This window comes from Thunnus maccoyii, chromosome 23, assembly GCF_910596095.1.
Source record: "Thunnus maccoyii chromosome 23, fThuMac1.1, whole genome shotgun sequence".
Lineage (NCBI taxonomy): Eukaryota > Metazoa > Chordata > Actinopteri > Scombriformes > Scombridae > Thunnus > Thunnus maccoyii.
Window position 1 is genome coordinate 6,012,422 of NC_056555.1, and position 72,089 is coordinate 6,084,510.

Consider the following 72,089-nt stretch of genomic DNA (forward strand, 5'->3'; position numbering starts at 1 on the left):
CACTCTCCTCCAGGAGAATAGTGAAGGTACTGTGGGCAGGATCGCTGGTCTGCTCCAGGGAAAGAGGATCTGGCAGGGATGGAGTTTCAGGCCAAGCAATGGAGTCTAATAGTAGGCGTTCCTCCAGAGCATCTTCAGGGGATTGTGGCTGGAAGTTGTAGAAGTAGTGTTGCAGGTGAGGTCTCGTGACAGGAAAGGTGGTGATCACCTTATGCTGAAACTGGGAGGGGGGTCAAGAGAGTGATGTGACAAAGTTGTATATCAAAAAAATTATAATGTAAGACAAATGAACTAAATGAAACAAAAAGACTGTTTTTCCTGCCCCACATCAGAAAATCACTGAATATTTGTAGGGGTTGATGAAAGAAGCTGATCAAACACTCAGTGATAACAGCAACATGAAAAAGAGAAAGGAAGGAAAACTACAGTCAGAATATCCTTACAACCATTTCAGTAACAACTGTAGCAATAAATAAATGTTACTTTTCATATTTCTTGTTACAGACAGTTATACAGGTTGACAAATTTAAGGTGTGCTATTTATCAGAGAGCAATTTTTCTCCTTTAAAAAAAACCTTCTTAATGAATTTTCAAATGAGGACAATGTTACTGTTAATATTTAACGCAACTTAAGTGTTCATACTGGTTATTCTGGTGGAAAACTAATGTAGTTTTGATTTTCCTCCTCATATAAATCTCAGAAGTGAAGGTACAAATATAATGTTAAATTGGTCTAAAATGTCTGTAACAATACTCTTTCTATGCATTGGGTTTTCATTGTGGAAGTACTGTATTTGTTTCCACTAAAGAATGTTGCAAAAAACAAACATTTCTGCACTGAACTCATGAAAAGACCAAACCCAACAATGAATTGATCCTACTAACAAGTATTGTCCATGTAGCCTTGGCCTGATATATGTGGATTATTCCTCTGTTTCATAGAGCTCAGTTGTTGCCCAAAAACGATTAAAAACACATCAGTGAGCCACACTGTTGCACTGGGTGACATGTTCTTTTATTACCATTAACATGGGCATTGTAGTTCATTTTGAATTAACATCTTCATGTGCACGTCATACACTGTTCTGCTGCCATAAATACTCAGCAGTGCAGCAAATGCATATCTATCTATGGTTGAGAATAGTCCCCAACAAACTAAAGCAGTTTTGCAATGGGCCTGGGTTGTTATGATTTAGCCGTGCCATGATGACACGCGTTTCCACTACACCCTCACAGCAGGGGCAAGCCGCACCACTTTGGTCCTGCATACTACCAGGGCAGCAACTCCCACCAACAGAGCCATGCCATCAGTACCTGATTGTCTCAAAAATATGTCTTTATGCAAGCGACAATAGAGAAGGGCATTTAAGAGTAACAGCATCAGCTTTAGCTCAGTGTGACTACCCTGCATAAGGGAAAAAAAGCTGTACATATTTTTGACCTGTTTTAAATATTTACATGTACGTCTTCAGTAGAAACTAATGTGCTTGGGGCTCAGAGCCATAGACAGGGTAGGGAATATATTGAGAAATAGACTTACACATTGTTGGTTTTGGTCTTTTGAAAGGATTTATTGACAATAAGAAAAAAATATAGATGGGAATAATAAAATGAAAATATATAAAAGTATAATTATTTGAAGTTTCTGCTGTCAGCCAAATGCATGATTGTTAGCAAAAGAACCATTTTCCTCGAATTGCATTTGTTTAGAAATATGAATGAAGGACATTACTGTTATCCAAAGCCATATTGCATATGAAAACAATGTCCTTAAATCTGACTATTTCAAACAGGGTCCACCCTTCAAGCAGTCCCACTCAAGACCAAATTCTCACCTCCAGAGCATCCATGTTAAAAAGAAAATAGATGAGGACAAACACAGCCAGGAAAAGGGAGATGGCAGCAAACTTCAAACAGCAAAAGCTGTCCACTGTTTTTCTACAAGCTCTGGCCTTCATGATTGACGATCAGTCTTAATCTGTGGCCATAAAACAAAGAAACAGTGTTAATTGACACCTTGTTTAGCTGTATTTTTGTTAGTGATTACTTGCAAAAACATAACCTGAATAGTGAAATGATCTCTATGCAAATAGTGTGGTATGTTTGCCTTTCAATCTTTTTTACTAAACTTAATCCAGTCACCCAGGACATTCCTGATTGATTAACCATCGACCAAGGCCATAACCAAAGTCAGCAGCATCACTCCCCTTGCAGTTTAACATGAGGATTCATCCCCAGGTGGCCCAGTCATTTACCCGTTGAAACATAATGTAAATACTTCTGCAATCTTTTGCAATCTTACACGATATCTGTGGGTTAGCTGCCATAAATGGCTATTTATCAAAAACAGGAACTAATACTTCTAGTAAGGGTGGAAGAGGAGAGGACAGACAGTTGCACCACAGCCAGGGAATCCAACCACCCATTGGTTGAGTGCTGGGAGTATCCTACCTGTGAAAAGGGATAAAAAAAACAAAGTAAAACCAATAATTCAAATAAAAACACAATGCTATCAAACCATACCACTATCAACAGTGACAGGACTCCCAGTACACAGACCACACCTGTCAATAACTGCTATGAATCATAACAAAACAATACTAAAATAACCACAAGAGCACTATTACAAATTAGGTGCAACATAAAGATGAATTTGCGATATTTTAAATTAATATGTTATGTATCAGGTATCTTTTTTACAGCTTCTCATCCTTCAATAAAAGTTAAAGCAACCCCATTTAATTATCATTTAATTATAAGTACAATATCTCACTGTTTTTGAATTCCTACCACTACCCTTACATCACCACTGCATGGGTCCTAGGGTCCCCTTGCTACAATAACAAATGGTGTGTGAGTGTGAGGTGGAAAATCTATGAGAGGCCACCTCGGCCAAAATTAAAAACTTCACTTGCATATACATACAGTATATACAGGTTCCAGGTGTGTGTGTATATATATATACACACACACAACTGGATGTGTATATATATATGTATATATATATATATACACATCCAGTTGGACCAGACACCAAATGGACTTTACCTTACCAGCTCCCTGGCAAAAAGTCAATCAATCAATCAATTTTTATTTATATAGTGCCAAATCACAACAAAAGTCATCTCAGGGCACTTTTCACATAGAGCAGCTCTAGACCGTACTCTTTAATTTACAGAGACCCAACAATTCCCCCATGAGCAAGCACTTGGCGACAGTGGTAAGGAAAAACTCCCCTTTAACGGGTAGAAACCTCAAGCAGAACCCAGCTCTTGTTGGGAGGCCATCTGCTTTGGGTTGAGAAAGAAAGAAAGGACAAAAAAACTCCGGGGAAGAAGCCAAGTTAGTAACATGCAATGATGGTACATGAATGCGTACAGATGTTGAGGAGGAGGAGGTGACCTGACCGGCTCTAATTATGAGCTTTATCAAAAAGGAAAGTTTTAAGCCTACTCTTAAACACAGAGAGGGTGTCTGTCCCCAGGACCAAATCTGGAAGATGGTTCCATAAGAGAGGAGCCTGATAGCTGAAGGCTCTGCTTCCCATTCTACTTTTAAAGACTGTAGGACACCAGTAAGTCTGCATTCTGGGAGTGCAGTGTTCTAGTGGGGTAATACGGTATTATGAGCTCTTCAAGATATGATGGTGCCTGACCATTAAGGGCTTTGTAAGTTAAGAGAAGGATTTTAAATTCTATTCTAGATTTTACAGGAAGCCAATGTAGCGAAGCTAAAATGGGAGAAATGTGATCTCTTTTTCTAGTTTTTGTTAGTACACATGCAGCTGCATTCTGGACCAGCTGGAGAGTCTTTAGGGACTTGTTAGAGCAGCCTGATAATAAGGAATTGCAATAATCCAGCCTAGAAGTAACAAATGCATGGACTAGTTTTTCTGCTTCTTTTTGGGACAGGATGTGCCTGATTTTTGCAATATTAGGTAAGTGAAAAAAGGCAGTCCTTGAAATTTGATTTATGTGGGAGTTAAAGGACATATCCTGATCAAAGATAACTCCCAGATGCCTTACGGTGGTGCTGGAGGCCAGGGTAATGCCATCCAGAGTAGCTATATCATTAGATAATGTGTTTCTAAGGTGTTTAGGGCCAAGCACAATAATTTTAGTTTTATCTGGGTTTAGTAGTAGAAAGTTGCAGGTCACCCGGGTCTTTATGTCCTTAAGGCATGCTTGGAGTTTGTTTAACTGATTGGTTTCATCAGGCTTCATTGATAAATATAATTGGGTATCAACAATGAAAATTTATGGAGTGTTACCTAATAATACTACCTAAAGGAAGCATATACAAGGCAAATAGTATTGGTCCAAGCACAGAACCTTGTGGAACTCTGTGTCTAACTTTTGCCTTGATGGATGATTCATCATTAACGTGTACAAACTGAAATTGGTCTGATAAATAGGACTTAAACCAGCTTAATGTAGTTCCTTTAATGCCAATTAAATGTTCCAGTCTCTGTAATAGGATGTGATGGTAAGTTGTGTCGAATGCGGCACTAAGATCTAACAAGACAAGTATTGAGAGAAATCCTTTGTCTGATGCAGTTAGGAGATCATTTGTGACTTTCACCAGTGCTGTCTCTGTGCTATGATGCGCTCTAAATCCTGACCGAAAATCCTCAAATAAACTATTGTTATGTAGAGATACACATAACTGATTAGAGATTGCTTTCTCAAGGATCTTAGAGAGAAAGGGAAGATTAGATATAGGTCTATAGTTGGCTAAAATGCCTGAATCAAGAGAAGGCTTCTTAAGAAGAGGTTTAATTACAGCTACTTTAAAAGAGTGTGGCACATAGCCTGTTACTAATGACAGATTGATCATATCTAATAAAGAAGCCCTAAATAAGGGTAAGACTTCTTTAAGCAATCTAGTTGGGATGGGGTCTAAGAGACAGGTTGATGGTTTAGCTGAACAAATCATTGAATTTAGCTAAGGAAAGAAAAAAACAGTCCAAATATATGTCAGGTTTTACAGCTGTTTCTAAGGTTCCTGTGTTTGGGGATAAATCGTTGCCTGTTGAGGGTTTTATGTCGTTAACTTTCTATTGTTGTTGAGAGGAGCTCACCTCAGGGCAGTGGTATCCTTAACAGTCCTTCAAGGCTGCTACAACAAGCCAACTGTTATATTGGCTAACAGAAGCAGCTATCTAGTGCTTGATAAAAGAAGTGAAATGTAACCTCTAAATCTGATGAAAGGAAATTTGGTTGTTGAAAGGGCCTAAATAACATGTAATGTTTTACTGATGTGTTTAAAAATATAGTTTGCAATTTGCACATGTAAATTTATTTTCTAATATGCTACTCTATCAATTTATCTATATCTCACTGGTCTTCTTCTCTGCAGTTCATCACATCCATGCATGTTACAGTGGTAGAGAATTGAAGAAAGAGCCAAGATGGCACTGGAGTGAGTGGTTGTATGGACCTCAGCTGAGGGACGACTCTTCGGGTTTTCCTCACTAATATTTTGTTTAAGTTTATTTAGGTTGCAAATACCCGTACTTAAATGTCAAATTAATTACCAAAGTTGCCAACTACTAGCTACCGACTGTATTTTTTGGAAAAACCTCCTTCTCTTGTAACACGTCTTAGCATCAACTTTTTGAAGCTAGCATTAGCTTAAAAAATGGAAGACCAAAAACAAACCTTCATCATGGAAGACCCAATGATAGAAATGGAAATGGACAATTCAAGAGAAAGGAGAAACAAGTATGACTCATTCCTATTTCTGCAAATCAAACGAAGGTGGTGAATGTGACTCTTGCCCCAACACACCAGCAAAGAACAGATCAGCTAAGACAAAGAAGGCAAAGATGAATCCTGAGTTATCTAGGTGAAGAACAAGATAACATTATTCGTGTCCTGACAACCAAAACTAACTAAATCAACGAAAGCGTAGATGACCTTAAACGCATGGTTAACAAAAATAGTATTGAGTATTGAGGGCCTTAAAAAAATCCATCGATCACTGCTTTCTTGAGGTATCTGATCTAAAACAAAAAAATGCCACACTGAAAAACAAGTGGCCTCAAGAGGAAAGTTCTTGAGACCAAACAAAAAGTTAATGAAACTGACAGATTCAGCAGAAGATGAAACCTGTGACTGGATGGCATCACAGAGAAAACAGACAAGAACATTCATTCAAAAGTGAAAGACATTTGCAGAACTGCACTTCCTGAGGCAGAGAAAAATTATGTTGTTGCTGCCATTGATGTTGTTCACCAACTTGGACATCCCAAGGAGCCGACCAGAGGCCAAAAGGTAACACTGCGCCCGGTAGTGACTGCCTGTCTGGTAGTGATAGCTTCATTTATTTTAAAAATAACTCAATATATAAAAATGTTAGCTTTTTAATCCAACTGTTTATACTTTTTGGCAAATTCCACATACATAAAATGAAATATACCAACAGAAAACCAAACTTTACTTTATTTCTAATTGAAATTAGCCTCTATAACAACTCTATAGTCAAGATGACAAATAGAAAAGCAGCAAAGACCCAAACAATATTTGAAACATAAAATTATCAACTGTATCACTTTATTAACCTGTGCCCCTTTATTTATTTATTTTCCTATGTATTATTTTGCTTTTAGTGAATGTAAAAAGCTTCTTGCACAATCCCTTTTCCGAATGTTTTTTTAATGTCATAACTGAATTCCCTGGGATTCTGTGTCCTCTTTTTATTCTTTAAATTTGTTCATGTTAGTGTTGTTTGAGTTTGACTGTTATCAATAAAGTTGGAAGGGAAAAAGAAGGGAGAATTGAAGATGAAAACTATCATTGGACCATTGTGACATCAATATTGCATTCTGGTTGTTGATTGGTTAGGGAGGACATCCTCCCTTGGAGCATTTAACGAGTCTTGGCCAATCATAGAGTAGCAAGTACATTAAATTGATGTAAGAAATCCCGCTCTGAGGAGAACAGCAGGAACCCATCCTCCTCTGCCCCCCACTATACCCACTGCTCCCCACCACCACTTCACACAGACTGCCCTTTCTCCTCTTGCCCTGCAGGTGTCGCTGTTGAAGCATTTTAATCAGAATTTCAATACTGCATTTTTCCAAAGAAGAGAGAAAAAATATTTTATAAATGATACTGAGACTTGGTAATGGTTTGTTTCAATCAAATATTCTTTTTTATATTTTGATCTCCCTCCTGCTTCTCAAAAAATAGAAGAGGAGCAACCTCCTCTGCCTCTATGGACCAGCCTCCTCTGGAATATACAGTACAAACATATTTATGCACACACATACATAAATACACAGTATACATATAGTATGTATAGTACCATATATATGTGTGTGTGTGTATATAGAGAAAGATAGATATAGATAGGTGTGTGTGCGTGCAAGTGGTAAGTACTAGTATATATGTCTAATCTAAACATTGAATCAACAGTTGCAGTTACATTCAAATCATAGACTTAACCTGTTATGTCACTGTAGATACACACCCAGGTTGTGTCTGTCACTCAAATGTTTTTTGTTATACAGGTTTATTAACCAGGAAATAATTACTCAGTAGGTGTGGTGTGGGGGAACATCTTTGGCCTGAGGTGGCAGCCCATATGTGGAGTATTATACAGACAAAAATATTTTGTTAGTTTATTTTCAGCTTTTGTATCACTAATAAATAACAAATAAATAATAAATAAATAAATAATAAATTACTACTAAATGACTGCAGTTGTAGGCTAAATTTACACTTAATTTATCTTAACAACAGATAAGATCTGTGAATCAGGATGTGTCAGCTGTATCAAAATCACCAGAATTTTTAGTTGTCTGTGGACATGTTTGTAAAAAAATATTTAGACTTTATTATATAATTGATTCATAAGCTCGGTTGGGTACTCAGCCCCTTGGGAGGCTGTAAATATGTTTGTCTTTTGGACGCATAGTGGATGCTGAATATTTGCCAGGTGTAAACAAATATAGTTAACAGTCAAATTCAAAGTCTGAGTTTCAGGTTCCAGGTTTTTTACTTTTATCTGAAAGAGTACAGCCATGATGAGAGAGAGATCTGATAATATATTTGATCTAATGTACTGTATGCTTGAATGTATCATTTAGGATAGAGTTAATTTAAGGAAGTGTTCTGCAGACATACAGCAAAGAGAGGATATCATTTCTTTCACATGCAAATATTTTGACGCACATTTCAGGGTTGACATTGAAAAATCCAAATAGAGTGTGAGTGTAAGTACAGAAATGTGCCAGGAACAAACACAAAGAAGTGAGAGTTCCGTTCATTTCAGCTTTACTTTGCACTTTATTAAAATTAGGACACATATAAAAGTTATCACATACTTTAGTTTCCCATTGAGGGAGGGCTTAGTAAAGTAAAGGAAACATACAGTATATGAATATTCAAATACCACCTGGTTCACAAACAAACAAAAGAAAATGTGAGGTTATGTGTTATATTGGCAAACCTAGACATTGTGTTTACATAATTCTACAAAAATATGCTTCGCCAAAAACAATTTGTGGGAAATGCAATCACTTATAACATAAGGAGGCAGGGTTTCTGCTGCAAGTTAAAGTAATTAAACTTGTTAAAACTCTGAAAATGGTTAGCAGCCACATTTAGTTTTCATGATGTGTATGAATTGAAATTTCAAATGTCAACAAATTTAATCTAAGCATACAAACATTTAATAAGCAACATTTAAGCATATCATGTGTCTTACCTCAGCAGAGATTCATTTTGAAGGAACACAGTAAATTCAGATTAATCCTGGAGTGTATCTTGCTGGTTTGCAGGGAAATCTGTTTTCTTTGCTTGACATCAGGTAATGATTCTTGTTGTTGCCTCTTTTTGAAAGTTGTCTCACTGGTTTTGATTTTCCTCAATTTGCCCTTCTGTCCTTATCTCCAGCCACTACTCCCCCTGACCCATTCATGTATGAGTGTTCTGTCAATCTTCACCTGCCCATCAAATGCCCTCAGACTTTTCCACTGGCCCAAGCATCCTGATTCCCACATATACCTGCTCACCTGTTCTCACTCATCTGCATGTCAAATGTGAGCAATTACCTATGTGGAATCCTGTTAGAACTGTATATCCGGTTCTACTGTGTCATATTTCTATTTGTATTCTGCCTGATGACTTGTTTCTTGTTCTGCCTGTTTTTCAGCCTTCCTGCCTACAGGAATGAGTAGTGATAGAGCCAGGTGGGAGGCCAGGTGGGGAGCAGGAATTGCAGGACAGGAAGTGTGTTCGGCGAGTATGCATGCCAGTACTGGAATGAAGGAGAGACAAGGGCGGCTGTGGCTCAGGAGGTAAAGCGGGTCGTCCACTAATTGGAAGATCGGCGGTTCGATTCCCGGCTCCTCCAGTCCACATGCCGATGTGTCCTTGGGCAGGATACTTAACCCCAAAATTGCTCCTGATGGCTGTGCCATCAGTGTATGAATGTGTGTGAATGCTTAGCTTCCTCTGATGGGCAGGTTGGGACCTTGCATGGTAGCCCCTGTACCCATTCAGCGTATGAATGTGTGTGAATGGGTGAATGTGATTCGTAGTGTAAAAAGCGCTTTGAGTGGTTGGAAGACTAGAAAGGCGCTATACAAGTACAGTCCATTTACCATTTTACAATATGCGGGTTACATTATCAAGGTATAACTACAGTAGACAACCTACATGGAGACAAACCTTGGACACAATGTCCATACTGTATAAACTTAATAAGGCAACAATAAACAGGAAAATAAGTCCAAAGCTTTGTTTTTTAGCCTGGCCAGAAATGCCTTTATCTATGTCATAACAGATATCGTAAAATGGCGAGGACTACTGAAAAGACGAAAGTCTAAGCTTAGGCTCATAAAGAATTTTTCCAAAATTGCGAATCACCACAACCATGAGAGGTCCAGCCATAAATGTGCACAAAAAATATTAGGCTGATGGGTCCAGTAGTAGGTGAGATTAGCTAGGGACAGACACACAAAGGACACACAACCAAATGTATGATCCCCTCCAGACTTACGCCTGGCAGAGATAATAACAAAAACCTGACCCCATGGTGGCACTCTGAACAGCCAATTTTACACTTTGAACATAAATGAGATAAAAACTAAACTCCTTTTTTCTTTGGATTTCTTGGATGAATACACCTCTCATTGCAGGCCACAGCCATTTTTGAACAACCTCCAGTTTAACTTAAAGGGGTCATATTAAGAAAAACTCACTTTCTCAGTGCTTGTGCATATGTATTTGGGTCCCTGATGTTCCTTTTAACAGAAGATGTGACATAAGACCACCCAGTCAGTTTGGTGTGGGCTGGGCTTGCTCTGTACTCATGTGATTCAACAGGCCATTCAGATTTCTTGCCCCTTCTTACGTAACATGGGGCGAAGCTAGGATAAAATAAGCTAAGCTAAGGGCAAAAAATTCACCCGTATGGCAGGGCTGGACTGGGAGACAGAGCCACTGCTTGTCAACAGATGCTCAAGTGAGCTCTGCAGGAGAGAGCCAGCCGAGGAGCAGACAAAGAGTCTGTCGTCACTGCTGCTGCAGCTGCTTCCTTGTCTTCTGGAGGAATAAAAACCTGATTCTGCTTTGATCCAGAGCAGTTTACCAGCGAGGGGACTTTGTTTTTTAAACTTTTGGGATTAAGTGGATTTATCTTCAAACTGGCTTCTCAGCCTAGCAGCAGCTAACACCACAGTCACACACCACTTCAGCTGTTGTCATCAATTATAAACATCTTAGATGCTGGTGAGTTTATATGATTTTAATGTTACACAGTCTGTAGATATCAATGTGTATAAACAATAACAATGCTGTTGTATTTATGCCTTTAGATGACGTTATTTTGAGTGTCGACGGAGCAGCTACAATGTTAGCATAGCTCTGATCAATCTGAACTCCATTCAGAAAACAAGCATTTTAACAGTTGTTTGCTTGTTGTCATGTGGACAGACCTGACAAAGGTTGAATTTGAGCTTTTTACAAATCGACATCATGATGTAGTTATTTCAGGATCCTTTTGATCCGTTTATTGCAATTAAATCACACCAAATCTAAGTTTATTTACATTAAAACTGGCCGTTCTGAGCAGGGTTGTTTAGACAGGATGAGAAGATACAGACACATTTTATTAAGACCTTTTATTAAGGCCTTGGAAAAGGGGCATATTATTGCCTCTTAAAGTCCGAAACATGTAAAAGTTTTTTGCAGCCTTCAAATTTGTTTCAATCTTCACCACATTTTACACTTAAAAAGTTTTGACCGCCCACACAAGAATCACTTCCTTTGCTTTACTTTGAGATACTTTAACCATATTTTGTGCCCATGTTCATATGCTAGCTCTGAGGTTTGTGACTTACTACTAGAGGTCTTCACAGGTCCACCCGGTTCTGAGGAACCAAGACCCATAGTTGCCAACTTTGAGACCTCAAAAATAGGGATAATTTTGAAACCAAAGGGGGGGGGGGGTTGTTAAAAGTCTAACGTTCAGAGACTTTGTTTCCTGCATTCTGGTGACTTTTAAAGAAAGAAAATAACAAAATAATAAGTACACTGCAACAGCATTTTTATGTTAAATACTTTTAATTTTAAGAATTTCAGGACAGAATACAGAATAATTTGCCCCTCTGGCGTGAACTCGTGTGAATCTCTGGCATAAACTAATATTCACTCAACCCAGTGGGGCCCCATGTTGATGTGCTTGGAGGACGTGCCCTTTTTTCATTTCTGTAACTTCTGTATCCAATTATAATAAAATAAACAACTAATGACATAAATTTTAAAAAACAGTTTCATTACTACACCTGAGCTTGGGGAAAACTGGTGCTGTGAGTCTGGGTCCAACACGGTCAGGTTTTGGAGGATGATGTTGTCCAGGAGAAATGTTGTCATCATCTTTATGGTCACAGCTACAAAGAAGCCTCTCACTACCCTACGACATATGATCAGGTGCACAATTACAGCCACTGTATGATGGGATTTCAGTTATTTCTTTATGAGGTAAACTGATTTGGATTACACAATAACGCTTACTTAAACATCCTTGGGACTGAAGAGGAAAGGTCATCCATTTTGTCCTCCAAGAATCGTTGTGCATTCTCTCCAAGAAAGGTCTTCATCTGGCAACTGTAGGCTGGTCTCCTTGAATTTGATATCCTTCAGTGGGACATCAGCCTTAAGGAGGGCAGGGAGAAATCTTCCCAGGCATCTTCCTACCAGGCTGGTCATCTCCTTGTGCAGCCTGTGCACCATCACCCCTTCAGCCTAGAAACACATGAAGGATTTATCAGTTATAAAATATGATGTAATTAGCAAGGGTGGTTCTTGAGGAGTTGGTAATGATAAAGAGTAATGTAAAATTGAACATATGGAAACCCCAAATACACAATTGTATGAAAACAATACACTAACAAAAGCAGGGGTCCTAGACATGAGACATATTTTAATAAAAAATGTATTAATTTGGGAGAGAATGTGGGAATAGAATGGACATTAAAATATAATTCTCAAGCCAAAGAACCATCTGAGTATCACACAGGAATTATCCTTTAAGCTATCCACAACACAAGTATTCACTGGTGATAAGATGCAATAAGTTTATCTTATCATCAGCTCACCTGAAACGCAACATTGAAATCTACCAGTAGTTTCAGAGTGCAGGAGAGGAAGGGGACGAAGAACTTTGTGTCCTTGCTGGCTAAATGGCCTGCCAGCATTTTCACCTTGCCAGGCTTCTCCACGTTCTTGTGACTGTCAAAATATGCCTACAGTGCATTCCAGTGGTTGAGCACACGCTTTATGGAGGCCAGCAGGATGAGCCACCTTGTTGCACAATACCTGAGAAGCTTCAGAGTCTCTGAATTATCTCAACAAACTCCATGTAGAGCTCAAATCGCTTGGCACTAAAGTTGAGATAAATTAAATAAAAAATAAGGAAATAAATGGTTAAATGGACAAAAATGACATCCAATATCTGTCAAATGTGCCACACAGACTATAATGCACTCTTATGTGTAAGTGTAATGTGCAAAATATCAATATGCTTACCTGATGTCAAAGTGAGCATATGTGCTACTTAAGACCTCTTCAGTTTGCTGGTGGAGAGCTTTGATGCCACATCCTGTTGCCAGCTGGACCAGATGACAAATACGATCTATGTTGATTTGGCATGGCTGAATCTCTTTGATCCCACTGGCCACAGAGTTATGCCTCCCTTTCATTAGACTGGTGCTATCAGTGTTAAAGGACTGGAACAACATGGTGGCCATGTTGTTCCAGTCAATGTTTCTCTCACTAGAAATCAAAGTACAACATTACTGGTCAGTGGTCAGCCTCCTAGAGTATTGTAATTTATATAGACAGCATACATTTACCTTAGCACTGTGGTCAGGGACCTAAACATAGCTCTGCTGTTCCATTGTTGCACACTGGCATATGCAGGAATTTGGTGACAAACTCTTGAGTTTCCTCATCAAAAAATCTGGCCAATATCACAAACTCCTTCTTTGTGCTTCAGTTGGTACTCTCATCACACATGAGACCAAAGGGTTGATGTTGGCAAAGGTTTGTTACCTCCTTGTCCAGTTCTGGGGCAATGGCACCTGTCAAAATATATAATGACCCGATCTGGGACCGCAGTTGGACCGGGGCCAACTTCTGCTCAGTCTAATCGAGTTGGGTTGGGTTCCCTTTTACTGCCACGGGTCTCAGGTCTGTATATCAATATGTTCAATACCTGAGTGGAACCAAACTGACCCAAGTGTAGGTGTTATCAGTTCTGATCATATAGTAGCCTATGTCACAATCACTGCAGGGGAAAACAGTGTGTTTTGAGTGAGAGGGGAATGTAAATGGTGAAGTGAATCGATATAAGGAACAAGTTTTACAAGTTTTATTTACTTTAATTTTTATTCATTAATTGGTTGAGAGCAGACTGTCCAAAAGGGATGTCCTCTTCCCATAGAATGAACGTCATTGGGCATTATAAATTTTCAACCTATATTTGACCACTCCGTTACTTAACATTTAATCATGAAAATTTGTTCTTGTTTTCATTTCTTTATTTTAATTTTATCAGTGCAGTCAATGGTCTGCGTCAGTCTAGTGGGCAGACAGGAAGATCTGCTGCTGGGAAATATTTTCCTCACTGTTAATTTTAATGATATCCTCAACATTGTCAACAAAACATTAACATATCGAATGAACATAACCTGCTGATAGAACTTTGAGAGTTTTACCGGCAATTTAGAAACAGTATAGTTACACCCCATTAGAAAATTTAAGCCACCTAAATTTTTAAATATATTATGTGGTATAAAATTCCATAATGATTGCAGAAGTTTCAAACATTTTTTAAGCCACTTAATCTTAAAGGCACAGCATAAATGAACAAAATTTAAGATTTTCAATCCCCCTTCCATCCTCTCTAAACTTTTTTGAGATAACGGTGCCAATTCTTCCACACAAATTTGATAAATAAATTATTAATGTCCTTACAGAGTACATCATTAACAAAAAGTGACAGAGCAGGATAAACAAATGTTGACATACCTTCAGCCTTTGTCAATAACACTCTTCTAAAAATGGAAAGGTCCCTCTAAAGCCACATGTTGAGAATTGACGTAATTTTTGGAAGAAAATTTAGCTGCTGTCTGAGAGCCATATCTTTTGAAATATGAATGCCAAGATATTTTACACATCGTTTCACAGGGATATTAAACATAAGTTTCTCTTCAGTCTCAAATAAAAATAAAATTTCATTTTTGTTGATGTTGAGTTTAATATTTGAAGCTTCTGAAAATTCTCCAGTTACATGTAATGCACTCTGTATTTGCCATTTAACCTTAATATTAACCTAAAAATAATACTGTCTCATCAGCTAGCTGTGTAATTTTTATCTCTCTGTTAAAAATTGTTAAACCTTGAATATCTGGACTATGTGAAATATTTAAAAACAAAAGTTCAGCAACAATCAAAATCAGAAAACAAGGAATAGGGAATCCTTGGCGTATACCTCTTGAAATAGGAAACCTTTTGGAAATGTTGAGATATAAAATTAAGGAGCTATTTATGTCCTTATAAACATGGCAATATTATTAATAAAATAATTTCCAAAACCAAATATCTGCAGGGCTTGTATAATCAAAGAATGTTCAATTGAATTGAATGCCTTATAGAAGTCCAGAAACACAAGCAGTGCACTTGAATTTATGTAGTTTGAATTATTTAAATAATTTTAAATAATTTTAATCAGATAGTAGAGCTAATATGATGTTTGGCCATGAAGCCATGTTGGCTTTCACTTATTATCTCTTCTAGATTCCTTTTTAAACGGTGAGCATGAACCTGTGATAAAATTCCTTTCTTATTGGTCAACTTGACAGCACTCCGTTCTATTGTGTCACTTCCGGTTTAGCTTTTTTAGAAGCAAAAGTAAAATTCTCTCAAAAACAACTCCAGAAGTCGCTGTAGTGTGTATACAAGTACGTTATTATGAAAATGTAGTTCCTACATCATTTTCCTACATCACATTAAATCCACCTTGGGGGCACCACCCTGGAAGACAGGGAACTGACAACCAACTCACTGATTTAGTCTCATAAATAATTCATCCTGAATTTTGATATCTTAATTATTACTAAAGATAATCAAATAAGAGGATGAAATGATTAAATGATTAATACCCACATTCAGTCATAACATCATTATAGCTGAGTCTGTAGCATCAATAAAATAACACAATAAAGGCAATTTACTGTACGGCAGAGGTTGACTTCAACAATATTCAAGCGAAAACCACCAATGCAACTTACAATACTACAGGATTTATTCTACTTCAACAATAACAACTGCATCCAAAACTGTTCAAGTACAACAAACATCAATATAACTGGAAATTCTAGCTAATGGTGTAATTATATATAGCGTGTGTGTGTGTGTGTGTGTGTGTGTGTGTGTGTGTGTGTGTGTGTGTGTGTGTGTGTATGTGGCATGAAAGACAAAAGGGGAAATACAAAGCATTACGGCTGACTCAACCATGTCAGGTGGGTGAAGTAGACAAAGGAAGGAAGAACTACAACAATATGGCAGACAAACCACATATGGTGCATGAGATCACGTGTGTGGAAACAGACAGACACAAAGGAGCTGCTAACACAGGTAGAAGGATTTGAAAAGAGTTGAGCGTGAACCATAGGTACTCACTATGTTTGTGTGTGTGTGTATGTTAGTAAGAGAGAGAGAAAGAAAGAGATAGAGGGAGAGAGAGAAATGCATGCAAAGTCTAACTGGGTGAAACCACAACAAAGTGAAAACTGAATCAACAGTTAGATTGACCGAAACAACACAGCTCAACAGGTGGAACTCTCACAAAACATTTAACATCAGGCTTTAGCATCTACCATCTAACATCAGTGTTAAGCATCAAAATAACACACAATCCTATAGTGAAGTGGGTCCTGTGCCACAGCACACCATGTGATCACATTGTGCTGGCTCATTAGCTGGGTCTGGGTCACGTCTCTTTCTGGTCCCGTGTGTAGCAGTGGAGAGGAAAGCAGAGATCTTGTGGACGTCGGAAGATAGAAGGGATTTGATCACCTCTCACTCTTCAAAAACACTGCGTGGCTTGCAGTGGTTAACCCGTTATAAACTTGTAATCACACGAGTACTGAACAAAGCTGAGTTAATCTCACACTATACATGGCCAAGTGGTTAGGATAAGAAAAATGTGGTCCCTTTGTTCTTTGTTCTTGTCTGATCAGAAGGGTATCTCTGTCACCTTTGCAGAAGTACAGCACAGAGAGGGTGCCTTTTAACAGTGATGGGACATTGCACAGAGACGGATTTGAAATTGTTTATTGGTGTTGTTGTTAAGTTGACGTCATTAGTCGCAGGCCACACTCGACCAATGGTAGCTGAAAGCTGGTTCCAGTGGCGGAGTTAACATCCAGGTGTGAAGTACCTAGTGAATTCTGGGAGACTGAGTCTTTTAAGGACTTTCTTTGTTGCTTTGAGTGACGAACATGCGGTTTAGCTTGTGAGGCCCTACAATATTTGTTGATGAAAAATGTAATAAGTTTCATCAAACGTTTCTGTTTATTTACCTTTAGTCCTGTTTTCATTGTGAAAAAAGTTTCAGCAACAAAAGTTTACGTCATAGTTTTCATTGAAGAAGTATAGGTAAAATTTTCCCAAAGTAAATGGTTCAAGTTCCACTTGATTAGTTTTAAGTGGTATGATGTAAAATTGCAGGTGATGTCTAAGTCAGGCCTGTAGAAGTCAATTCTGAAGTGGCAAGATGAGTAGTTGAGTTGACAGATCCAGAAATTAACAGTACAACTAAATATATTTATAGTAGATCTTTTACCATAAATTGTTTCCAGCAACCACAATACTAATTTCACATTAAGATACCTGTGGTGAACTACACTGATCACATTGCACCAATCAGAGATGCAGCAATGACTCTTGGAGGTAGATGGTTAGCTCAGAATCCTATACTATTTATCATAGATGAACTAATTAAGGACTGGGCCTCTGCATCAATATTTCAAGGCATTACTTCTCATAATCTGCTTCATTTGAATCTTCTACAGTCAGTGATCCTGCATCTCCCAGAGTTCATCAGCAGTTTACTACAACTCAAACTTCAACCTGTCATGCAGCTGCTTTTTATCCTGTTCTATTTCCTTTTTTTCTAGGCATTTTGTGCTCTGTCAACTTCCCTGATTAAAAATAGAAAAATATCAAGTGCCTTTCAGCACCTGGCGAAAACACAGAGATAACATGTAAACTCAGCACAAGTACTTGAATTCCCACTCCTTTCTCCTAACAAACACACATCTAGCCGCCATTTTGAGGGCATATGTAGGACAAGAGGACGTCGATCATATTCTTAATAATGGGAGGTTGTGGATGGAGGCTGTGAGGCAGGTGGTAGGCCAAGACCATCTCCCAGGCGTCCACCAGATGGACATTCAGTCCTCTGAACATGGCCCTGAGCACCTTTTCATGCTGCAGCGAGTACCAGTCACTGTTGGTGAGCGCCTCATAAAGCGACAATGCTTTGAGATTTGCTGTCCGGATGATAACCAGCGTACCTGGAGCCCTGTCCAGCAGCCGCAGCACCGCCCTGCGGATACTCTGCAGCCGCTGGATGTAGAGCTCAATGGGGAAGGTGCTGAAGTGTGCCCAGATGCCAAGAACGACAACAGTATTGATGCCTCCAACTAAATCATCTAGTTCATTGGCAATGTAGCGCAGCTCATTGGTTGGGACGTTGGTAAAACGGATAGGGGGACCGTGGCAGCGGTATGTCACCAAAATGTTGTTTGCATAGTCTAAGACCATGAAGGGACCAACTTGCTTCAGGTTGTGCAGGTTAAACTCCTTGAGATCTAAAAGTATCACACAGGGAACACAAATTGGGACACATCGATTATGTTCACACTGCAGCTTAAACTGTTGCTTGAGATTTCTGTTTATTAACTACCTGGTAGTGCTGCATTGAGGTGTTCAAACCACTGCCTGATGGTAGAGTCTCCATACAGGTGGACCACCTTGCCTTTCAGACACTGACTTATAGCAGAGGATGTGTTGAACTGGTGGACTGTGGTGCCATCTAGGGCCCGCCACACATCCTGATAGTAATAGCCAGAAGGGCCAGACTTCACACTGCTGCTCTTTACCTCTGGTTGACCTGAAAAGAAATTAAGGGATATAGCTGGCATTATTGTATATTTTTCCTATTATAAACAAATCCCATTAAAAGACTAAAACCAATAGCGTGCCAGTAAAGGTAATGGTAGGTTGTTTGTAAATGTTTCTTCCTGTCTTTTTTTTACTTGTAATTGTCTGTAGCACATTAAAGTTTGAATTATTGTTACAGGCAGAGGTTGAATTAGTGAAAATTCTGCTTTACCTTTCATTTTTGGCAACACGTTGGCATTGGCTGATCCTGAAGCGTTAATGGAGACTTTCATGTTGACACCACTGAAGAATAAAACGTGCATAATAAAATACACATATGTATCAGACAGCTGTTTTCAGCAAAAAAAAGCATTGATAAACAATAATTATACTTTATGTTTATTGTTGAGGTATACTGAATGGTGTTCCTAATATTTTGTCCACCCCATTAACATACATGAGGGGGGCAAAATATTAGGAACACTCCCACTACAACCTCAATAATAAACATAAAGTAGAATTATCAACTTTCTGATAATGTCTACAAAAACTGAAAATGTATAAGCTTCATAAATGTAGAATTTATGGCAGAGCTGTTGTACTGGATTGCATTAGATTGCACAGGTGTACTCAATGAAGTGGCCAGTGAGTGTATATAGAAACTCTAAATGACTGCTAATATTGCTCTGTGTAAATATGCCACTGTTTGCTGACAAGTACGCCACGTCAAGAAATAAAATGTAATAACCAAACCGTTTTTTCATGCAGAGACTAATGTATTTTGCTAAAATGGTCCTTAAAACACCTTTAGACTCGATCTTTACCAGCTGACAAACTCCTGAGATTTCCACCAAGGAGATACATACATTTATTAGAAGTCAAACAAAATGCCAGTCCTGTCTCTCTGCCCCTTCACCTTTTAAAGAGCATTTCCTCCTTTGCCTTGAGTTTTTGATTGAATCCTCCCTTGGAGTGCTTGATCCTGGTATCACAGCTCAGCTTCTTTGGCTTGTAGCAGAACCACGGATCACCTGTGTGGAGGTCAGTGTAGTTGCACAGTGGCTGCTGGGTTGGACGCAGGAAGACATTACAGGTGGTAGTTTTAGACAGTAAGCCTGAGCGAAAGACGCTCTTGAAATAAACCCTATCTGGCTGTTCTCTGGTCAACCTTTGCAGCACTGTGACAGCCTCACTGGGGTGAACCAGTGTCACCTGATAGGACAGAGAACCAGAGTTCAAATTTCAGCCCCATTACTTGAAACTGTCATAGCAGTAAAGACAAATAAACTGAACATTAGTTAAAGTTGAACATTTCGTTTAAGGTGTAAACCAGATTGATCTACACATACCCATGTGTGAAGAACTAACCATTCACTAAACCCCTCCCCCAAGCAGCGATTGTCCAATCATAGTTTAGCCACCACAACTAGGCACAGCAGATCTGTCAATCTTTGGATTTCTCCACATGGTGGTGTGCACGGGTTGTAGTGAGAGCTATATTTGGCATTTAAAGAGTTTGAAGGGTGTTCTCTTTTTTAGCTTCTCCAAACAGGAAAACACAAAGAGCAAAGGTGTGAGCAGTAGCAGTGAGCAATGGCTTCTCTCTCTCCCTCTCCCGCTCTCTCTTACTCGGTGTGTCACATGTTTAGCTATTCCTCTGCGTCTTTTAGTGATAATGGTACATGTAATACATGTAGTTTATTTGCAGTGTTGGAGATAAGGTTCAGCGAATAGGAAATGTGTCTCCACATCATGGAAAACCAGTCATTAGCTATTGTAGTTAGCCAGTCCCCAGTAGCCGGTGCAGGCCGACCTAGAGTAGCTCCTACTCCCCGGTAGTTCCCAAACAGTCAGGAAGCCAGGATGGCTGAGTGACTGTCCAAAGGAAGCATAGTCCTTAGCAGAAGTTCACGTTTCTAACAGGTCCTCCCCACTCAGTGACACACCCATTGAGAATTATGAAGTTTGCTGCCTGTTTAGTTATGTTCACCACGCTAGACTGTTTTGTGTTCGTCCCACTCAGGACTGCTGTGTTTGTGCCAACGTGAGTGTGAAAGTAATGTTTGTCGATCGGAAATAAGAGATAAGAGATAAGAGACAACGTGTGTTACCGACTGCTGTCCGTACGTACTCTCTGTGGACAAAACAACTGCTTCTCTCCCTCCCCCCACAGTTGCTTTCTTCCCTCTTGTTTCTAACCCACACGCACACACATAATCATGCACACACATCTTCTTACACATCTGACAGTCAGATAACATCGGACACAGCGTCGCTCTGTCCCTCCTTATCTGCCATCAGACACATGTGTTTTACTCAGCATTGGGTGAGTTTAGAGATGCCGACTTCTATTGTTAACCTGCTATTGTTCTAACCAAGACACCACGGTCACTTCCGCCATTTGGTTCTCATGTGACATGACTTCCTCCCAGAGTCACGTCCGCATCTAAATTCTTGACGTCATCATGCCAGATCACGTCACCATCTTGCCGTCCACACACAAACACACACATACATGCTCCTGCTTGTGTGTGTTTTCACTGTACATGGCTGTTTTACGTATGTTATTGCTTAGGTAGAATTAGATTTTAGGACAGTGGTTTAAGCATCTGCTAACTTTGTTAACTGTGCTATTGTTTAATAGACACTGTTATATCTTTAAAGAGAAGTCTTTTGTCATTATATATATATATATATATATATATATATATATATATATTATTGTGAAATGTGGCTGATTGAGAGAGTCAGAGCTCGAATTCAAACCTTCTTCGTTCATCTGTGAATGTTGATATCCCTCAGATATTAACATTCTAGGTGAACTCCTTTATGAGACTACCTTATTGTTTGGTTATTGGTCCCATTTTCCGGGTAGTGCCCCATAATTATGAGTAAATATTAATAATTGCATACATTTTTATGATTAACAATTATATCTGATAATTATTAATTATTACTAATAACCAAACGCACTCCTGCCAGATCCAACACCAGAAACCCCTGCACTCAAAGCATTGTTTTCTCTTCGCAGGCTACAATATTGCTTGTGCAAGCAGAGATATTTTGCACATGAGTGCTGTGAAAGCACTTGCAAAAATAATATGTATGCACAGCTGTTTGAGTTCTGTGCGCAGTTCCTCTACATCCGCAGGCGTGGATTTCATTTGCACTCATGGATTTTGGCAGATGTGCCATCATAGGTAGAGTGTCATCTTGATTTTGATCAGAATTACTGACAACATACAGAATAATCCAACCACTGTATGAAATAAAGAACACACTATTTTGAAAATTACTAAGGATTTTGAGTCATAAATCTGCCCCCGATATCATTGTAAACTGCATATGTGCCATGCAAAACCAAAAAGTTGATAGGCCAGCCTAGCAATACTAACTGAGGGGGTGGGGCTTAGCTAATGGTCAGTTAGAAGTTTGACACAATCACATTTAACATCATAGTTTATAGCATCACCTCAACCTGTGCGCTTCCCTCCCAGAGTAAAGAAAATACAGCAGAGTAGGAGCCATTGAGATGATCCAGCACTTGTCCAGCCACACCTGCACCAAGTACTTGGTTGTGCAGACGGGCGAGTAAGACATCTCCCCCAGATTTCTTAGGACGGCCCTTGAAGTCATACGTTTTGATCATAACTTCCAGCTGATCCCCTACATGCCACTGTTGCCCACCCTCCTCTGGGAGAATAGTGAAGGTGCTGTGGGCAGGATCGGTGGTCTGCTCCAGGGAAAGAGGATCTGGCAAGGATGGAGTTTCAGGCCAAGCAATGGAGTCTAATAGGAGGCGTTGCTCCAGAGCATCTTCAGAGGGCCGTGGTTGGAAGCAGCAGATATGGTGTTGTAAGTGAGGTCTTGGAGCAGGGAAGGTGGTGATCATTTCATGCTGAAACTGGCAGGGGGTCAAGAGAGTGATGTGACAAAGATAATAATAATGTAAGACAAGCATAATGTAAGACAAATAGTCCTCAACAAATTCACTATTTTTAACTGATTGACTAATGTGGGCTAAAAACTACAGTAGCCAACTGATCTGAGAAATTGGCTTTTAAAGAAAATGAAACTATAGTAGTTTTTCAATGGACCAAGGTTGCTGCACCATGATGATATGCATTTCCCCTACACCCTCACAGCAGGAGCTAGCTGCACCACTTTGGTTGTGCTAGCAGGGCAGCAACCCCCACCAACAGAACCATGTCATCAGCACCTGAGGCCTGTACTACGAAGCAGGATTTGGGGTTAGCGAGGTAACTTCAGGTTTAAATCTGGGTTTTCAGTCCTATGACGCTGGTTCACTTCTTACTGGGGTTCATCACCATGGTAACTTATGCTTAACAGCTAACCTGCTCCGGAGCAGGTTAACTTCAGAGGATCGGATCACAACCTGTCAACACTCCGACCACTGACCAATCAGATCACTGGAAAAAAAAGAGTCATCATTCTTACAAGATCCTGACATGGACAAAAGTCCTGAGTTTACAATAAAGTGACAAGTAAAAAGAGCGATATATATTTTAATAGGTCAGTGGAAACATTTTATTGTTCCAGACTTTCTATTTCCACTCTGGTTTCAAAACAGAGCTTCTAACAAACAGAGATATCGTTTACGACAATAATCACATAATGATGATTTTAGCTGCATTTTAATTGTGCAAAGTCGATTTTATCCCTGGAGTGATAACTGACAGTGTGGATGATTTTACACTCTGATTCCATCACTGCAGCTCAGAATAACATGAGACAACTGTGTGATGATAACTGGAAATAAAAACAAAATATTGTCTTTTATCAGAAAAATAATCCACACACTGTTAATTGCTTCGGTAGCAGAAACAGTCTGACATTACTTTAAGTTTCTTTTTTATGTGACATATTCAGAATGGTTTCTTCATCATCCAACTAAATAGCAAAAAAATCTCTCTGTACTTAAGTCATATATAATAATTCCTACATGTTTTTTAAACCGTAGCATACTTTTAATATGTGGAAATTATTGCTAGTGTTTCTACATCTTCTTATTCTGTTGTATGATCACAGGCTGTCATTTACATCACACTTGGTTGAATATAACTTTTTTGCTGTAATTAACAGAAGTTTCCCACAAGTACTTGGTATCACCATTGCATCTCATATCATGAGGTACTTCATTCATGGTTCTGACGATGTCGCTCGTAATTACAAACCCTGCCTCTTTCACATGAACGCGCCCATAGCTGGATAGGAAAACCCCGGGTTGACTGAGCAGGTTGATAACCAGCTTTGTAGTACTGGTTCTCTGGACAGCCAATTTTAGGCTCAGTGAAGCCAGATAACGAAAAGATATCCTGGGTATGTTGAACTTGCTTCGTGGTATAGGCCTCTGATTGGCTCAAAAATATGTCATTGTATGCAAGTGACAAGAGAGAAGGGCATTTAAGAGTCACAGCATCAGCCTTAGCTAAAAACAACTCCATACACCCTCCAAACACTCTCGATAAGGGAAAAAAAGCTGTAGATATTTGTGACTTGTTTTTAAAGATTTACACGTACATCTTCAGCAAGAATTAATGGGCTTGGGGCTGAGGGTCACAGACAGGGTAGGGAAAGTATTGAGAGATGGACTAAAACATTATTGGTTTTGGTCCTTTCAAGGGATTTATTGACAATAAGAAAAATATAGATGAAAATAATAAAATGAAAAACTAGAAGAGCATTTCCTGAAGACAATGCATGTGATTGATTAGTTTGGTTTTGCATTGATGTTTTGCATTTGAATGCAGCTGCTTGTCTGTAATCACACTCATAAACTCAAAAATAATTCCTAGAATTGTGTAGTCCACCACAGTTCACTTGCATGTTGAAGTAAATATTTAGAAACTTGCATGAAGTTGCTACTTTAAATTATGCCTGTTATTAGTGCACTGGAAATGAAAACAGCTCATGAGCTTAATGTATGTTGTATGTCAAACTATGAGTGTTGTAATCATGTGTTCATAAAGGGGTGATAAGCATGTGGAGATTGAAGTTGAACATTTGAAGTGGAGTTTCCACTGCATTGTATGTATGGGCTTCATTACAGTCAATGAAGAGATAGGTGACAAAAATATTTTAAAAATCATGTTTTTCTGCAATAAGTCATTAAATATTCAAAGTCATTGCATAATCTACACATAATTCTGCACAGTTTGATATAAGAATGGTATGTGTTGATTGAACAGTTTTCAAGTTGCAGACGAGCATTGTGCAAAGAAATGCACAGAATAAAATAATAATAATAATAATAATAATAATTATGAGTATGCAAGAGAACACGAGTGTGACTGCTAGGCATCAATTACACTAATAAAAGTATATAAAAATATAAATATTTTAATTAGAGGAGTTGGTGCTGTCAGCCAAATGCAGGATTGTAAGCAAAAGTACCATTTGTCTTAAATTGCATTTGTTTACAAATGTTGATAAAGAATATTACTGTTGTCCAAAGCCACATTGCATATGAAAACAATATCCTGAAATCTGAGTATTTCAAACAGGGTCCACCCTTCAAGCAGTTCCACTCAAGACCTAATGCTCACCTCCAGGACATCCATGTTAAAAAGCACAAGGATGAAGACAAACATAACCAGGAAAAGGGAGATGGCAGCATACTTTGAACAGCAAATGCGGACCATCCTTTCTTTACAAGCTCTGGCCTTCATGATTGATGATCAGTCTTAATCTGTGACTATAAAATGACACACAAACACAAAAAAATTAACAACTTGTTTGGCTGCATTTATGTTAATGATTACTTGCGAAGACAGAAACTGACTTTTGAATTCATCTCTATATAAATGGTGTGATACCTTTGCCTTTCCATCATTTCAACTAAACTTAATCCAGTCATCCAGGAAATTCCTCAGATTGATCAACTGTCACAAAGGCCATAAGCAACAAGTGTTTACGTGTGTTACATACAAACTGATGCAAATACATTTCTGTCTGGGTTGAAAATATTAGAGCAACTTGAGCAAAAAAATCTACGTGTATCCCAGTCCTTTATGAATGTACCCCATAAAACGTACAGAAAGGAGAAGGAAAAGGAGATAGACTTGAGGGAAATAACAGAAAGAACTGGAGTCACTTAGGTCAGAGGCTGAACTGACCACAAACAGACAGGCACACTCCCACAGAAACGGCCCATGCCTTCTAGGGGTGGGCCTTAATCCAATGATGTTATTCAGCAAAGCACAAATAATGGGTTTTTTACGAACATTTATTTAGTACAAATATTTTGAAAATTATTTGTTTCTGAGTGAAAAAAAAACCCATGTCAAATACCAGTGTGCAGGTTGTTTACGTCGCTATCTCAGTCTCTCTCCTCTGCTCTGCTGATACGTCTAACAGCGAGTCTCAACGACGGAAGTCACATCCACCTGCTACATGCACATTTCCTTATTTGAACATCACTCCCAAAGTTGGGGGTGTTCCCCAGAGATAAAGTTGAGCTACTGACACAAGCAAAGTGCTCCCAAGGGACTCTCCATAACCTGTTGTTCCCTTTCTCCTTTCCACAAAGTTAGGTTGTGAAAAATAAATGAAATAATAAATGAAAAGTGCAAAGCAATTATCGCCTTTGAAGTTCTTCTCAACATGTTGCATGCTGCACAGTCTCTGTGTCATGGGTGTATAGATAAGTAGAGGTCTGTCTGCGCATTTGTGATGCACTTGGTTTTAGCTCAGTAGTCAGCGCAGTCATGTATGATCTGGGAGACTCAAGTTTGAGACCTGGAGTGGGGACCTACTTCATAAGATAGTTTATTCATAAACACTTTAACACTTTAATATCCTAAAATTAAAAGCGTAATAAAACAATAGCTGGATTTTTCCACTTTTATTTGAATATAAACACAAATATAAATAATTTTGCTGACTCAACAAATATAGATAAACACAAATACTGGGCTCCCTGCACATCCTAGTGCCTTCCATAGCGAGGTAGCTTACAGCTAATGTGCAGCAATGTTTTTTGGCTTTTTGGGGCAAATAAACACAAGCGGTCCAGCGGTCAAACTTGCACATGTTAGGCAAATGTGAAAATTTTGACTTTCAGTGCGATAAATTAGCCTACTCTGACCCAGAGCCATAACCATCTGTCACTCTCAATATAGGCTTGTCTATAACATAGCCATAAAACATCCATTCATTTAATGGATACTTTAAATGAGAGCAGTCATTATCAAATAAAACTAAAAAGGCCTTCAATAGTACAACAGCAAGTAGACAAGACTAGAAGTGAATCTGATGAATTAACCAAGGCTCATAGGCCTACACAACATTCCCCCACATGACATTTACATGAAAATTCATTGGGACACAGCCTACCTGTGCAAGTTGACAGTTTAAAGGGCAAGATGGTGTGGCTTGGCCTTAAATGATTAAATTATTTCATTTGACTAAAAACGAAACACAAGATTAGAAATTCACTTTCAAATGCCAGCAATGAGGCAATTTAATCTTCCTGTGAGCATGGTTGCTCTGCTGGATCTTATCCTGTCTCAACAGGCGCTCAATGGAGCAGCTTCTAACAGGCACTATGATCAAAACACAATGTAAACTGTTCACATTGGGGAATACATGTTTATTACATGAGTCTAAGACTTCAATTAGGGATGGGTATGAGTGACCCATGTTTGATCAATTGCCTAAACACTGTTATTTCAGGCCCTTCCACTCCAAGTCCATAATGCTTGCTTTGAACCTGTAGTATTTCCATCTGGCAAAACGAGTCTGATGTAGGCAGCAAAGAGGCAGCAGCCTTCATTATTCCATAGGTGTTGCACTGAAAATGGTTTAGTTCCATTAACTCGCCATCAAGAATCAAATGAAAATCCAATACAAATCCAAGTCACTCCTAATGGGCACAGACCTGCCCACTGTAGCGGTCACATGCAAATCAGCAATTGTGTGTGCTGATATGTTGTCATCTCATCAACTGGTATAAGATGTCCAGCTGGACAGATTCTTTGATCTACGGCAGTGAGAGCCACCAATATATTTAATAGCAGGTAATAGCACGTATTAAATACAACATGATGTAAATTAAAGTTATCAAAACTTGTCTGTCCTTTGTCGTGGGCCACATTGAAGGAATGCCTACTCAACTGACGTCCTCTTCCTATAGACTAGGCATGGGAATTGCATTGCTTCCCCTTGGTCCAAAGCTGTGTTCAATGCCGATCACAAGTGGTCACTCAAAACGCATATTAATGCCAGGTGTGAACAGACGTACTTAGAGATGTCCACTTGTGATCGGATCACCCGAGAAGCATGTTAATGCCAGGTGTAAACAGGGCCTTACTTTGAGGGAAACTGTCCAACGGGCTTGTTGCCAGTCAGCCTCCAACCAAATATACCCTTTGCTCTGGATGGCTTGAGATATCTAATCATTCTGGTAACCTCTGATTCAGTGGCATTCCTTATGCTGAAAGCCGGTTCCATTGTATTAACTGGACAAACATTTGTGTGCTAAGGTGAAAAACATTGTGCTATGGTAGCTACAGAGTCAATAAAGTAGTGGTTAAGAGCTTCCACTACTTCCCCTGGATTGTTTCCTTTCTTTATTGCAATGTCCTGTTAATTTTTTTAACTGGTTCCAGATCATTTTAGAATTACCTCTTGCCTTTTCTATTACGTTTACCACCTTGTTCCTTAAACTAGCAAAGTGGTGTCTGTCATGACTCAAATTAGTTGTTATTGCAATTTTTAAGACAAGATCCTGTTCTTCATCAGTCTTAAAATGTCCACATTTATCCAAGAGACAGTGTTTTTGTTATTTTTGTGCCTAAATTTGAAATTAAAATCTTTAGTAGTGCTCTCTAGTTTTTTTGAGAATATTTGACTGTCTTCCTCATGGTCTATTCCCAACAGTAGGTCATCCCAATCAATCTGTTGCATAGCATTTTTAAAGTTCGCCTGTTCATTTTTGGGAATTCCAAAAGATTCATATTCCCTGGCAAAAGGGCTGAATCGCTTATTGATTAGCTTTCTGGCCACCAGAGTCAAATTGTGGTCAGACAGACCAATTATCACATTATAAGATTTTAAAATTCTCTCAGGTCTGTTACTAAATATTAATCAATTTGAGTCCTGGTGGAATTAGTTATTCTTGTGGGCCCACTGATCATCTGCAGGAGGTCAAAGTTATCGGTTATCTGTTTGAGATTCTTTCTAGAGGATTTGTCCTCCCACTTGATGTTAAAATCTCACATAATAATTACCTCTTTGTTGAAATTACATTCTTTCAATAATTTCTCATAGAAACTACTAGAGGGAGGATGGTAAATTACAATAAGAACAAAGGACTTTTGTGGTGACAAAATGATACTTAGACCGATATATTCCAATTCCTTACAGTTTGACCAATGGATTTCATTACACTGGATACTATCTTTCACATAAATCATAACTCCACCTCCCTTTGAGCCCACTCTGTCTCTCCTGTAAATGTTCAAACCAACTTTTAATGCTGCTGGAGTGTTTTCGTGAAGCCAAGTCTCAGATAAACAAAGGAAGTCTAAATTAGAGTCTAGTAAAAGATGATGGATTTGATCACTTTTAGATTTAATACTTCATATGTTCAAATGCCCACCCAAAAGTTCCTTTGACTTAGCTTTAGGATCACAAATGGTTATTGATTGAAACAGATCGTAGGTTATGAACTTAACTATAGATCTGTGAGACAGAAGAATGACCATCACTGTCCTTGTTGGTCAGAACACCCCGATGCGGTCAAAATAAGAGGACAAGCCAGAAGCTGACCCTGCTTGTATAGTGCGCGAAGGTCGAGTTCCGCCTTGGGTCATGGACATAATTTTGTTTACATCACCTTCTCTCAGTCTCAAGAGTAGGTTCTCAGTCTTGAGAGTAGGCGGAAGGCAGGCTACCCTTCTGTTTAAACTGTAATGATGGTCATCTTTCAGTCACACACATCTATAGTTACATTAATTACTTGCATTTTTCAACAAATCCAGAATTTCTCTTTCTTCTCTTGTCTCCTCCCTCCTGCAGTGCCCGAAGGAGCTGTCAGACATGCTGTTTAATTTTCTTATTCATTTAGTTGATATCAAAGCATATATCAAAGATGATCAATCTGCAAAGGAATCAAAATCTAAGTGGGATATTAGTTTGATACTCAAGGATTATCTTTACTGGACTTCTATTTTGGATCACGCATGGAGTAGAAGCATGCACTTGCAGTTTCTGCATGCCCTCTGCCTTCTTGCTACAAAATATTCCCCCGGACCTTTCCACAAGGGTACTTCCTAGCGATCCGAATGATAACTAGTTTCCCAGTGCATCGCTAAATATCTCACATAAATCTGCTATAACAAAACAAAAAGAGAACACTGACCCTTCTATTGAAAAAAAAAATCGCAGCCTGTGCTGCTTTTCTTCCACTGATTCCAAGCCAAGGAGATACTGGTATGTGAAATCCAAAAGAAGGGGTCTTTGAAGTACCAGCAGCACACTTTTCATACGTACGAAGACTACCCTCAAGATGTTGCCAACTAACAAGCTTAGGACAAGGAGGTGATGAACAAACTTTACATAATAGAACTGAAACCAATTCTGCTCTGACTAGCAAGACTGTGGATCACAGAAGCGAACGAGTTGCAGATCTGGCTTGGATCAGTAGCAGAGGCTTATAAGAAAATGTCTTAATCATGGACCCTGATAGAAAGTATTCCTTACTTCCCTTCTATTGTTTTTGTGACTGGCACTGATGTTAATGTTGAATAAATCCGGATTAAGTATGCACTTCATTCTCTCTTTCCACTATATAACCAGCTAGTTAGTGTTCTGTTTACAACTGAAACAAGCTGTGGACTGATTTTTTTTTGTTTGTTTGTTTGTTTTTGTGAATGGGGAAAATTGAATAGTAGCCCACCTACAATCAGACACTTTAGTAACCATTTATACCCATGAGCCTTCATTCTCACTGTCTGTTTTAACGGACTTTTTTTATTATATAGGTAGACACCACCTTTTATTTTGGAACCCAGGCATATTAATCGGTTAAACTGAAAGCTTGAATGTGTGGATTTTGTGTTACTCTGATGAAGTTGTCTGGAACTGTGCAACTAGGTATTTGGCAAGGCAAGTTAAGCTAATATGATTACTTAATAATGGGGGTGCTTATATTTGACTGGCAGGCACATTTATGAATTGATGTGCTCTTGAAATACAGTACATGCCCATTTAAATGTGGATTGGTGGTCCATTACACCTCAACTCAATTTTTGGTTATATTCAGTTCAATACAACTTAATTTATTCTTGTAAGAGCAATTGTAGTAGTGTAGTGAAAATATTTGCATAGAAGTCATAGTAGAAGGAATTAAAAGCATCAGGTAATTCTAAATAATCTAGAGCTTCCAGTCTAATAATTTTCCTATCACTGTCACTGCTTAACTGAAGACAGCCTTGACCCCTTGGCAAGCTACCTGAAGGTCCCCACTACCATACTATACCTTTATCTTATTCTTTACCTTATTTGTGCTCTCTTTATCTCATTTCACACCTCTCTGAAGACAGCTTTCTTTTCCTGATCATTTCCTGTATAAAATATGCTTTTCTTTCTATTCAAGATATTCTGGACATATTAGAATTGATAAGTGAGTTTGACCCCTTTTTCACAGGAAGAGGAGGAATTCATTGAGCTAATGAGCAACCAAGTGCTTTGTGATTCTGATTGTTTTTTAGATATTTGCAGGTTATATGCACTATATCAAGGATGTAATCCCAAAGTTCCCTCAAAACCCACCAAATGATGTATTGGATGCCATCATGTCCTCTAAGATGAACAATAAAGGAATAGTCTCAAATGTACTCAGTTTAATTTCAGAATCAAATTGCCCTTCTCTACCTGATGAGGTTCCATCAGTTTGCTGCATTAACACTAAAAACAGTCTTTCCTGGCACGAGGTACCTGAAGAGCCAGACAGTCACTGAAGCAGGTTAGAAGTGGACCAGACTTCCAGTGCAACAGAGATGTGATGTATGATGTTAATTTTCCAGTCAGCGCTTTATAGATATACAGATACCAGTGATTATTGCATCTTTCAGTCAGAGACAGCCAGCCGACCTTATCATAGAGGATACAATGGTGAGTATTGCAGCCATCACTGGTAATAAATCTCAGGGCTGAGTGGTAAACTAAGTCTACTAAGTATGGAGGCAGCAGCATTTCTGTAAATTATATCCTCATAATTTAACACTGATAAGATAATTGATTCAACAGTCCTCTTCCAACAGATCAGGGGGAAGTTAGATTTATTCCTGTATTGAAAGCCAATTTTTTGTTTTAATTTGTCAACAAAGTTCTTGATATGGTGACTGAATGTGAATTTGTATTTGTAGGTATTTGTATTCTGTAACCCTTTTGATGTTTGAACCATTGATAGTAGAGATATGCAGATTGCTGTAGTCTGAGTTTTTGGATCTTGAAAAAAACAAACTTTGATTTATTTGCGTTAAGTATCAGTCCGAGATTAATGAAGGAATGTTGCAGTGCAAGAAAGGAAAGTCGCAGTTTCTCAATGGCTAATTGAACAGGATCAGTGATACAGTATAAAATAGTATCGTCCATGTACAGTTTGGCAGCCATGTAGGGAAAACACAATTTCATTAATATAAATGGTGAACAGGAAAGGGCCCAGAATGGATACCTGCTGCATGCCCTTAGTAACAGGTAAGAATCCAGACAGGGCTCCCCCCATCCTCACACATTGATGTCTGTCACACAAGTAATTCTGGAACCATCTGCAAGCATCCTTATCATAGTCAGTAGTGAGCAGTCTATCTATAATTAGAGAATGATTGACTCTGTCAAATGCTTTCTCTAAGTCTATGAATATAGCAGCACAATGTTTCTTGTTACCTATGCTGGGGATGAGATCATTTAATACGTAAGTGTATAAGTGTGACAGCTGACAACTATTCTGAGAGGAATGATTTCAGCTGACTATTCACCAATGATTCTAGGATTTTTAAGAGACGAGACAGTTTTGAAATTGGACGATAATTATTGGGATCGTTGATATCTCCACCTTTGTGCATAGGGACCACGTGGGCTGAAACACTGGGGATTATGCCTGATAAGATAGAAAGGTTGAAAATATGTTCCTTAATAATAGTTGCAGACAGTCTTAAAAGAAATGGGTCCAAAATACCACCAGTCTCTCACCAACTGACTTCCTGATGTCGATGGCTTGCTGTGCTTCCAGAACAAGGAAAGAACATGCTCAACGGGGAAAGGTTGAATAGAGAACTATAATGTTGGGCTAGCTGTATGTGTACAGTCTGTAATTGTGAAATGAGTCTCTGTCAGTCTGTCCTCAGATAAGTGGGCAATAGCAGCAAAGTGATTATTAAAAGCTGAACAGACATCATTCAGTCCAGTCACAAAATAACTATAAAACTTGATTTGGGGGAGGAGGGGTGGTGGCTTTGTTATTTTTGACTGCTTTCCAGAATTTTGCTGAATCTGAATATGAGTTAGTAATTAAGTCCAGATAGTATGATGACTTGGCAGCTCTAACTGCAGCTGTACATTTGTTTCGTAGACGCTTCATTACTTTCCTTAAAAAGAGCAGATAAGTCAGGGGAGAACCAAGGACTTAGCCTGTTTTTTATTCTAAAATTTTTTAAATGGTGCATTTTTATTGGCAATGAAAAGGAAGGATTTTCTGAAGTGGTCAAGAGCCAGTTCGACGTCTAGGATAAAAGAGGTGCAGTGAATATCACTGTGAAATATGTCATTTAAAAGGGCTTGTTCATTAAAAGCTTTCAAATTTCTTTTAGTAACTATGTGTGACTGTGTTCTTTTTAGTTTTGTGTTTCTAACACAAGTTGTCGGACAGTGATACTGGTCAAATACACCATGAGCAGTAATTTTGACATCTCTATTGCAGAGGATTAAATCTATTAGGGTTGATTTTGCATGATCTTTTGGATTTGGCCCTGTAGGATTAGTGATTAACTGTGTTAAACTGAGGTTGTTATACACATCTTTCAGATGGTCGGATGCAGTAGTCAGCCAGTTCAGGTTAAATTGGCAAGATTGGTCGAAAAACATCAACCAAAATATCCTTGCAAAGGGCAGGGCTTAGCAAATATTTGCCATAACTCATTAACCATTTGTCCAGTCATCATAAATCATTACTTCAGTCCATGTTTGGGAATAGTTTTACCAAAGCATTGTGAGCCCGACCCATAGGGGGTGCAGCAAATGCCATAAATGTATATCTGAAAACCCCATGGACAGAATTTCACTAAAATTGGCATGCATGCTTTGGGCGTGAGTATTACCCAAAATCTGAAGTGCCATATTGATTGGTGCACGTGGTTGTGGTTCACATATTGGCTCATAACTCAAGACGCCTTTGAGCAATCCTGATTAAACTTACAGTCTCTTGAACATACACACCGAGTTTCGTTCATTTCCAATGAAGGGGGGACGAATGGCATAACTTTAAGTGCGTAATTACTGAAATGCTGTCTCACTCCTCAACAGAATTAAACTAGCTGAAGTGACTTTGCTCACCCTTGTGAAGTCTAAAGCCTGTTTGTTGCTGCTTGCCGCTTTAATTTTGGCTGATTGTAATTTAGCTGATTGTCAGCTTGTTAGAGCAGTTCCTCTGCACTGAAATGTTTATTGCATATAATGTGGTAATAAAAGAAATCTGTATGAAGCTTTAGACACATAAGATCAATGAATAATCACCTCATATTTCTCATGTTATAATTGGTCACACTAATGGAACAATGTGTATCATAGTTTTCATATATTAGAGATTAATATTTCTGAGTGAGCAGGATTGTGGTGCACTGCAGATGTTAAGATATTTAAATTAAATGTAGCTGGAAAGTGAGTTGTTTTTTTAATACAATGCATATCTTCTTAACGGTTTTTACTGGCATTTCAGTGACTATGTTTAAATTTAATGTATTTGTTGAAATAGCTAAAATATGGTGATGGGATGCTGTCAAGCCAAGATTCAAAAAGACATCTAAAAATGTACTCTCAGTTTTAACCTCAACACATTTTCAAATGCAAATTCCAAACTCATTGTTATTGAATCAGACTGTGAGGTTACAATCATATGTCTTTATGTATCTTTCACAGTTCATCTTTTCATTCAGTTATTCATTTTTCTGTTTACCCTTTGCCATCTGCACTAATTGTCCTGTCATTTCAGATTCAGTGGGTGCATCCCAAGTCTCTTAAATTGCATCCACGTTTCCTTCACTTGCGTCTTTTCCTTGCGTCTTAGTCCCTCCCACCATGGATGCAAGGAGAGACGCAAGGAAACCAAGCGAGGAGAGAGGAAACTAGAACATTTGTTTAGAGATATGAGACGTCCTCTCCTCTGAAGCGTCATGTGAGGCGACGTCCGTTTCTGATGACGGTGACAGCTGATCACAGCTGGATCAGCTGTCAGTCGGCTTTAACAGCTGTAGAAACTTGTGATGGAGTTTGTGTCTGCACACGTGCACTGTGCTGACACTAATAAAGGTTCGCAGTTATCACCGCTAGAGCAGCCGTTTCCTCTCTGCAGCCTGTTATCTGTTTAACAAACACCTAAATAAAAACCTGCGTCTTGCATTTATACTGTGTCCTGCTCAGACGCACAGGAATCATTTCTACCCGCAGAATGCGTTTACTATTTATTGATTATTTGCATCTGTATCTTTTGATATGAATGGAAATGACGATAAATGATGTAAACTATAAATGTGTTTAACTGTTATTATGGATAAAAATTAAAGTCAAGAAGAGTCTATCTGTCAGCAAGAAACAGTTTAATGGAGGAAATAACATCATGAAAAAAAAATCTTTCTAATAAATGAAAGTTCGTTATGGTTTTGTTGATAAGACTGACAATTAACAAATAAAACATAAAACTTGGGAATGATACACTTAAATTTAATCTGTAATCTGTCTCCATTTCGGTATGAAACTGCAGTGATGTAACAGATCAGTCTGATCAGCTGCAGCGTCCAATCAATAATTGATATCGAATAAGGGTGCATGTTGGCTGGTAAAAGACTTCCGTGAAGACAGCTCTCGTGTTTCCTCGCTCCTCGCTCCTCCGAGCAAAATAAGCCAGGAGCCATAAAATAAGAGACTTGAGATGTACCCAGTGAGTCCCATCTGCCCTGGAGTATCCCCAGCCCCTCCCACCTTTCCCAGTCACCTGATTCCCCACATCCACCTGCTCACCTGCTCCCCATTCCTTCATTAACTCCATTGTGTCCTTATCTTTATCCTGCCTCTTATGACCTGTTCGTTTTTTGGCCTTTTGCCTGCCTGTTACCTACCTGCCTGCTAGCTGTCTTTGCCCATTGCCTTTTCCCCAAACCCGCTCTTGCCTGTGTTACCTTAATAAAGGTGAACAATTTGAACTTTTTATCAGTATCTCTGAGTCATGCACTTGAGCCCCATGTTTTTGAGCCATTACTTTATCTGTTTGATATTGTTTCAGTATTTTTCAACTTCGGTTGCTGCTCCTGTGTTTTGTCCCTATCAGATTAATAGGCCTTTGATGGCCAAAAAGATTCCACCACTTGATCATACATAAAGGAAATTAAAGTGTGGTAAATGATGAATTAATGGACTATGCTTTATTATGTTAACTTATTGACACTTATCCCCACTTCAACTCAGGGTATTTCACTACTGTTGTGTTTATAAAGATAAATGAGCACAGGCCACATACACATGCATTCATATTTCTACCTGCACTGTACCTATTGCCATCACAAATCAATATAAAAACAAAACAAACAAAACAAATGTAGACAGTAAACAGTAAAACAGTTCGAGACTAATGCAAATGCTATAATAATAATAATAATAAAAATAATAATACTAGTGAAATAAAAAAATTTATTTATTAGATTAAAAAACAAAACAAATAAATCAATACAATATTAATTATAAAAGAGAAGAAAATACAATTTTACAAAATGAATACATGTCTTACCTCAGCAGAGATTCATTTAGGGGAACACAGCAAACTCCGGAAAAAACCCAGCTTGATCCTGAAGTATAGCCCACTGGTTTGCAGCAAAGTCTGTTCTCTTTGCTTAACATCCAGGTAATTTATGAGTAGTACGCAAATAAAACACTGTAGCATGTATCCCTCCCACAGTATCTCATGTTGTTGATACCTTTTATTCTAAACCACTCCCATATGCCATGTCCCATAAAAACTGCCCCAGTATGCATGGTGCTTGTTGTCACAGCTGGTGCAAAAGAGGGGCAACAGAGATACAGGGGAAGGACCCAAATGCAGACATCTGAAGCAGCGCTTGATGCAATTCAATGATTTAATACACAAAATGGAGGTACAAAGGCTTACTGGATGGTGAGGTGGGTAAGGGTCAAAACCAGAGAAAGCAGTCCAAACAGGCAAAGTCATCTGACAAGGAGCAGGCAGTAATAAAAAGTGCAGTAAACAAAGTCCAAAACAGGCAGGCAACAGGACTCAGGAACAACAGATGACCAAAACACAGATACAGAGGCTATGGAACGATGGAAGTGGACTGGTATAAGTAGTGAGTGGCTGATGAGGGAATGAGTTGCAGGTGAGGAGTGGGCAGACAGGCCAGGTAACTGCAGGACTGATAAGAAGTGGGAACAGGTGTGTAGATGGGGAAAGGGGGGAAAGTCTGAGGGCATCTGGTGGACAGCTTGAGGACGGCAGGTCTGGGGAGTTGGAGGAAAGTACACTGGGAGAAGTGAGCAGGGGCTGGAGACAGAGTCAGAGAGCAATGCAGAGGCCTGGGGATAAGAGAACATGGCTGCATAGAGGGACTGAGGAGCAGATTGTGACACTTGTCTCTTACCAGCATAGCTGTAAAAATAAAAACAAAATAAAAACAAAACAAACAAACAAAAAAAAGAGATAGTAGATAGTAGCTTCATAAGTTCTCACAATCACAATTATGTTCTCCTCACTATCCATTCTTCTGCTACCTCTCCTTCTTATTCTGGGGATTTAACAGCTGACTTTATTACGCTTCCAACTGCTGAAGGTGCAGGAACCCTCCTGGAATTGTTCAAGGGTTTTTTATTTTTTGTTTTTTTAATTTCCAATATGCAGCAAATGATTAGTAAGAATACAAAACAAGTATAACCAGTAAAATGAACGGTAAACATATACAGCAAATTCTCAATATCAACATAGATAAATATTACATCTGGAAAGGAGAAAGAAAAAGTATACACGTATAACTTGAATATTTATCTAAGATAAATATTTAAGTTGTATAATATAATATTTATAATGTATGTATAATATTTAAGTTATACATGATTAATACTAAGGTAATTTACCTCAGTATTAATCAAATATAACTTAAATAATTGCCTTAATGTTTATCCTATTTAAACATACATAATCATCGTGCAGGTGCCCACCCAGCATGTCCCAACACTCACAGAGAAAAAAAGGAATAACAGCAACAACATCATCATCAACAACGAGCATCACAGTCCTGAGAGAAACAAGGCCCCTTCCTCATCCCTGTACCTCTCAAAAAATATTTTTTGTACATCTTCTTGAACTGATATACATTTGTACCTTGCTTGAAATCTACATCTAAACCATTTCACAGATTCACCCTACAAATCGAAATACACATACTCTTCGGAGTGGTACGTAGGTTCAACGTTCATTTTAATTGTCAGATATGTCAATATATCAAATTAGAATATAATAAAAGAACATACACTCACCTGACACTTTATTAGGAACGACTGTGCAATCTAATGCAATCCAATACAACAACTCTACCATAAATTCTATATTTATGAAGCTTATAAATTTGCAGATTTAGTCAACATTATCAGAAAGGGCTGGTGGTGATGGTGGTGTAATGGGGTGCATTATATTGAATGGTGTTCCTAATATTTTGTCCACTCCATTAACATGAGGGGGGGGGGGGGGGGGGGGGGGGTATCTCATCCCTCGACCTTCATCCCCTCAATGCTCCATCCCATATGCCTCGACCCTCACCCCTTCTTTCCTTCTTCCCTCCATCCCTTCATCCCTCCATCCCTAATCCCTTCCTCTGGTCCCCCAACCCACCCATCATTCAACATCTCAGCTCTCTTTCATTATTCTCAATTAAACTATTTCAAATCCATATTCTTGTTCGCATGGTCCTGGTTAGTGAACAAGGCATTTAAATGTTGCAACAAAGATACAGTAACAATTGAATACTTTGTGCAGTTAACATTTAGTCTTGCAAGGTCTTTTTTTAAAGTCCTGCTTCACTCAAAAATGTGTTTTGCTTTTTGTCACTTCAGTTGGATGTTTGAGCTTCACTGTGCAGAATGATGTATGTGGAGAGTTTGACACTAGAAGGCTGTTCTCTCATTCATCTGCTGAAGGGGGAAAGATTCTCTGTGTTCAACTTAAAACTGATTTTAAGGCATGAAATATTAGGTCCATTTCAGCATCTGGCGAAAACATAGAAACATGTAAACTCAACACGAGTGGTTGGATTCCCACTCCTTTCCCCCAACAAATATGACTCTAGCTGCCCTTTTGAGGGCATATGTAGGACAAGACAACATTGATCATATTCTTAATAATGGGAGGTTGTGGATGGAGGTCGTGTGGCAGGTGGTGGGCCAAGACCATCTCCCAAGCATCAACCAGATGAACATTTAGTCCTTTGAACATGGCCCTGAGCACCTTGTCACGCTGTAGCGAGTACCAGTCACTGTTGGTGAGTGACACAAAAAGCGTTGAAACTCTGGGGTTTGCTGTCCGGATGATAACTAGCGTACCTGGAGCCCTGTCCAGCAGCTGCACCACTGCCCTGCGAATGCTCTGCAGCCGTCGGATGTAGAGCTCAATGGGGAAAGAGCCAAAGTGTGCCCAGATGCCAAAAACAACAACAGTGTTGGTGCCTCCAACTAAGCGGTCTAGTTCATTGGCAATGTAGTGCAGCTCGATGGCTGGGACGTGGTTGGGAGAACGGACAGGGGGACCGTGGAATCGGTACTTAATCAAAATGTTGTTTGCATAGTCTAAGGCCATGAAAGGTCCAAGGTTCCTCAGGCTGTGCAGATTAAACTCCTTTAGATCTAAAAGTATTACAGAAGGACAAAATTGGGACACATTAATCTGCAGTGTGAACAAAATCAAACCTTTGCCAGAGATTTTCTGTAGATGAACTACCTGGTAGTACTGCGTTGAGGTGCTCAAACCACTGCCTGATGGTGGAGTCTCCACGAAGGTGAACAAACTTCCCTTTTAGACACTGGTTGATGGCAGAAGGAGTATTGAACTGGCGGACTGTGGTGCCACCTAGTGCTTGCCACACACCCTGGAAGTAATAACCAGCAGGTCCAAACTGCACAATGCTGCTCTTTACCTCTTGTTGATCTGAGGAGGAGTTAAAGGATACGGCTAACTAGACATATGAATGTAGAAAACTTTCTTCAAAACTGCAAGAAACAAGAAACAAACACAGGCCCAGACTGGCCATCAGGAGCAAAAATGTCAAAACACAAACTTATTAAGTTTAATCCTGCCAAAAACACGAGGCAGCTACATTCATTCAGATCTGCCAGCATGCAGTCCCCCCCTCCCTTTCATTGCTTTTTTGACCTGATGGTAAGATCCATGTTTATTGTGACACCTGATTGGTCCAACACACGAAGCCTCCCACATCAATAACACTCTCGCTTGGAAACTTTCCAGTCTGTGTGCAAAACAGAGTGATGCAAGGTTTTCTGTACCATTATAACACAGACAAAAACTATGTAGAGAGTTCTCTACCACGTTTTGGTGTCATTTATGGTTTTGCTAGCTTCTCTGTCCTTTCCTCTGCTCTCTGTGTTTGACCGAGGGTGGGGCTCACACACACACACACACACAGAGCGGCTCAGAGTGGGCAGCAGAGAGGCTGGTGGAGACAGTGAACCAGGTGAAGTGATGATAATGTTTTACTTGAGTTGAAAACAACTACATTCATTGCTGTAAGCCCAATAAAACCTTCACAAGTAAAAAGCCAATAAGTAATTTATCAAACCACTTGCTCAACAGGCATAAACATGTAGAAAAGCAGTACTTTCAACTGCTTTGCCGACAGTGTCCTGTCCACTGTCAGTATATTTTACAACCATAGCATGCTGGTTAGGCTAACAGCTAATTGTTATGAACAAGCTAAAACGAAAGCTGTCTGTATGTAGCATTAAATTAAAATTTGGCATATTCTTATAAACTTAGCTACTGGCTGAGACAAACCAGCCTCTGCTCTCTCTACTAGAGGGCACCTGCAGGTATTGATTCACATCAGCAGCAGAGGGAGGAGGACAAGCACATTAGGACAAGAGGAATGACTGATACTGACTGATGTCTGTGTTCTTCATTCTTTCTAAAATTCACCCAGTATTTTGATGGGAGGAATATTATTTATTTTATTCAAGTGGTTATTCAAGTATATATTACATGTTACACTGCTGTGACTGGAAGATGAAATGAGAGCACCTTCATGATATGCTTTTTGAGATTTGACTGTGCAGAAACTTAATTGTGTGTGCTTATTTAAAAAGTAGCCTACATATGTGGAAGATAGATAATAATCATGCAGATTTATTTCTAATGGGGCACTGGTACATGCAAATAGTATAAATGGTATACAGTCATTTAAAAACCTCTTATGGCTTATCTTTATTCCCCAATGACTAGATATCACTCTTTTCAAACTGGCAGCTCTACAGGAGAATGCTATCTACAATAAAGTGGTAGGTTGGTTTGTTTTCTTTTTTTGCTGTTTTACACATGTTCATTTCTCTGACTGTTTTATTTCTAATAATCTGTAGAATATTCGATTTTGAATTACTATTCATACAGGTTATGGTGACAGTAGTAGTAAAAATTGTGCATTACCTTTCTTTTTTGGCAACACGGTGACACTGTCAGATCCTGAAGCTCGAATGGAGATTTTCATGTTGACACCACTGAAGAAAAACATGCATAATAAAATGTTTTACACACATTACAAGACTAACAACATAAGAAAGGAAGACACATGAAAGGAGGACAAAAAGTTCAATCAAGCACTAATATGAGAAACAACTGCTTGGAAGTAAATATTCAACATTACATATAACTGGATTTCCTATCTCACACAGGCTCCTTCCTCCTCCGGACTCTATGGGTAATACTCTCCTCCAATCACATGCATGTATTCACCCACTGAAATTTGCATAGACGTGGTTGGCCAGTCAGGATATGCCTACCTGAATACATGTGGAACCAACAGTATGTAAGGCAGCGAGACCACTATCTGCCATCCTTTTCTCTTCATTCACAGCGAGGTTTGCCTATTTATCTGCTTTCTCCTAGGATGGAGTTGCCGCTTCAAAAAACTTGTCACTCACTGTGTCCCAGCCCCATAGCCAGCACAGCCTCATGAATTCTGCTTCAAGTACCTCGGATGAGACCGCACGGAGAGAGGTGTTCAGCAGCCACCATCCTGCATGGACTGCTGAGAGCTCCCCAAGATTAGAGGCCAGCAGCGGTAGGATCACTTCCTCATGAATGATTGATGATGCTGAGAAACCCACTCCAGCTGATGACACACTGTCGCCACTTCCGGTCATCCTCGCTGAGATGACAGCATCATGGACATCTCATTGGTGCCCAGTACGTCAGCGTTCCATGGAACTCCGCCGCTGACATCTGTCTGTTGGGACTTCCCACAGGTAATGACTGTCATGGCAGGTCAAGTTGGGCTGATGCTGCCTCCACCTCTACCTCGCCCCCACACCACTTCCACCCACTTTCTGGCAAGCCATCTCCATGAGGGTTTTTACGGTCTTGTCCAGCCCAGGGGGTTTTTGCCTTGCCTCTCCTCTCAGATATCTGGCAGTGTGTGGACCCCCCCACCCCACCTGCGCAGGAATATTCATTTCGCCTTCCAAGGGATAGCCTACGAGTACAACAGACTGCCGTTTGACTATTCCCTGGCTCCCCACACCTTCAGCAAACTCTGCGTGCAGTGTGGCAGTGCGGCAATGTGGCAGTGTCAGTGGCCTTGTTTAGTGGAAGAGTGTTGAGGACATATGCGCGTCATGGTCTATGCCCCTTACCTTTCATATGGTTCTATCTCTTTTCACAGTCTGTGCTTGCTGGAATGACTCAGGACTGGTGAAAAGGTCGAATATGTGCCAGTTGTGTTTCATCTGACCCCCATCTGGGCATGATACACCTGCAGTTTTCCACGCTCCTTGATGACCTGGGGAATGAGGTGTGCAGAGGGTCTGTTGCTTGTTAGTGGACACCTACGAGGTTAGGCCATGGCTTTACCCAGTTCAGTTGCGTACTACCTGGGTTGGCTGGGGCCCCCTACTTCTCCGCTGAGATGGCCTAGGTTATAAGAAGTAGGAGGGCTGCTGCAACTAACCTTTAGCCAGTCAGGATCAGTGAGACTGGGTCTAATGTTATGTTGAGGCAGGGTGTTCATTCATCAGGCTCCACCCACTGTAGCCATGGAGTCCAGTGGAGGGTGGAGCCTGTGTGAAATGGAATGAAGGTTATGATATTGTAACCCTAGTTCTATTAGCACAGGCAGAGCCCTCCACCAAGGGGCAAAGCCACTTTTACACTGCTCACTGAAGAGGTGGTCTTGCTGCCTTATATACTGTGGGCTCCACACATATTCAGGTAGGCACATCCTGATTGGCTGGCTACATTTATGCAAATTTCAGTGGGCAAATATGTGAGTGTGATTAGAGTATCACCCACATAGGCCAGTGGAGGGCTCTGCCTGTGCTAATAGAAATAGTTTTACAATATCATGACCTTCGTTATGCATTTCATTATAAAAAGCAAGAAATCTCTGTCTGTAAAATGTAAATGTAAATGGACTGTACTTGTATAGTGCCTTTCTAGTCTTCACACCACTCAAAGCGCTTTCACCCATTCACACATATTTATATGCATGGATACTTGCTACCATGCAAGGTCCCAACCTGCCCATTGGAGGGAATCTAATCATTCACACACATTCACAAACTGATTGCCATCGGGAGCAATTTGGGGTTCAGTATCTTGCCCAAGGACATTTCGACATGTGGACTGGAGGAGCTGGGAATCGAACCACCAATTCTCTGATTAGTGGTCCACCCACTACCTCCTGAGCCACAGCCGCTCCATGTATGCATGCTTGTCCTTTGCATATCTCGAGAACTGTTCATCCGATCTACTTCACACTTGGTGGGTGTATTGCTGGGTATACGAGGGAGAGCGCTGTCGAAATTTGGTGCAATTTGGACACGCAACACATTTAATATTAATAAACTTTGAATAAACAAGTGAACAGCGAGCTGCTCAGCTCTGTGTCTGAGTGCAGTGGGGTAGGGCTTCTGGGATCGGACTTGCTGAGTGGGTCCCGCTCAGTTAAACTGCTCGAGAGAGAAGAACGAGCATACACAGGAGAAAGAACAGAGATGGTGGCAGTAAAACTAGCCAATAGGTGTGCCAACACGTTTGATGGGCAGCAGGATGAACCAATCGAAGGCCGTAAACTGCTTCTACAGTTCAACCTCAGTTTAGTCTCAATGGTGAAGTTTCTTTCTGGATTTAAACCATTTAATTCATTAAATCCATATCATTTTAATTGATACATTGTCAGTTTATACATATATATGTGGTTTTCGAGAAATAATAAGCAGTCAGCATGTTCCTAACAGGCATGTTTTGAGCGGGTACTGCACTAGTCTATCTACTAAAGGAAGGAATCTCTGTCTGTATGTCTGCATGTATATCCTTTGTGTATCTCTTGAATAATCAACTCCACACTTGGCGGGTGCGTTGCTGTGGAACAAAGGGAGTGCAGTGTCAAAATTTAATGTAATTTGGACACGCTTTCATTTCGGTGCAACTCCCCAAATAGGCGTTATTTGGATAAACTACATGGTTACTTTCTCACCTGAAAAAATATTCAAACGTAATAAAATGACATATTAACAGTCCTACAGCGGAAATTTCAACAACATTCAGCCTGGCAGTGTGGCAGGCTGAATTACTGCCAAGGTTCAAGGCAGCGCTGCTTTTTCTTCCGCTCATGTTGATCTGAGGGTAGACTAGATGCTACAGTAAGTCACTATTGCCCCTGTGGTACAAAGTGGTATTACAAGACAGGACAGGCCAGACGGGGCCAGGGCTAGCTGATTAGCATGATAACTTCTGTAGATATCTCTGCAACACAATACATATGGGTCTTTGACATGATGTCAAAACTGTTATTTCTTCACATTCTGTTGATAATTTTAGTTAATTTGGGAATGTTTTAAACAAAAATTCTGGCCAGTTCTTACACATTACACCTTTAACTACTGAATCTTGCATGGACATGAATATATGGATTCATATGTTTATTCATATTCGTATATGTACATTTATATCTATTGATAGATAGTGATTGATAGACTGAGACTGTTTATTGATAGACTGTACCGATTAACATCTTTACATTTACTGATAGACTGTACATACGTCCACTCATTCACTTATTTGAAGACCCAGTGCAGATATTTAGGGCCATCAGCTCAGTATTTTATTTTATCTTTATTTTTATTTATATTGTTATTATCTTGGTTTGAGTCTGGACTTTTACTCTTACCTCTACTTCTCCTGTGTTTCATTCTCATTGCTGTTGCCTGCTATGACACCTGAATTTCCCCCCAAGGATTAATCAAGGTTTATCTTATCTTATCTTAAAAAATCACATGACATCAAGGTTGGGATGATGAAGGGAGCTGCTGCAGCAGATCAGCCGAAACCAGCACAAATTCAGTGCTCTGCCTGAGCATTATGCTTCATTTTGTTTTTTTTATATTTTTATACATATATTTGGACTGTGCAAAAGACACGTCACAATACAATACAGTGCAATACAGTACATTATTATATAATATATATATATATATATATATAAATATAATCCAATTTGGCATTCTATCATAGGCGGAGTTGGGAAGTTATCTCAGCCCAGCATCTCTGGTAAAGTTTCCTCTAGGACCCCCTAATGTTAAGTAACATTGGGTAAGTAACGTCAACAAATTTGAAATGGGAATACAGAATGGTGAAAAACGCCTCAGGCTCCTCCCACTTAGTAAATCTATTTCATTTTGTATTATCTTAGACTATAAACATCTCTAAATTCAATCTTTGCTGTCTGAAATTACACAATTTTCCACTAAGGAGATACATGAGTAAAACTTTAGATACATATTTATTAGAAGTCCAACAAAATGCCAGTCCTGTCTTTCTGCTCACTCACCTTTGAAAAAGCTTCTCCTCCTTAGCCTTGAGCTTGTGCTTGAACTCTCCCACGGAGTTGCTGATCCTGGTATCACAGCCCAGGTTCTTTGGCTTGTAGCAGAACCATGGCTCGCCTGTGTGGAGGTCAGTGTAGTTGCACAGTGGCTGCTGGGTTTGATGCAGGCAGACATTACAGGTGGTAGTTTCAGAGACTGAGCCTGAGCGGAAGACACTCTGGAAATAAATCCTATCTGGCTGTTCTCTGGTCAGCCTGTGTAGCACAGTGACAGCCTCACTGGGGTGAACCAGTGTCACCTGATAGGACAGAGAATCAGAGTTCAAAGTTCAACCCCATTATTTGGCCTCTGTTATAGCAGTAACATCTCCAGATGCCCATGTCTGGAGAACGGATCATTCACTAAACCCCTCCCCCGAGAAGCAATTGACCAATCATAGTTTAGCAACAGTAACTACACAGAGCAGATCTGTCAGTCTTTGGATTTCTCAACATGTTGAAGTGATGTTCATGGGGTTGTGGTAAGAGCAATACTTATGCATTTAAAGAGTTTTGAGGGGGGTCTATTTTTTTAGTTAGTTAATTGATACAATTATAAGCATTAAGTAACTGTTATCAATGTCTCCTCTTGTGAACATTTATTAAGGGTTTACATGTTAATTAAGGTACTGATATTAGTAAATGTTGGATAAAGATGTTAAGATGTAGGTCATGAAGTTCACAGCCAAGCCATTTCATTAAGAGAAAAAGCAAGAAACACTTCATAAATGCAAAAGACGGCTGAATAAGCATTACTTAACCATAATTAATCATTTATTAATGCTCTTTGTAATGCTTATCGTAAAGTTGAAAACATGTATCCCTTAACTAACACTTCATAAATGCATCAGAGTGTTGAATAAATGTTACTTAACCACAATTAACCATTTATTAATGCTTTGGGACCCTTGTAAATTTGAAACAATCACACAGCTATTAACCTTTAGTGAAGCATTTCCAACTGGAAATCAGTTCATCATGACAACCATCTGTTATCAACATGATTCATTCCAAATTTAAAAAGATGAAGACTTTATGCTACATGTTAAAGGGAAATGCAGTTATTTTATTTAGAGCATTTAACAATTTTAATTTTAATTATAATAGCTAATGATAATTTAATAACATGCCACTAACATCATTAGTGACCTTGACATTTTGGCAGTGATCCAAATATCATTTTGAAACAGAGGTTTAGAAACAATGGTGACTCACACCTCCCTAACAGTAAAAATAAAAAGAGGGCCTGTGGCCTTTGATAATCAAGTTATAGGCAAATGATTCAAATATCACCAGTGCTCATCGGCAAGTAGTCAAATATCATGAGCGCTGACGTTTCCATAAGTCTTAATGATTACCCATCCTGTACACTGTCCCTGTGATGACATTGAAAATTATTCTTCCACAACCATATATTTTACCTTATATGTTCTGCAATGTTACTAAGACATCACTGTGGTCCTTTGTCTGACATTATTTTTTGATGTTGCACGTCAGTTAATGTCATATATCGTCCTCTGAACTTTGATTCATTTGTCTGTCTCATGAAAGCGGCTTCAGTCTGCCTGCTAGCTTCAGCCGTGTTAACAGTAACAGCCGTCTCCGTGTCTGATACAAGGCTACAGTGTTCAAACAGAAACAAAATCAGCGCTTCTACAAGCTACAACAGAAACTGGTCTGAGCAAACAGCTGTAAAGTGATGGAAAGTTTGTGGAAATGCAACATCTGAATTTGAGAGGTTGCTAAATGGCATTTACGTGCGTTTATCATGCTCTCACTATCCTGCTAGTATAAGTTACATTTGTTTTTATTTGGTTCTTTCAGGAGGGGTGGGAGGTCAGCCAATATTAGGGGCAACCCCAACATAACGTGAAGACACATTTAATTTTTTTTTTTTTTTTTTTGCTTATGACTTTTAACTTTTCTAGCGGAGCAAGTAAATTTCTCATCCACTTGCCCTACAAAACAATCCACTTGTCCCGGACAAGCAGACAAGCCTCGACGTTGAGCCCTGATGGCAGCAGATGAACCAGATGCTCTGGTTGGGCTGAAATCTAACATCCTGTGGCCAACATGTACTTTCTTTTCCTACTTCCTGTCTACAAAGGAAGTTGTCCAAAACAGCTGTACAATTAGCCAAATAACACTACAGAATAGAAATGCCTGGAGGGCAGAATACTAACTAAAACATGACATTTTATTGAATAACTATGCTGAAACAGGAGAACTGTCAAAGAAGGTAACATTTCATGACATGTACAATGTCATTAACAAATACATTGTGCTAAAAAAAAACTAAGGACATTTTATTTTATTTCATTTCATTCTTGGTTACAAGATCAATTTTCATTTTTTTCATGTTCATTTTCATGTTTTTCAGTTTTTTTCAATTTTGCATAAACTGAAATGCACTGTAATAAACCTGCCAACGTTAACCACTTTATCTTTTCATATTTACTCCTCAGAGCCCAGATAAACAAAGTAGCATCATACCCTAAATGGAATACAAGTGCTTCAGTAGGGACTTGTTTCTTTGAACTGAGCTCCTATTGAATGTTTAACCCTTATAGTTATATTTATTTGGTAACAACAAGCTGAGCTTGTGTTGGTACATTTTGTTACATGGTACTGTCTTGTTTATTTTATGATCCTTACATCACAAGCACACTTTTAGTACAATGTACCTACCATATTATGACCTGGCACAACACAAGGAAGACACACCATGATACAAAGGTAACAAAAGATACATTTACTAAACAAATCAAGTGTGCTAGCTGTTTCTTTGTTTTTTTACATTTTCTAACTTTCAGCCTAGCACCTGCTCTCTTGGGTTTGGATGTGCATGCATACTCCTATCTTCTAAAGAAATCAAGCCACATTAAATCAAATTAAAGAAATTATAGAAAAACTAAATATTTAAAGTATGGAGTGGGGACATCAGTGAAGTCAGTAATGTGATGTGCATGTGTGGAAGGTGTGTGCGGTGTGGTGTGGTGGACTAACCAACCCCACTTGGGACAAAAAGCTTGAGGAGTAGCTGGAGGACCTGAGACATAGCAGTCAGTGACAAATCCATCTACCAGAGCTAAATGAAGCAGTGTATATTATATATATATATGTATATATAGCGGAAATATTTTAAAAATTATTTGTTTTCGAGTGGAAAAAAACTCATGTCAAATACCAGCATGCAGGTCGGTTACATCACTATCCCAGTCTCTCTCCTCTGCTCTGCTGTTACGTCTATCAGCAGGTCTCAAAGAGGGAAGTCACATCCACCTGCTAGATGACGCACAGTTCTTTATTTGGACATCACTCCCGGAGTTGCTACTGACACAAGCGAAGTGCTTTCAAGTGACTCTCCATAACCTGTTGCTCCCTTTATCCTTTCCACAAACTTAGGTTGTAAAAAATAGGCAATACATGAAAAGTGCAAAGCAATAATCACCTTTGAAGTTCTTCCCTACATGTTACATGCTGTGCTGTCTCTGTGTTATGGGTGTATAAATAAGTAGAGGTCTGGCTGCACATTTGCAATGCACTTGGTTTTAGCTCAGTAGTCAGCGCAGTAATGTATGATCTGGAAGACTCAAGTTCGTGACCTGGTGTGGGGACTTCCTTTTTAAGATTGTTTATTCATAAACACTTATTTTAACACTTTAATATCCTAAAATTAAAAGCATAATAAAAATAAAAAACTGTGTTTTAACACCTATTTCCACTTTTATTAGAATAAAAAATATAAATATAAATAATTTTGCTGCCTCAACAAATATAAATACAAATATAAATACTGGGCTCTCTGCACATCCCTACTGTATAGCAAACATTACAGTAATTATGTTGTATTTTGTCCTTTCAGTTACACCCTGTTTTCACATCTTCATGCACCTTGAGTCTGCAATAAATATTTGGCGCTGAAGGCTTCATCCTGACTCTCATGTCATTTGTGAATTGGGTTTGGCTAGCTGTCTACATGTGGTGGCTACACCTTAAGGAGGACAGATAGTTAGTAACACTATAGAACATATGGTACAAGTTTTTCAGTTTACTTACTCTGTGATTATAATGTCTTACTAATAATGTAACATTGCAGAACATATATGGTAAAATATATGGTTCCCCTTTTCAGAGATCCCCTTCACTCAAAAACATGTTTTTCATTGCAACTCCTCTTAAAGGCTCTTTGATTTTAATTCAAAATTTAGTTTTCAAAATAACATGCAATTGGCAAGTCTGTGAGAAAAACTTTTTTGTGGCTATTGTCATAGAACAGTGAAATTGTTAAATCACTTTTTCGTTATTCTTCTCAAAGAATGGTAAAATTGTCAAATTTTCCAAAGAAAATAATTGCATTTCCTTTAACATGTAGCATAAAGTCTTCGTCTATTTAAATTTGGAATGAATCATGTTGATAACAGCTGGTTGTCATGATGAATTGATTTCCAGTTAATAAGTAGACAATCATTACCCTTAAATAAACAGCCATAAAACCTCTTGACTCCTTATACAAACAAACTCTGAAAACTCTTGACAGTGTATTTCCATCACTGTAGGGTACTGGAGAAATACAATTTACTGAACTTTGAGAATTTTAGATTATTCTTAAATTTGTGCCTAGTTTATAAAAGTTTAAATGGTTTGGCCCCTCCACCACTATGTGACATTGTGTACACTTGCTCAGTAAGTTCTATTAGATCCTCCAGAATATCCTCTATACAAGATTATATCATATTATTTTGTCGCATTGCATTTGGGCAATCAGCTTTCTCTGTGAAAGCCACAACTCAGTGGAATGTCCTGACTGATGATATGAAGAACTGCAGTTCAATCAATACATTCAAGGCCAAATTAAAAAATCTACTAAAGTCCAATCAGCTGTGTGACCACTGAGTCTAAACTCCATCTATGGTCTTCTCATTCGCACAGGTAGTCTTTTTGACAATACAAGTCAATTTAACAAGTTTACATTATTAATTTCTAATTGACATTGTGGGGCTATGTGATGTGCTGTTTTGTGTAGCTTTGTATTTTGTATAATGTGTTCTGTATGTTTTTTTCTTTGCACTGTTTGTTGTTGTGCTGTTGTATGTTTTGATTGTGGGGGACTGCTGATGTAAATTAGCTTTGAGCTAACTCCGGTGCAGTGCATCTTTAATATTTAAAAACTGCACACTGTCCCAATCAATAAATCAAATCAAATAAACATTTATAAAAACAGTTTTCTCTTAATGAAATGACTTAGCGGTGAACTTCATGACATATATGTTAATTAATATCTTTATCAACCATTTACTAATATTAGTTAGTATCCTAATTAACATATAAATTCTTAATAAATGTCAACAAGAGATATTTGTTAATAGTTTCTTGCCTATTGTAAATTAATTGTTAGTTAATGCTTATTACTGCATTAACTAATATTAATAGCATCTTTATAAACTATTAAATAGTGTATAAATTAACACCCTAGTTAACATGAATACCATTAGTAAATGATTACTAGACACATTAGTAAATTGTTGATTAACTGTTTAATGCTTATTACTGCATTAACTGATATTAATTAATGTACCCTTATTGTAAAGTGTTACCTCAATAAAATACTAGCAGCTCATTCCTCATTTCTCATTTCATTTGGAAAAAAGGTTTTCAGAATCAAATACTGCAATGTAGGTGGTCAGAACTGACCTGATCTCAAATTTTATTTCTGGGCTTTCACTATGAGAACTTTGAACTCATGGCTAAATCCTGAGAAATCCTGATTTTTCGTTGTGATGTTAACAGAATATTGGAACATCCTTGTAAATGTCACCTAAACATTACTCTTATATGATATAAGGTATATATGTTGTGGGAGTGGTCGACCCCTTTTTTCACTCAATGGTATATGCCAATGTCAATAAATATGTGTCCTTTTCTCCTGCTGTGCTGTTGTTGAATGATGACAAAAGTTTAGATGCATCTGTTTCTCACTGCTGTATATTAGCCGGTTTATATGCTGCCAATAGTTGCCACTCAGTGGAAGAAACCAATATCTCAATATGTCAGTGGTATATATCACTCTTAGACACACTGAGTTTTAGAAAATCCATTGCCAAATTAAATTATGCTAAAGAGGATAATATTTATTTCCTAGATAGTGCTAGAGGGAGATCAGATATTTGATTGCTGGTTATCTTGATTTTGATGAGAATGATTAACATCATATCAAACAATCCAACCACTGTATGAAATCAAGGACCCATTGTTTTGAAAATTACTAAGGATTCTGAGTGATGAATCTCTAGACAGTACAAATTGACAGGCCTAGCAACAGTAACTAAAAGGGGCGGGGCTTAGCTAAAGGTCAATTAGAAAATAGACTAATGAAACAAACATCACCTCAACTTGTGCGCTTCCCTCCCAGAGTAAAGAAAATACAGCAGAGTAGGAGCCATTGAGATGATCCAGCACTTGTCCAGCCACACCTGCACCAAGTGCCCGGTTGTGCAAACGGGCGAGTAAGACATCTCCCCCAGACTTCTTAGGACGCCCCTGGAAGTCATACATTTTGATGATAACTTCCAGCTGATCCCCTACATGCCACTGTCGTCCACCCTTCTCTGGGAGAATAGTGAAGGTGCTGTGGGCAGGATCGGTGGTCTGCTCCAGGGAAAGAGGAACTGGCAAGGATGGAGTTTCAGGCCAAGCAATGGAGTCTAATAGGAGGCGTTCCTCCAGAGCATCTTCAGGGGACCGTGGCTGGAAGCTGCAGAAGCGGTGTTGCAGGTGAGGTTTTGGAGCAGGGAAGGTGGAGATTGCTTTATGCTGAAAGTGGCAGGGGTCAAGAGAGTGACAAAGATATATAAAAAAAAATTATAATGTAAGACAAATGAACTAAATGAAACAAAAGGAAGATTTTTCCTGCCCCTCATCAGAAAATCACTGAATATTTGTAGGGGTTGATGAAAGAAGCTGATCAAAGTCTCAGTGATAACAGCAACATGAAAAAGAGAAAGGGAGGAAAACTACAGTCAGAATATCCTTGCAGTCCATTTCAGTAACAACTGTAGCAATAATTTAAATGTTGCTTTTCATATTGCTTGTCTACATTTATACACGTTGATGAATTTCAGGTGTGTTATTTATCAGAGAGCATTATTTCTCCTTTTTAAAAAAAATCTTTCTTAATAAATTTTCAAACAACACAATGTTACAATTTGACTATGATATTAATATTTAACACAAGTTAAGTGTTCATATTAGTTATTCTGGTGGAAACCTAATGTAGTTTTGTGTTTCCTCTTCATATAAATTTCAAAAGTGAATGTACAAATATAAATGTCAATTTGTAACAGTACTCTCTCAATGCATCGGGTTTTCATTGTGGAATCATCTGTTTCCACTAATTTCCATAATAAAATGAAAATATATAAAAATATAAATATTTGAATAAGGAGTTTCTGCTGTCAGTCAAATGCATGATTGTTAGCAAAAGAACCATTTTCCTAAAACATCATTGTTGACAAATATTGATGAACATTACTGTTATCCAAAGCCACATTGCATATGAGAACAATGTCCTGAAATCTGACTGAATTTCAAACAGGGTCCACCCTTCAAGCAGTCCCACTCAAGACCTAATTCTCACCTCCAGGACGTCCATGTTAAAATACACAAAGATGAAGACAAACACAGCCAGGAAAAGGAAGATGGCAGCAAACTTCGAACAGCAAAAGCTGACCACTGTTTCTCTACAAGCTCTGGCCTTCATGATTGACGATCAGTCTTAATATGTGGCTATAAAACAAAGAAACAGTGTTAATTGACACCTTGTTTAGTTGTATTTTTGTAGTGATAACTTGCAAAAACTAAACCTGAGCTGTGAAATGATCTCTATGCAAATAGTGTGGTATGTTTGCCTTTCAATCTTTTTTACTAAACTTAATCCAGTCACCCAGGACATTCCTGATTGATTGACCATCGACCAAGGCCACAACCAAAGTCAGCAGCATTACTCCCTTTGCAGTTTAACATGAGGATTCATCCCCAAGAGGCCAAGTCATTTACCTGTTGCAACATATTGTAAATACTTACAAAGTAAATACTACTGCAGTCTTTTGCACTCTGACACCATCTCTGTGGGTTAGTTGCTATAAATGGCTATTTATTAAAAACAGGAATTAATACCTCTAAAAAGGGAGGAAGAGGAGAGGACTGACAGGTGTACCACGGCCGGGGAACCAACCACCCACTGGTAGAGTGCTGGGAGTATCCTACCTGTGAAAAGGGATCAAAAAAATTTTCAAAAACCCAATAATTCAAATAAAAACACTACACACGTTATCAAACCATACCACTATCAACAGTGACAGGACTCCCAGTACACAGACCACACCTGTGAATAACTGCTATGAATCATAGCAAAACAATACAAAAATAACCACAAGAGCACTGTTAAAAATTAGGTGCAACATAAAGATGAATTTGCGATATTTTAGATCAATATGTCATGTACCAGGTATCTTTTCTACAGCTTCTCATCCCACAATAAAAGTTGTGGGACACACATGCTTGTGTGTCCTCAAAGATCTCCTTCACCTGATGGGAGAAGCCCAGATAGAGACACAAATAGATGGTGCTCAGGCTACGGACATTAACCCTCCAGATACTCACGTTCCAATCATTCTTCTCCAGAACACTATTCTCCTCAGAGGATTCGCCGCCATCAGGATTACACCTGTAGGGAGCCTGACAGGTACCGACAACCTTACAGAGATACTCACTACTCAGACCATGCCTTAAGCCCTTATGAGGAAAAGAGAGGGAGGCAACCCTCCCCCACTAGACCCTACTATGGCTCTCACTGCCAAAGCCCGAGTCCCTATGCCAAACATGTTTCATTCCAAGAGTATGGGGACAAAGGCCAAACACGGAAACCAAAGGACTGGGAACAGCAGTATCCCAATAAGAGTGGCTACAAAGATCATGCTATCTGGGATTGTGGATATCCGTAATGACAATTTTACTTGTCAAAATGTATTTTTGGATATTCAAAATTACATCCTGGATATCTGGAATGTTTTTTTTCATTTTGGATATCTGAAATTAGAGTTATGACTAGTAAGAATTGGATTGTAGATATCTGAAATGGGAGTTTCTCCTAACAAGAATAGTATTGCAGATATCCAGAATGTTCATTCTGGATATCCAAAATGTAATTGTGGATATCTGAAATTGAAAGCCCGATACACATGAATGGCAAAAGTGAGGTCATTTGTTCTAGGAAGACGTCATAGATATCTGAAATGACAGCTGTGGATAGGAAATGTTCAGATTGTGGATATCTGAAATGTTCATTTTGACTAGGAAGAACTGAATTTAAGATATCTGCAATGAATATCCAGTCTAGCTATTAAATGGTAAAATGGCCACTTATACTTTTTAAAGATTTTTAGATATCTTAAATGTATTTATGACTAGTACTATCAAAGTTGTAGATATCTTGAAGTACAATTTCTACTAGTAAGAATGTTATTGTGGATATCTTTAATTACCATTCCGACTAGTGAGAATACAATTTTGACTAGGAGAAATGCTATTGGTTGCTAGTGGTTCCATTAAATGTTAAAACAGCTTGCCATAGACGTCTTCTACTTTCTTTCATGGAGATGAAGTATCGATGTCATAACGTCCATTTGTGGCTGTTGGTCATCTTGTTTGTTAGTTAACAGAACATTGTGGCTGATGGTTAACTGGTCTGATATTATTAGCAACAATGACAAACAAGATAACTCTCCTGATTGTTTCATTTAAATTATGTTGTTAACTTTCTATTGTAGTTGAGAGGAGTTCACTTTCAGAGCAATGGTATGTCGGGCCGCAGCACATCACCGTAGTCCCGCTAAGGGTCCAGACCGGAGAGCGGAGGCAGCGGAGGCAGCGAAGCCCGAGGCTGCACTAGCAGAGAGGAGCTCTCCAGCTGCTCCCCAGCTGAGGAACAACTCTTCGGGTTTTCCTCACTAATATTTTGTTTAAGTTTATTTAGGTTGCAAATACCTGTACTTAAATGTCAAATTAATTACCAAAGTTACCAACTACCAGCTACCGACTGTATTTTTTGGAAAAACCTCCTTCTCTTGTAACACATATTGGCATCAACTTTTTGAAGCTAGCATTAGCTTAAAAAATGGAAGACTAAAACTAAACTTTCATCATGGAAGAACCGACGATAGAAATGGAAACAGACAATTCAACAGAAAAGAGAAACAAGTATGACTCATTCCTATTTCTGCAAATCCAATGAAGGTAGTGAATGTGACTCTTGCCCCAACACACCGGCAAAGAACGGATCAGCTAAGACAAAGAAGGCAAAGATGAATCCTGAGTTATCTCTAGGTGAAGAACAAGATAACATTATTCGTGTCCTGACAACCAAAACTAATGAAATCAACGAAAGCGTAGATGACCTTAAACGCATGGTTAACAAAAATAGTATTGAGTATTGAGGGCCTTAAAAATCCATCGATCACTGCTTTCTTGAGGTATCTGATCTAAAACAAGAAAACGCCACACTGAAAAACAAGTGGCCTCAAGAGGAAAGTTCTTGAGACCGAACAAAAAGTTAATGAAACTGACAGATTCAGCAGAAGATGAAACCTGTGACTGGATGGCATCACAGAGAAAACAGACAAGAACATTCATTCAAAAGTGAAAGACATTTGCAGAACTGCACTTCCTGAGGCAGAGAAAAATTATGTTGTTGCTGCCATTGATGTTGTTCACCAACTTGGACATCCCAAGGAGCAGACCAGAGGCCAAAAGGTAACACTGCGCCCGGTAGTGACTGCCTTTCTGGTAGTGATAGCTTCATTTATTTTAAAAATAACTCAATAGATAAAAATGTTAGCTTTTTAATCCAACTGTTTATACTTTTTGGCAAATTCCACATACATAAAATGAAATATACCAACAGAAAACCAAACTTTACTTTATTTCTAATTGAAATTAGCCTCTATAACAACTCTATAGTCAAGATGACAAATAGAAAAGCAGCAAAGACCCAAACAATATTTGAAACATAAAATTATCAACTGTATCACTTTATTAACCTGTGCCCCTTTATTTATTTATTTTCCTATGTATTATTTTGCTTTTAGTGAATGTAAAAAGCTTCTTGCACAATTCTTTTCCGAATGTTTTTTTAATGTCATAACTGAATTCCCTGGGATTCTGTGTCCTCTTTTTATTCTTTAAATTTGTTTATGTTACTGTTGTTTGAGTTTGATTGTTATCAATAAAGTTGGAAGGAAAAAGAAGGGAGAATTGAAGATGAAATCTGGAAACTATCATTGGACCAATGTGACATCAATATTTCATTCTGGTTGTTGATTGGTTAGGGAGGACGTCCTCCCTTGGAGCATTTTACGTGTCTTGGCCAATCATAGAGTAGCAAGTACATTAAATTGATGTAAGAGATCCCGCTCTGAGGAGAACAGCAGGAACCTATCCTCCTCTGCCCCCCACTATACCCACTGCTCCCCACCACCACTTCACACAGACTGCCCTTTCTCCTCTTGCCCTGCAGGTGTCGCTGTTGAAGCATTTTCATCAGAATTTCAATAATGCATTTTTCCAAAGAAGAGAGAAAAAATATTTTATAAATGATACTGAGACTTGGTAATGGTTTGTTTCAATCAAATATTCTTTTTTACATTTTGATCTCCCTCCTGCTTCTCAAAAAATAGAAGAGGAGCAACCTCCTCTGCCTCTATGGACCAGCCTCCTCTTGAATATACAGTACAAACATATTTATGCACACACATACATAAATACACAGTAGACATATAGTATGTATAGTACTATATATATGTGTGTGTGTATATATAGAGAAAGATAGATATAGATAGGTGTGTGTGCGTGCAAGTGGTAAGTACTGCTTTATATGTCTAATCCAAACATTGAATCAACAGTTGCAGTTACATTCAAATCATAGACTTAACCTGTTATTTCACTGCAGATATACACCCAGGTTGTGTCTGTCACTCAAATGTTTTTTGTTATACAGGTTTATTAACCAGGAAATAATTACTCAGTAGGTGTGGTGTCGGGGAACATCTTTGGCCTGAGGTGGCAGCCCATATGTGGAGTATTATACAGACAAAAATATTTTGTTAATTTATTTTCAGCTTTTGTATCACTAATAAATAACAAATAAATAATAAATAAATAAATAATAAATTACTACTAAATGACTGCAGTTGTAGGCTAAATTTACACTTAATTTATCTTACCAACAGATAAGATCTGTGAATCAGGATGTGTCAGCTGTATCAAAATCACCAGAATTTTTAGTTGTCTGTGGACATGTTTGTAAAAAAATATTTAGACTTTATTACATAATTGATTCATAAGCTCGGTTGGGTACTCAGCCCCTTGGGAGGCTGTAAATATGTTTGTCTTTTGGACGCATAGTGGTTGCTGAATATTTGCCAGGTGTAAACAAATATAGTTAACAGTCAAATTCAGAGTCTGAGTTTCAGGTTCCAGGTTTTTTACTTTTATCTGAAAGAGTACAGCCATGATGAGAGAGAGATCTGATAATATATTTGATCTAATGTACTGTATGCTTGAATGTATCATTTAGGATAGAGTTAATTTAAGGAAGTGTTCTGCAGACATACAGCAAAGAGAGGATATCATTTCTTTCACATGCAAATATTTTGACGCACATTTCAGGGTTGACATTGAAAAATCCAAATAGAGTGTGAGTGTAAGTACAGAAATGTGCCAGGAACAAACACAAAGAAGTGAGAGTTCCGTTCATTTCAGCTTTACTTTGCACTTTATTAAAATTAGGACACATATAAAAGTTATCACATACTTTAGTTTCCCATTGAGGGAGGGCTTAGTAAAGTAAAGGAAACATACAGTATATGAATATTCAAATACCATCTGGTTCACAAACAAACAAAAGAAAATGTGAGGTTATGTGTTATATTGGCAAACCTAGACATTGTGTTTACATAATTCTACAAAAATATGCTTCGCCAAAAACAATTTGTGGGAAATGCAATCACTTATAACATAAGGAGGCAGGGTTTCTGCTGCAAGTTAAAGTAATTAAACTTGTTAAAACTCTGAAAATGGTTAGCAGCCACATTTAGTTTTCATGATGTGTTTGAATTGAAATTTCAAATGTCAACAAATTTAATCTAAGCATACAAACATTTAATAAGCAACATTTAAGCATATCATGTGTCTTACCTCAGCAGAGATTCATTTTGAAGGAACACAGTAAATTCAGATTAATCCTGGAGTGTATCTTGCTGGTTTGCAGGGAAGTCTGTTTTCTTTGCTTGACATCAGGTAATGATTCTTGTTGTTGCCTCTTTTTGAAAGTTGTTTGTATTCTGCCTGATGACTTGTTTCCTGTTCTGCCTGTTTTTCAGCATTCCTGCCTACAGGAATGAGTAGTGATAGAGCCTGGGGGCATTCAGGTGGGGAGCAGGAATTGCAGGACAGGAAGTGTGTTCGGCGAGTATGCATGCCAGTACTGGAATGAAGGAGAGACAATATGCGGGTTACATTATCAAGGTATAACTACAGTAGACAACCTACATGGAGACAAACCTTGGACACAATGTCCATACTGTATAAACTTAATAAGGCAAAAATAAACAGGAAAATAAGTCCAAAGCTTTGTTTTTTAGCCTGGCCAGAAATGCCTTTATCTATGTCATAACAGATATCGTAAAATGGCGAGGACTACTGAAAAGACGAAAGTCTAAGCTTAGGCTCATAAAGAATTTTTCCAAAATTGCGAATCACCACAACCACGAGAGGTCCAGCCATAAATGTGCACAAAAATATTAGGCTGATGGGTCCAGTAGTAGGTGAGATTAGCTAGGGACAGACACACAAAGGACACACAACCAAATGCATGATCCCCTCCAGACTTACGCCTGGCAGAGATAATAACAAAAACCTGACCCCATGGTGGCACTCTGAACAGCCAATTTTACACTTTGAACATAAATGAGATAAAAACTAAACTCCTTTTTTCTTTGGATTTCTTGGATGAATACACCTCTCATTGCAGGCCACAGCCATTTTTGAACAACCTCCAGTTTAACTTAAAGGGGTCATATTAAGAAAAACTCACTTTCTCAGTGCTTGTGCATATATATTTGGGTCCCTGATGTTCCTTTTAACAGAAGATGTGACATAAGACCACCCAGTCAGTTTGGTGTGGGCTGGGCTTGCTCTGTACTCATGTGATTCAACAGGCCATTCAGATTTCTTGCCCCTTCTTACGTAACATGGGGCGAAGCTAGGATAAAATAAGCTAAGCTAAGGGCAAAAAATTCACCCGTATGGCAGGGCTGGACTGGGAGACAGAGCCACTGCTTGTCAACAGATGCTCAAGTGAGCTCTGCAGGAGAGAGCCAGCCGAGGAGCAGACAAAGAGTCTGTCGTCACTGCTGCTGCAGCTGCTTCCTTGTCTTCTGGAGGAATAAAAACCTGATTCTGCTTTGATCCAGAGCAGTTTACCAGCGAGGGGACTTTGTTTTTTAAACTTTTGGGATTAAGTGGATTTATCTTCAAACTGGCTTTTCAGCCTAGCAGCAGCTAACACCAGAGTCACACACCACTTCAGCTGTTGTCATCAATTATAAACATCTTAGATGCTGGTGAGTTTATATGATTTTAATGTTACACAGTCTGTAGATATCAATGTGTATAAACAATAACAATGCTGTTGTATTTATTTGACGTTATTTTGAGTGTCGACGGAGCAGCTACAATGTTAGCATAGCTCTGATCGATCTGAACTCCATTCAGTAAACTGATAGCATTTTAACATTGTTTGCTTTTTGTCGTGTGGACAGACCGGACAAAGAAAGAAAGAATTCAGGCTTTTTACAAATCAACATCATGATGTAGTTATTTCGGCATCCTTTTTATCTGTTTATTGCAATTAAATCACACTAAATCTAAGTTTATTTACACTCAAACTGGCCGTTCTGAGTTGGGTTGTTTAGACAGAATGAGAAGGCTGCAGTGGCGCTTGATCCTTTTGATATTTTGACCAAAATATGTCAGATACACTTTATTAAGGCCTTGGAAAAGGGGCATAATATTGCCTCTTTAAGTCCAAAACATGTAAAAGTTTTTTGTAGCCCTCAAATTTGTTTCAATCTTCACCACATTTTGCACTTGAAAAGTTTGGACTGACCCGCACAAAAATCATCTCTTTTGCTTTACTTTGAGATACTGTAACCACATTTTGTGCCCATGTTCATATGCTAGCTCTGAGGTTTGTGACTTACCACTAGAGGTTTTCTCAGGTCCACTCAGTTCTGAGGAACCAAGACCCATAGTTGCCAACCTTGAGACCTCAAAAATAGGGAGGATTTTGAAACCAAAGGGGGAGGAGGATTCTGAGGGGGTTTTTTGTTTACTTTGTTTCCTGCATTCTGGTGACTTTTTAAGAAAGAAAATAGCAAAATAATAAGTACACTGCAATAGCATTTTTATATTAAATACTTTTAAGAATCTCAGGACAGAATACAGAATAATTTGCACCTCTGGCGTGAACTCCCGTGAATCTCTGGCATGAACTAATATTCACCTCAACCCACTGCGGCTCCACTGTTGGTGGAGTCCATGCTAACGTTAGCATCTTCAGAATCTATGACATCCCCTTAACCAGGGCAAATTGCGAGTCAATCACCCAACACTGCATCCGGTTCATTAAAAGAGGGACAAGTTACACTGCCCCTGCCAGTTTCTTGTGTTTAATTATTCGTTTTCATTCATTTGTGACATTGCAGCCAGGAGTGGTTGTAGCCGTTCTCCACCTTTTGCTTAGCCATTGCCGCATGAATGGCTTGGTTGCAATATGAATGGCAAAGTTTCGCTTATATACTTTCATCAGACCAAACTGAAAGCAGACACTTGGTCTTGTCTTAACTCCATCGACAAGTGTCTTGAGTACCCATGGCTTTCTTGCTGCTCTCTTGCTAGTAGCTTAGCTTGCTAACTGGCTAATTGCTGCTCCCTCGCTGATTTGGAACTGTTGCGCACAATTACGCATTTCCACTCATGCAGTTGTTGTATGTGGATTCAAAACACAATTGCATTTACACTTGTGTACAATGTGGTCACAATGCGTCCCTGACCACCGCCAGAAGTGGTCTGGCCGATCGGATCACAATCCATCCTCAGTGCATTTTGGGTGCATTTCCACCTGAACTTTCATGTGGTCAAGTGCTATCCGATTGCAATCCAATCACCCAAAACACATTTTAATGCAAGTTGTATAGGGGGCCTTGAGTTAAAGATTTAAAATTCTCTATTTGATTCAATACATTACATTAATTCTTAATTGTTGTATAATATGATTCATATTAATCTTTGTATACTTTGATTCACGTAATGTTTGACTGGCAGGTGTATGTTACTCCAACTCTGAAGGATAATATGGTAGGTAATTATTATTGATCTTATGATCAATAAGAGGGGAACTATGAAGGAATTTTCATATATATAATATTCCTCTATTGATACATTACTTCTTAGACCCAGAAGATAGAGAGAGCAGCCAGCTGTCTGTCCTTCTCTGGGTCAGGCCAACCTCTCCTTGTGGCTGTTCTCATGAACCAGTGTAGGAACCAGATCGGCTCGGCCTTCCAGATCGTTTACAGACACATTATGATTGGCTGCGTGTTGTTAAGAGTATATTATTGGCTGTACAATGGAAAGTGTATGGATGCCATGTGTTTGAGCCGCAGAGTACCATTTAAATGGGCAAATTTTAATTGTGCGATTGTTTGTGTAGAGAGTGTGTTCACTAGTACTGTACTGTATGAATACTATACATATACTGTACACTATATACTATATGTGTGTGTGTGTGTGTGTGTGTGTGTGTGTATGCTGTGCATAAATGTCTCGCTGCAGTCTGGGACTAATATTTATTTGAACAAATATCAATGCCAATATTTATATCTAAAAAATACATATTTCTATAGATATAGATATCTTAATAATACAATACCAGATAGATATTCTTAATGTAGTGTTTAATATGTTTCATATATTTAATGTAGACACTGTCCCATCTGTACACAAGATGTTTTATTTTTTTAATTATTTAATTCTGTGCTGGGCATAAATGTACTGCTGCAGTCTAGGACATGGACTGCTCCATTATTAGAAAAAGTACAACAACAATTCCATGTACAATCCACAAATGGAATTCAGTAAGGCAAAAAGGCTGCAAAACTGTGACAAATCAGTAGTTTGATCTGTCTTGATGGAGGAAACCTCAGTTGTGTCTCCAGCATTCAAATCGCCTACCAACTGACTCTTAATACAGTATCTCTAGATCCTAGAACCATGTATTCGTCACAAAGCATCACAGCATGGACATTACAGTTCAGTGCATGCACTCGTACAAAGAATACACTATGACCAAAATAATTACAGACAAAATAGTTTAATAATCGACTTACTCAGACATGCAGTACAATAATTCTGGAGCACGAGTTCCACCTGGAACGTTCTGACAGCACACCAATTAGCTGTAGCATGGATGTATGCTAGAACCCGAAAAACAGATAAATTCCCCATGACAAGACATTAGCTAACTCCAAACAAACACAGCTCATGATATTTTAGCCAGTTAACCTTAGCTAACATAGCTAATGTTAGCTAACAAACAAAGACCACAAGAACATCAGCATTACTGTGCAAGCCATTCTGGTATCTACACTGGCGCTAAAGTAAACAATCTTACAGCAAGGTATCTGTTATGACTTAAGCCAAGGCTACAAGGTCTCTGTTATGTTATGACTTGAGCCAAGGCTGTTGCCGAAACCAGTCTTCATCTGGACATGATGAGGAGATAATAAGGCATTGCTCACAAAACTTCCTTCAGAATTTGGGTAACATTTCAATGTTAACTTCATGCATTGGAGTTATATATCCTAGGGTCTTCTCAATCAATCAACTGTCAATAAATTATTTTTCTCAAGACATCGAAGGTCTCAAGGTATTTTTGAATTACCCACCTCCAAGATTTCCATCACAAGTAACAGTGAGTTCACTTCACAGTGACTTAATCTTCAAACTACTATTACATAAATGCAACTTAAGAAAAATACTCTATATTCCATATGGTTGTTCCAGTTGTTTTTTACATATATGTCTTGTATACATAACATAAAAAATAAAGAAAAATGCAACAACTAAGAAATTACATTTCCCCATATTCCATCAACCCCCAACCAGTAACATAACCCAAGAAACATTTCATACAATATCCATAATTCTGTCAACAACAACATCTTGTTTAAATTATATGTAATGTACATGTATTGCATCGATACTCTGATAAGCTCTGATAATTCTATGTTTCTGCTGTTTCTTGGAGCTGAGAAACACATTCATGTCTCTTGAGTAAAATGTTCATAAATATGTGGCTGTTGAGATAAAGTTAGATATTATTTAATATTATGGCTGTTATTATACATTCCTGAAAAGTTTATCCACTTGTAGTTTTATTCTTACTTGAGTAATTGTCAACTAAAAGAAAAATCCCACCATGCTGGTTAATATCAGTTTATGGTGCATAAACCATCCCATGAGTCATTTTGAGTCAAATTTACTTGTTTTGTTAAAGTTTCTGTCAGAAAGAATGAACCCTTGGCTGCGTGGCTGCTCACTAAGCTACAATTAGCTGAAATAGTGCAGGCTAGACTTTGTCTGCTGGTACAGAAATAGGATACAGCCTATTTTGACCTTTTGAACCATGTCTGCAAATATCAATACTCCTCAGTTCTTAAGGAACCATGCATGTAAAAGCTTGGGCAGAGTTTAAGAGACTATTAGGGCCTTAATAAAGAGGGACAAATATTATTTTTTTATTGGGATAATGTGTTATTTAATTTGACTGAAATGTTATTATGTCTAACAAATCTATTCAATTAGAATCTTGTTGTAAACATTGGATGGTTCTTGAATATTCATGTTTATCTGTGTTTTCCTCATCATACCAAAAACAAATTTGAGTCCAACTGCAATTTCCTAAATGATTATTGCATTTTATTTATTTATTTTATTTTTTGCCTTTCTGTTTGCACAATGTTTTTTATCTGCATTTATTCATTTCCACATTTTTAGTGCTTATTGCTTTTGCATTATTTAATTAATGTGTATGCACTGTATTTGTATATATACATTATGGGAGCCAGCAGCCAATTAGCTTAGCATAAAGGCTGGGAATGGGGGTGAAGTTAACTTGGATCCTTCCAAAGGTAACAAAATTGGCCAGCCAGAACTTCTAAAGTGCATTAATTGACAGAGCCAGGCTAGCTGTTTCCCCCTGTTTCCATTCTTTATGCTAAGCTAAGCTAACCTTCTCCTAGCTCAAAATTCATATTGAAAGGACAGATAGAGTGGTATCGATCTTCTTATCTAACGCTTGACAAGAAAGTGAGTAAGTGCTTTTCCCAAAATGTCAAACTACTCGTTAAAGTAACTGTTAATTTTGGAACCTAATTTTTGTTTTGTCTTAGTCTTTTGACGAAAATGTATATTACTTTTCGTGAAATTTTAGTCTTTGGATTTGTTTGTTTTAGTCTAGTTTTTGTCAGTGACAATTTTGTCAAATTTTTATTTTATGTCTTCAAAGCATTTTGAGCATAGGTGTCAATTGGGGTATGGCAAGTATGGCAGCTGCCATACATTGGAATGGTTTTTTTTTGTTGTTGTTGTCTTTTGGGGGGTTTTTTTGTTTTGCTTTTTAATAGACTAAAAATAAGAAACTAATTTCACTTGTATTGCCTTAAAATTGATCATTTGCGCCCAACAAATCTTCCCTGGGTAAATAAAGATAAATGGATTTTTCACGAAATGTAATGATGTCACCACAACATCTGAAATGCAGTCAAGTGGGGCGGTGTTGCAACCTGTTGCTCCTGAGCAGCTGCCTAGCCAGGCGGTGAACACTACAACGAAGCCTACAGCAACATAATGAATGCTTTTCTTCCTGTTCTGTTTCTCTTTTTTCGAGGCATTTTGCGAGGCATTGCTCTGTCAACTTCCCTGGTTAAAAATAGAAAAATGGTAGAAAAATATCAGGTGCATTTCAGCACCTGGCAGAAACACAGAGACAATGTGTAAACTGAACACAAGTACTTGAATTCACACTCCTTTCTCACAACAAACACACATCTAGCCGCCATTTTGGGGACACATGTAGGACAAGAGGACGTTGATCATATTCTTAATAATGGGAGGTTGTGGATGTAGGTTGTGCGGCAAGTGGTGGGCCAAGGCCATCTCCCAGGCATCCAGCAGACGAACATTCAGTCCTCTGAACATGGCCCTGAGCACCTTGTCACGCTGCAGTGAGTACCAGTCACTGTTGGTCAGCGACATATCAAGCGTCAAAGCTTTGAAGTTTGCAGTCCGGATGACAACCACCGTACCTGGAGCCCTGTCCAGTAGCCGCACCACCGCCCTGCGGATGCTCTGCAGCCGCCGGATGTACACCTCGATGGGGAAAGTGCTGAAGTGAGACCAGATGCCAAGAACGACAACAGTGTTAATGCCTCCCACTAAGCTGTCTATTTCATTGGCAATGTAGCGCAGGTCATGGGTTGGGACATTGACAAAACGGATAGGGGGACCGTGGCACCGGTATGTCACCAAAATGTTGTTTGCATGGTCTAAGGCCATGAACGGTCCAACGTGCCTCAGGTTGTGCAGGTTAAACTCCTTGAGATCTAAAAGTATTAAAGAGGGAACACAATTAGGACACATTGATTATGTTCATACTGCAGCTGAAACTGTTGTCAGAGATTTCTGTTTATTAACTACCTGGTAGTGCTGCAGTGAGGTATTCAAACCACTGCCTGATGGTAGAGTCTCCATACAGGTGGACGGCCTTGCCTTTCAGACACTGACTAATGGCAGGGGATGTGCTGAACTGGCGGACTGGGGTGCCACCTAAGGCTTGCCACATATCCTGATAGTAATAGCCAGAGGGTCCAGATCTCACACTGCTGCTCATTACCTCTGGTTGACCTGAGAAGAAGTTAAGGCATTATAGCTGGCATTATTGTATATTTTTCCTATTGTCAACAAATCCCATTAAAAGACTGAAACCAACAAAGCGCTAGTAAAGGTAATGGTAGGTTGTTTGCAAATGTTTCTTTGCGATTGTTTTTACATTTAATTGTCTCTGGCACATTTAAGTTTGAATTATTGTTACAGGCAGAGGTTGAATTAGAGAAAATTCTGCTTTACCTTTAATTTTTGGCAACACGTTGACATTGGCTGATCCTGATGCCTTAATGGAGACTTTCATGTTGACACCACTGAAGAATAAAACATGCATAATAAATTATCCATATGTAGCAGACAGCTGTTTTCAGCAAAAAAAACATTGATAAACCAATTGTACATTTGCCCAGCACCTTGTTTTGTTTTTCTTCTCATGTAGAGACTAATTTATTTTGCTAAAATGGCCCAGTACATGCAGAGATGCTGCTTTGGTGTCACAAAATAAGAAACTGAAAAAGCACATCTTTACATTTTTTAAAAGATCATATCCTAAATACATTGTAAAAATGTGAATTAGAATATAAATGAATAACACTAAACAGTATTTTTCTTAATTTCATTTCTTTTCATTTATTTATTTATAAGGACAACACACATTAAACTAGAATATTTGCATTTTCTGAAGAAAATGCGTGTGAGAGCTTTTAGCTGCTACTGCTGCAAGCTGCTGCTCTAGCAGCATTTTTTTTTTTAAATCTTGTACAGCCACCCACAAATGAAATTGTATCAAATGCTACAGACTTGTTCAGCATCCCCAATTTTGCTGAATTTGTTTACCATGGAATATTACATTTAAGAGATATGAAAGTTAATTAGTATGGTGGTGAACTTGGAGAACTTGTGTACCAAGTTTAATTTTATTAAAGACAACAGAAATGTAGAAATACCATGTTGTGAAATTACAGTAGTGCCCCCTGTGGGTAGAATTGTATCAAATGTTACACACTTGTGCAGTGCGGCTATATGTGCCACATTCCCAAATTTGGTTGCAATCCAATTTAGCATTGAAGAGTTACAGCCTGTTAAGGGCATCAGGTCATGCCTTTGAAAGTTTGGTAACCAATTACAAACAGTAAGTGATACCCAAAAATGAACTCATACATTTTGTTCAGGGTCATTTAAATATGGTATGTACCAAGTTTGGTGAAGATTAGATGAAATATGTGCCAAAGGAAGCAAAAGAAGTGTCTACCAAAAAATCAAAAATGGCCAAAAATCTTTCTGGGCGCAAATAGGCGTGGCTTATATTCGAGTCAGCTATTGGCTATTCGAGTCAGCTTCATCCAAGGAACACACGGCAAATATTGCCTCAAAGTTCATGAGTTAGTCAAAACATAAACCACATGACCACATGGTGGCACTATGGGTACCATGTTTTAATATGTTAAGCATTTCCACATGGCACACCTGTCCATGAAGTATGAATACTTCAGCATTCTTAGTTTTTGAGATATCAAATTCAAAATATTCCTCCCATAGACTTTCCATTATAATGTTTAATAAAAATGATATAAAATCACTGAAACATGTCACAATAAAGAAAAGTAACAGTTTACATCTCCTTAAGAAGATGTACGTTTTGACACTGAAACGAAGCTTGCATGACAAACAGTACAGAAGTAGAGAGAGGCCAAAAAACAGCAAAATAATAAAGAAAGAAAGCGAACATAACTGTGAGAGCTGGAGCTCTCACACCATGAACATAAACTAAAGCGAATCAGGGTGATTTTTTGATTTGTGTCATTTTAGATTGAAAACACCTTTAGATTTACCAGCTTACACACTCCTGAGATTTCCACCAAGGAGATACATATGTATTTATTAGAAGTCAAACAAAATGCCAGTCCCGTTTCTCTGTCCCTTCACCTTTTAAAGAGCATTTCCTCCTTGGCCTTGAGGTTTTGATTGAATCCTCCTGTGGAGTGGCTGATCCTGGCATCGCAGCTCAGATTCTTTGGCTTGTAGCAGAACCACGGCTCGCCTGTATTGATGTCAGTGTAGTTGCACAGTGGCTGCTGGGTTGGACGCAGGCAGACATTACAGGTGGTAGTTTCAGAGACTGAGCCTGAGTGGAAGACACTCTTGAAATAAACTCTATCCGGCTGTTCTCTGGTTAACCTTTGCAGCACCATGACAGCCTCACTGGGGTGAACCAGTGTCACCTGATAGGACATGAGAACCACAGTTCAAATTTCATACGCATTGCTTGAAACTGTCATAGCAGTAAAGACAAATAAAGTGAACACTACTTAAAGTTGCACATTTCGTTTCAGGTGTAAACCAGATTGATCTCCAGATACCCATGTCCGGAGAACTAACCATTCACTAACCCCTCCCCCAAGCAGCAATTGTCCAATCATAAGCCCCTTTCACACATGCAGTCTGTCCCTGTTTAGGAACATTTCCTGCATGGCGTCATGTGTTAATGGGAGCAGGGATCAATATTCTGGGAAATCTGAACTGCAAGCACATAAAGGGTTACGTCCATCTGATGAAAGATGCTTTCACATGGAGGTTATTTACATAACCCCGGTTCTCTGAGTAATATGAGTGAGATGTCTCACTATGGGATGCATGCCTCGCTGCAGACCTCAGAAGCATTAATCTCATTACGCCAATCCTGATTGGCTGGTGAACATGTTCGTCCGCACCAGGTAGTGCCACCTACCTTAAATAGCTGCTGCAGACGACACAGTCTCATTCAAGATAAGCACCTCTTCTCACTCACCCAAGCAAGAAGGGTTGTCTGGTGAGACATCTCACTCATATTACTCAGAGAACCGGGGTTATGTAAATAACCTAAAGTTCTCTGTCATGATATTCGTTTCGATGTCTCACTATGGGATGTGGTAGCTCCCGTATTGCCAGACAAGCTTATCTAGTGTCCACCAACCCACAGGGAGAGCCGCTCTGTTCCAGCTAGGACTCCAGAACCGCGCGTGCTACACATGGGGCAGAGACATCCAGCATATAGACAAAAGTGAGAGGCGAAGACCAGCTCGCCGCAGCACATATATCCTGAACAGAAACTCCCCTGAATAAGGCCCAGGTTGTGGCCAAGCCATGAGTAGAGTGCGCTCGCAGACCCGCTGGTGGCTGCAGACCCTGACTCGTATAAGCCAAAGCAATCGCCTCCACCACCCAGTGGGAGAGGCGTTGCTTAGTAACAGGTTTTCCTTTATGAGGATTAGCCCAGGAGACAAACAGCTGATCGCTCTTCGTGAAACCCCTGGTCCTATCCATGTAAGTGCGCACCGCACGAACCGGACATAACACACGCCACCGCTGCTCTCCAGGAGGGGCAGCAAAAGCCACAAGGTCGATAGGAGAACATGAACTAACCACCTTGGGCACAAAGGTGGGGTTTGGCCTCACAGTCATCCTTACATCACCCGGGGCGAACTGAGCAGACAAGGGATGCACCGAAAGCGCATGGATGTCGCTAACTCGTTTAGCCGATAGCAGTAGCCAGTAGCAACATTGTCTTGAAGGACAGGTGTTTCAGGTCCGCTTCCTCCAGTGGTTCAAACAGAGGACCCTTAAGCCCCTCCAGAACCGCAGCTAAATCCCACGGAGGCAACAACGGTCGAGAGACGGGGAGAAGCCTGCGCGCTCCCTTCATAAAACGGCAAACCAGCGGGTGTTGGCTCGCTGTTCATCCCCCAAATCCGACATGACAGGCGGCGATGGCTGCCAAATACACTTTAATCGTGGAAAAGGCTTTTCGCTTGTCAATCAGGTTCTACAAGAATGACAATATCACTCCCATCGACACTGAAAAGAAATGTGTCCCTCTGTGAGACACCATGCCTCAAACACTCTCCACTTACAGCCATACAGAGACCTAGTGGAGGAGGCTCTAGCGTTTTGGATAGTGGCAATCACTGTCTGTGGGCCCCCCCCACAGCGGTCAGATTGAACCACTCACGGGCCAGGCCCACAGCACGAGGCGCTCTGTGTGTGGGTGAAACACCGTCCCCCCTCCCTGCGACAGCAGATCCCTGCGCGGCGGGAGTTGCCAAGGCTAAGCGCGCAGCAACCAATAAATCTCCACTAGCCAATGCATCGCAGGCCAGTGCGGAGCTATCAGAAACAGCGCGTGGCCGTGTTCCCTCACTCTGGACAGAGTGGGGGGTATCAGAGCCAGTGAAGGGAACGCATAAAGAAGCTCGTGCGGCCAGGTGTGCGCTAGTGCGTCTACGCCCAGGGGAGCATCCATGCTGCGCAGGGAGAAGAACAGCGCACACTGCGCGTTTCCTCTTGACGCGAACAGATCCATCGCAGCGCGCCCCTGGACAGCAGGTCGGCACCCATGTTCAGGGCCCCCAGAACGTGCGTCGCTCTCAGGGAGAGGAGACGCTCACTGCTCCAGAGGATCAGTTTGCATGCCAGCGTGTGTAACTGATGGGTGCGCAACCCCCCTTGATGATTGATATACGGCATTGTCGTCGTATTGTCCGTCCTCACCAAGACATGGTGACCGGCGAGAGACAGGAGGAAGCTCCAGAAAATTTATGTGAGACCGTTGGAGACCAGCGCTCCAACATCCTCTCACAGACCGGCCCTCGTGTATTCTGCCCCAGCCTGACAGACTCGCATCTGTAGTGACCACTTTCCTGGACAGGACAGAGCCCATGGGCCTCCCCCGGGTCAGGAAAGACGGGGCTCGCCAGTGACGCAGCGCTCTGACGCACTCTGATGTGACCAACACTCTCTGAGCGCCGTGACGCCCGGGATCTAGCCTGAGGGAAGCCACCCAATACTGGAAATCCCTCATGTGGAGGCGGCCAAGATGGACTACAAGAATGGCAGACGCCAACAACCCAAGTAATCGAAGACATAATCTGAATTGAACAGATCTGTGTGGACGAAAAAACGCAAGGCACGTCCTGAGAGGCGAGCTGTGAAA

The 72,089-nt window shown here is 39.2% G+C and overlaps 4 protein-coding genes and 1 long non-coding RNA gene across 13 annotated transcripts in view; 1 reads left to right on the forward strand and 4 right to left on the reverse strand.

Moving 5' to 3' along the window:
- LOC121891233 (NXPE family member 3-like) overlaps positions 1 to 1,850 on the reverse strand; it is a 6,841-nt gene extending 4,991 nt beyond the window's left edge. The window contains exons 1-2 of the mRNA XM_042404061.1: positions 1,836 to 1,850; positions 1 to 220 (exon numbers count right to left, since the gene is read on the reverse strand). The exon at positions 1 to 220 is cut by the window's left edge and continues 212 nt beyond it. Coding sequence (XP_042259995.1) covers positions 1 to 220; positions 1,836 to 1,850 — 235 coding nt within the window. The remainder of the gene's footprint in view (positions 221 to 1,835) is intronic.
- A 4,242-nt stretch (positions 1,851 to 6,092) lies between these two features.
- On the forward strand, positions 6,093 to 9,227 carry LOC121890362. The gene is made up of 3 exons (XR_006093743.1): positions 6,093 to 6,275; positions 8,901 to 9,046; positions 9,160 to 9,227. It is a non-coding gene; the product is annotated as an uncharacterized LOC121890362 (long non-coding RNA).
- An 8,518-nt stretch (positions 9,228 to 17,745) lies between these two features.
- LOC121891235 (NXPE family member 3-like) lies at positions 17,746 to 22,572 on the reverse strand. The gene is made up of 5 exons (XM_042404062.1): positions 22,153 to 22,572; positions 19,597 to 19,892; positions 18,913 to 18,983; positions 18,484 to 18,690; positions 17,746 to 18,388 (listed from the first exon to the last, which is right to left on the reverse strand). The coding sequence occupies exons 1-5, from the start codon at positions 22,570 to 22,572 to the stop codon at positions 17,835 to 17,837; spliced, it is 1,548 nt and encodes a 515-aa protein (XP_042259996.1). The 3' UTR covers positions 17,746 to 17,834.
- Positions 22,573 to 39,099: 16,527 nt separating this feature from the next.
- On the reverse strand, positions 39,100 to 53,430 carry LOC121891236 (NXPE family member 3-like). The gene is made up of 6 exons (XM_042404063.1): positions 53,407 to 53,430; positions 52,448 to 52,873; positions 46,025 to 46,320; positions 41,626 to 41,696; positions 39,910 to 40,116; positions 39,100 to 39,815 (listed from the first exon to the last, which is right to left on the reverse strand). Exons 1-6 carry the CDS (start codon positions 53,428 to 53,430, stop codon positions 39,259 to 39,261), a joined length of 1,581 nt encoding a protein of 526 aa, XP_042259997.1. The 3' UTR covers positions 39,100 to 39,258.
- A 10,102-nt stretch (positions 53,431 to 63,532) lies between these two features.
- The window catches only part of LOC121890802 (NXPE family member 3-like), a 21,595-nt gene continuing 13,038 nt past the window's right edge, over positions 63,533 to 72,089 (reverse strand). For all 9 annotated transcript variants that reach the window (XM_042403348.1, XM_042403346.1, XM_042403350.1 and 6 more), the window contains 4 exons: positions 69,047 to 69,342; positions 67,364 to 67,434; positions 66,935 to 67,141; positions 63,533 to 66,840 (listed from right to left, as the gene is read on the reverse strand). In XM_042403348.1, coding sequence (XP_042259282.1) covers positions 66,287 to 66,840; positions 66,935 to 67,141; positions 67,364 to 67,434; positions 69,047 to 69,342 — 1,128 coding nt within the window. In that variant the 3' untranslated portion in view covers positions 63,533 to 66,286. The remainder of the gene's footprint in view (positions 66,841 to 66,934; positions 67,142 to 67,363; positions 67,435 to 69,046; positions 69,343 to 72,089) is intronic.

Coding starts and splice junctions, on each gene's coding strand:
- LOC121891235 (XM_042404062.1), bottom strand. CDS start 22,572: ATGATCACCACCTTCCCTGCTCCAAGACCTCACTTACAACACCATATC. Junction 18,984..19,596: donor GAGGAAATGCTCTTTAAAAG/GTGAAGGGGCAG, acceptor TTTATTCTTCAG/TGGTGTCAACATGAAAGTCT. Junction 18,389..18,483: donor CCTCAATGCAGCACTACCAG/GTAGTTAATAAA, acceptor TGATACTTTTAG/ATCTCAAGGAGTTTAACCTG.
- LOC121891236 (XM_042404063.1), bottom strand. CDS start 53,430: ATGAAAACCCGATGCATTGAGAGA. Junction 40,117..41,625: donor CGTGTTGCCAAAAAAGAAAG/GTAATGCACAAT, acceptor ACTCCTCCTCAG/ATCAACAAGAGGTAAAGAGC. Junction 39,816..39,909: donor CCTCAACGCAGTACTACCAG/GTAGTTCATCTA, acceptor TAATACTTTTAG/ATCTAAAGGAGTTTAATCTG.